Below are 72,089 nucleotides of genomic sequence, written 5' to 3'. Positions count from 1 at the left end.
TATCCAAGCCCTAGAAATCGTCCATCCTATCTAGGATAAGGATTTATAGTCTAAAGTGTAACTATCAAACAATTGACAGTTTATACCCTCTTATTTAATTAATCTCTTTGAGTCACCAAATTAATTCTAATTAATCTATGACTTATATTAATCAAATAACCATATATTATTCCTTTATAATATTTACTCTCTTTTAACAAATCATCCATCAAGTTGCTATGGTGAAGGCAACCCAAAAGGACCATGCACAACCGGATCAAATACTTGCCTAATATAGTTGCAGCCTTAGACACTATTCCAACATAAACTTCGAATCATATGGCTTGTTCTACTACTTGTTGAATCATACACAAAGGCACGTTTTATAACATCGAGTTACCAATTCGTTTTCGTGCAATCAATGTACAACCAAGTCATAGTAACAACTCATATCTCTAGGTTTGAAGAATATAAGATATTATCGTCTCATGATCACTCGTGATAAAATCCATGAAGTGATTCTAATGAGTGCGGGTTGAATCTAATACTCAGAACTTATGAGCACTCATGAGTGTTTAGCCCTTTGTCCAACATCTTAGACCTCTACAAGCCAACCGATGATAGTCTTAATTCATATCTACTTCCAACATATGACCGATTGTGGATGGTTTGAATAACTTAGTCATTCCGGAAGAATAACCTTGTTTATTCTGGAAGTTAAAACATGAAAAATGAAACACAAGAATAATTGAATCTAATATGGTATCAAAACCTATGAACATAAATAAAACACCTTTTATTTATCACCATATGATTACACATTATTCAGTGTATACTGTTTCAGCTATCAACTTTATTCTTGAATTTAAAACAATAGTTGTCCCATGCTCCAAGCATGTACACTATGTTTTCTAAACACTAGTCATGCTATAAACCAAGTATGCATACTATGTTTGTCTATGATCCTTACTTTGTGAAATAGATCAACTGAACATAACTCCAATGATCCTCTTTTCACAGTCCCAAATCCTTACTATAAATGCAAGAATTCCAAATTCATGCCATTTACTGAAATCTGTTAGATTCTAAACTTATATGCATTGATCCTCTTGTAATGATTATGCACAAAGTCGCAAAGACTTGAAAACAACCATTACAGAGCATTCCAAAGGAGATCAACTCCTTGGAAACATCCTTCTTGCATTAAGTTTCCTAATCTTACACAGATTGAATAATTCTAACTTTGAAACATTTCCATATTCCATTTTGACTATCACTTCTGAACAAGAGTTGCATCCTTACATATTATGTCAATATGGTCATTCCAGAGTTATCACTATACTTCCAACTGTCCTTGAGCAACCAATCTTTGGTAAACCTTAGATTGTCCTCGACAATTGCTTAATCCTTTGAGTCATATCCAATTCTAGACCTCTTCCCTTCTTAATACCCCAGGTATTTGGAAAATTTTATAAAGGATGAATATAGCACATGTAATCGATCCTATATTCGAAGCATATGGGACATGATTCATGATGTCTCATATAAAGACTAAACCAGTCTTTTGCTATAACATTTCCATTTCTATTTGCCAAGTTCTCATAATTCAGATTATGAAAAGGGATGTCGTAATCATAATCAAATTTTATAACGTAAATAATGGACCCATATACAAAATTTCCTTATGTTGAGCGATTCCAACATGAAATTCATATATATATCCTTGACTAAATACGATTAAAACCTCAATCTAAGCTTTTAGATTTGAGATGAAGTATAATTTCCTCTCCATTAATTATAGCAAAACAACTCTTTCCCAACTGAAACTTTTTGTTTTCTATAACTAACATTGCTAACTTGCAATACTTATCATAATTATCATGCTCCCACTAACATGATGATTATTAGCGTAACACTTATGCTCCCACTAGCTTTACTCAGAAATCAGCTGGACTTCTAGAAATCAATACTTTATTGACTTTCTTACCAAAATTCATATTTTTGATACTAGATTGCTTTGATAAAACTTTATCATAATCATACACATTATCCTAGATAGTTCACAGGTGTGTCTAAACAATTTTAAGAACTATGAAAAGGGATGTCGTAATCATAGTCTTGATTGTTTAGACCTTTGTCACTTCTCACAAGTCCATGTTAGTGTGCTGGTAAACCACACACGCTCCACTAACGACTTTGAGAATGCAAATATCACAATTGCTATCTAGCTAAATGTTGGATTAGTGTCTAAGTCCATAACTATTTTGGTATGTACTTGACCCGATGGTGCATGGTCCTTTTGGGTTGCCTTCACCAAAGCAACTTGATAGGATGATTTATGGAGAGTAAGGATTAAATATGATTTATTAATATATTATGGGAATAATATATTAAAGGAGAAATCATATTGTTTAATTAATATTAGTCAATATTTAATTGGTAATTAGTTTTGTGACTAAAAGAGATTAATTAAACTTAAGGGACTGGAATTGTAATTATATAATAATTATAATTTGGGCCATGGATTGCCTTATATTAAGGGATGGACGAATTCTAATGGGAAACCCATAAGGAAATCGTCCATGGGCTTGATAAAAGGAGTCTATGGGTTGCTTAGGGCTTAAGCATCCAAATTAGGGTTTCCTTGTTAGATAACCCTAAAAGCCCAACTATATAAAGACCCCTTAAGGCTCAAAAACGTGGCTAAGGTTCTTGTAAGGGTTTACACACATTTTTGGCAGCCTCTAACCTCTCTCCTCTTCATCCTCTTGCTTATGGTGTTTGTGAACCATTAGAGGAGTGACACTTGTGACTCTAAGCATTCCAAAGTCAATACAAGGAGATTTGGGATTGTTATTGCTACATAACAATCAAGGTAACACTATAAACTTATTCTCATGTTAATATGATTATATGTATGCTAGAATTAGGGTTTATAGTCTTGGATTCAAAGCATGTACAATAGAGAAACCTAGATCCAAGCATTAGGGTTTGTATGAGCACATAGGATGTCTTATGACCAAAACCCATCAGTGGTATCAGAGCCTTGATTGGTTTCTATTGTATTGATGCATATCTGATCGTAATAAGCACTGAAAATCGATTTTTTTGAGTTTTGAAGGTTTGACTCGCCGAGTCACTTGGTGAACTCGCCGAGTCAGCTGGACTCGACGAGTCCAAGCCCAGACTCGACGAGTCAAAGTGTCTGACAGCTCGTTTTAGCGATTTTCTTCCTGTTTTGGTTTTGGATAATTACCATAAACTCGTTTTTGTGATAAAATCCGAATTTATTCATTATTATGTGATTATCCTTACCTAAATAGAAGATAATTGTCAAAATTTAGATAATCACTTGTTTTATTAGATAAAGTTTGATTATTTGTAATTTAGATTTCAATTATCTTGTGAAATAGTTTCAATTTATCCCTTTAGGTTTTATAGTTTAAATTTGAACCCCAAAAGTTTTGTTGTTTTGAAATTTAAATAGTTAAAATCCTAATGTTTGAAATGTTTCAAAACTTGCCCTCAAGTTTTGGAATTTAAAGGTTGATTAAAAGGTTAATTAGAAATGTTAAATTCTAAAACTCTTGTATTGTTTTGAAAAAGTTCAAATCACACCCTTATGGTTTTATTAATTAATTAAGGTGTATAATTAAAAGAGATTTAATAAATCCATAAAAGTTTAGGTTAACCTTTTAATTGAATTAAAAGTATAATTCTTAAAGTTAACCATATAGTATTTTAAAAGTATAAAATACGCCCTATACTATATATAACATTAAAAGTATAACATTATATATATGTATGAGTAAAAGTCAGTCTTACCGTTAGTAGGCCTCATTCACGAAGCTGGTCTATAAGGGGTGTTTAAGGAAATTGCCTATAAAATAGCGATTGAATGGGTATCCACTCTTACCCACCGCACTCTTAACTAGTGGAGGGTCGTTAGCCGAACGGGTAGGATAGGACGAAACCTTCCATTATAAGTATAATGAAATACAAAGTAACTAAATGTTTTTCAAATTCCCAATCTTAGTTACTTAGGCAAAAGTGAATTGATGCAATTCCATGAAATTACACTTTGTGCCCTTGCGAAGACGTTAGTGGAGCGTGTGTGGTTTACCGGCACACTAAATGGTTCTAAGCAAAGGTAGCAAAGGGTACCTCAATGTTTGTCATAGTTCGGTGGAGCATGTGTGGTTTACCGGCACATCGAATAGGTGATTGTAACATGTGAGGGCACCATGTAGTTTGCATGGTTATTCACACCCACTTTATGATCCTCGGCATCCCAGTCACAAACTAGAGGGGCATATCGAGATTTAAACATGCCATTGAAATGTTCAATGAATCTCAAAGGATCTAGGAGTTTTCATAGATTTAAAACTTAAATTTCTTTTTCGTTTTTCATGGTGGAAATTAGTGAATCGTCATTCACTTACCTTCAAATGTTCTGCAATTTGGGTTACGGCATCCCTCTCCCGAGTTGTAGGATATTGTGTTGGGTCCTAGCCTTGGAATTTCATTTGGGTGATTTACCAAGGACTCAATCAATCAACTAACTTGAATTCGGTTTTCTCCCGATGTCAAAGTTCGACAACTACGGTCTTCTCAAATCCCGTGGAACAAGCATTCCACATGAAGATGATATTCCACGATTCGATCGAGGAACAAGAAATCATGCTTCACTTCCTCCTCCTCCTCCAATTATTCTCCCTAACCCACAAGATTGTAAAATTGAAAGGTTCAATATCACTCAAGCCCTTTTGGCAAGTAAACATAAAGAGGGCAAGTCGGTGTGTGCACACGTCTTAGGGATGGAGTCACACATTGATAGATTAAGAATGACGGGATCCGTTGTCGGTAAAGCGATGGCTGTTGATTGGGTTCTTCAGTCGCTTCCTAAACTCATATAGTGAGTTTGCAAGAGAGTACTATATGATAAACCACGACGTGACCCTTATAGATCTCACCTATATGTTTATTGCTGCTGAATCAACAATGGTTTGGCGCAATAGAAAAGCAAAGTTGATTGGTGAATCTGACTTCAAGACCTCTAAGGATATAGACAATGGCAATGAAAGACATGCAATGATCGAAAAGTTTGATCATAAGAGAAAGGCGATGTCTGAAGTAGTTCCATGTGTTGTTCCAAAAGAGTCAATTTGCTTTTATTGCCAAGAGAAGGGGCATTGGAGACGAAGTTGCCCTATTTACCTAAGAGATCTAAGAGATGGGAGAGTCAAAAGTATGACTACACTTTAGGTAAAATCCACTATCTAACTCCGTTAAGTTCCTATTCATTGATTCTTAATACATGATGTGATAAGATTACATTTGAATGTTTTGCAAGATCGGTGAAAAGAAAGGAAGCTTGATAAGAGAGCAAGATGAATCTAATCACAAGAGATGGATCTCGATCGCATGGACTTGAAGATTGGATTTTGAGCTTAGATAGTTATGATAGAGTTGTTAGAAATTTTCCTTTTACATTGTTTTCAATAGATTTTGCATTGTAAGGACAAATGTTTTTCCGCTGCTTTTATTAATAAAACAAATTTTGTTTAACTGATTTATTTACTTCCTTGCAATGAAATCGTTATGTGAAAATTGATGTTTGCATATTTCTACAACGAATGGATATGATTCTTAGTTATGTTATTTATGGAAATGTCAAGAGTTTACCAAATAGGGAGAGTTTCTCATCGCCCAAGTTTCAATTGGACAGAAACTTGGAATCATGCAACGTGGATGCACGATGAATGAGAAATTACGTATTTGGAAATTAGACTAATTCATTGACAAAGTGTCAAGTGAAGGACTAGGAGATCGAGTACACAAAGTTGTGTGTTGATCAAGTTCACCATAAGAGTAACAAAGATATTTTTCATGATTTACTAAAGGTTTAGTAAATATGATTATGCTTATAAGATTAAGTGTAATTTTGAATTGATTAAAGGGTTTAGATCAATAGCAAAACGAATAAGAAGAATCAAGTAGGCAGAAAGATAAGAGTTTCTCCATTCTAAGAAGAAGGGAGAGTAGCTTTTATGCTTTATGATAAGTCTTAATGATTAAGAACCATATCTCAATTGATCCTCTAAGTGAATCTTGGTACAATTGTATGTCCAAAAAGAGGAATCAAAGATTGAAGAAATGGTCAAATCAATAAGTCAATCATACTTCGTTCTAAAACAAGTCTTAAAGTCAAGATTGTGACATTGAGTGAATAGTAATTAAGAAGGTTTATAACATTCATCAAATGTGGAAAGTTGTGATGTCTTGAATAAGACAAAGACCAACTTAGACCAATTTATGAAGTGTTTTGATAAAAGCTACACTAACTCTTGAATATTTGTTTGTCAAGAAATGTATTGACAAAAGAATCTTATATGTCAAGGAGTCAGTGGGAGTCTTAATGGTCTCGAAAAGTTTCAAGAACAAATCAAATAAACCTTATCGATCATCACTAGCACACGAGTTGAGGTTTACAACCTATCGTGAAGACATTATTTTGTTTCTGTGCCAATCCAATCGAGTTAATTATGCATGTGAGTCCTATGAGTTCTCATTTGAATGCGTAAAAGGCAAGGACCTTGATCAATGAAAGGTGCATTGATAGGAAAAAGGTAAGATGCTTAACTACTTGGAAGACGTGGTGGGTAGCTGTGCTACCATAAGGCAAGAAATCAAGATTAAAGGAAGTTCGATCCATATGAGTTTGAATTTGTCGTAAACTTTGGTTTTAACAAATTCACATGGATAGGAACACATACACCATTTAAATCTAAGTGTCATAAGATTTCCTCCTTCATGAAAATGATTGTGAGAAAATGCTTTCACTAAGAAAGATTTTTAAAAAATAGTGATTGTAAAATTGCATTCTCGAATTCGATCATGGTTACGGCATCCCTTTCCATAATTTGAATTGTGAGGTTTGGCAATTAGTCTTAATTGTTAAGACACACATATGAACTATCTAAGGAAAAAGTGTCTTGATAAAAGATTATCAAAGCACTAAGTATTAGAAACATGAACTTAAGAAATTCAATAAGTATTGTTTTTCTGAAAGTTAAGATGTTTATGAATACATGTCGAAGCTAGTGGGAGCATAAGTGTTATGTTTTATAATAATCATCATGATAGTGGGAGCATAAATGTTATGATTGTATGATTATTAAGGCACGTATTGCATAGTTGGCAATATTAATTATAGAAAACAAGAGTCATACTTTGCAAAGTTGTAAGAGTTGAAAGGTTGTTTTGCTATAATTAAGGGAGAGAATATTATACTTCATTTCAAATCTAAAGGATTAGGTTGTGGAATGTTAATAAATTTAGTCAAGGGTACATAGTGTGTTCTTAAAATTTCGATTATGATTACGGCATTCCTCTTCACAATTCGAATTTTGAGAACATAGCAAATAAAACATTATGCGTCATGTCCCATACGCTTCGAGTATAGGATCGATTGCAAATGCTTTAATGTTTGACCATTCTAAAATTTTCCAAATTTGAAAAGGGACTAGAATCGGTTTTGACTAAAATAATTAAACAACTATCAAAGGACAATCCAAAGTTCGATGAGGATTGGTCGCTTGTGAGTAGTTGGAAGTATAGTATTAGAAATTATGGAAATGTTTCCATATTGGATGGACCATATCGACCTAATTACGAATAGATAAGATTCTATTAAGAATGAGTTGTCATATGGAAAATATGGAAGCGTGTCCATATTGGGAAGTAAATATTGAAAATCTATGTCTAGATTAGAAACTTTTATGCAAAAGGATGTTCAAAGGAATGTACTTTGAGAGATAGACATCATATCTAAGGAATTGTCTTGTAACAATCTCCGATAGAGGAATTTGTAATATCATTGGCAATAGTCTTTGAGACCTTGGTGCAGTGACATTACAAAAGGATCATTGCATAAAGTGTTAGAATCTAGTATATTCTATAAGTAACAAGAATTTGATATTCTTACACTTAAGAAAATGGATTTGGAGTTGTAAAATGAGAATGATTGGAAATGTGTTCAATTTGTCTATTTCACAAAAGTAAGAACCATAGGTAAACATTGTGTGCATGCTAGGAGCATGGGACAAGTGTAATAATTCAAGTAAGAAGTTGATTACCCGAAACGACAAATAATGAGTAATCGATATGGTGATAAATAAAACGTGTTTTGTTTATACTCAAAGGTTTGAGGTCATATGGGATTAGTATTATTCTTGTGTTTCACTTTGCATGTTTTGACTTCCAGAATAATTGAGTTTATTAAGAATAATCGAATTATTCGAACGGGCCACAGTCATTCGTATGTTGGAAGTAGATATGAATGAAGACTGTCGTGAATTGGTGTGTGGATTGTCTAGAAGAGTATTAGACATAAGCAAATGTTTGCTGCAACGTTCATGAGTGCTTATGAATATGATTTGAGCATTGGATTAAACCCATGCTCACTTAGATCACTATCTCGAGTGATTAGTGAGACGATAACATCTTATATTCTTGAAACCGAGATGTGTGAGTTGTATCTTGCGAATCGGTTGCACATTGATAATATGTAAACGCACTAGTAACTTGGTGTTATAAAACATATTGTTGTGTGTGATTTGGTTAGTGAGTGCAAGCAAGCATTGTATCAAAGTTTATCCGTTCCTTTTATCCAAAGTAGGATAAAAGCGATATCTTTGGGCCCCTCGATGGTTTAGTGATGACATACGTAAATGTTCGGCCGGGCTAGGGCTAATTTGATTTGTTCAATTAGTCTGTCGTCATAAATCGGAAATCGAGATATAGTACAAAGAGAATGATTAGAAATCATATCTCAAACGATATCTAGAATGGAGGAATATATGATCCCTTATCTAAGGACACGCGTATCTGATATGATCAGAGTTGACAGCGGCTTTGGAAAGCTACGATTGCAGATCGGGATCTGAAGTCATACGCAGAATAGTTGTTAGACTTATCCAAGTGGGAGACTGTTGGATTAGTGTCTAAGTCCATAACTATTTTGGTATGTACTTGACCCGATGGTGCATGGTCCTTTTGGGTTGCCTTCACCAAAGCAACTTGATAGGATGATTTATGGAGAGTAAGGATTAAATATGATTTATTAACATATTATGGGAATAATATATTAAAGGAGAAATCATATTGTTTAATTAATATTAGTCAATAATTAATTGGTAATTAGTTTTGTGACTAAAAGAGATTAATTAAACTTAAGGGACTGGAATTGTAATTATAAGATAATTATAATTTGGGCCATGGATTGCCTTATATTAAGGGATGGACGAATTCTAATGGGAAACCCATAAGGAAATCGTCCATGGGCTTGATAAAAGGAGTCTATGGGTTGTTTAGGGCTTAAGCATCCAAATTAGGGTTTCCTTGTTAGATAACCCTAATAGCCCAACTATATAAAGACCCCTTAAGGCTCAAAAACGTGGCTAAGGTTCTTGTAAGGGTTTACACACGTTTTTGGCAGCCTCTAACCTCTCCCCTCTTCATCCTCTTGCTTATGGTGTTTGTGAACCATTAGAGGAGTGACACTTGTGACTCTAAGCATTCCAAAGTCAATACAAGGAGATTTGGGATTGTTATTGCTACATAACAATCAAGGTAACACTATAAACTTATTCTCATGTTAATATGATTATATGTATGCTAGAATTAGGGTTTATAGTCTTGGATTCAAAGCATGTACAATAGAGAAACCTAGACCCAAGCATTAGGGTTTGTATGAGCACATAGGATGTCTTATGACCAAAACCCATCACTAAAATCTACTTAGTGAAAGCATTTCCTTACCATCATTTTCATGAATCGGAGAGAAACCTTATGACACTTAGATTTAATGGTGTATGTGTTCTTATCCATGTGAATTGTCAAAACCATAGTCACAAGAAAAGGATAATGACAAATCCAAGCTCATATGGACTGAACTCAATCTTAATTTCTTGCCACCTGGCAGGTCAAGGGTCTACCATTGCTTTCAAGTTGTTGTGCAACGAATTGAGAACTCTAAGAACTCATATGCAAACCCAACTTTAATTGGAATGGGCACAGAATATGTCAACACGATAGGTTATAAACCTCAAGTCGTGTGCTAGTGAAGAACTTCAACTTTTATTCTTGATTAGTTCTTGACACTTTCAAGACCTTTAAGACTCCCACTGTCCTCTTGACATATAAGACTTTCTTGTCAGATATTCAAGAGATAGTGTTGATCCTAACCAAAACAAGCACTTCACACAATTGGCCTTAGTTGGTCTTTGTTTTATCCAAAACATCACAACTTACCAATTTCAAATGTACAAGAGTAGGATACTTTTACTCTTACATTTGACTTGTGTTAAGAAACCTTCCTTTAAGATATGTCACTCAAGTTACAATCTTGGAGTATGACTCTAAGACTTGTTTTGGAACGAAGTATGATTCATCTTCTTGATTTAACCACTTCAACAATTCATAAATCCTCTTCTTAACTATCATAATCCACTTAGAGGATGAATTATGATAAGGTCTCAAAATCATTAAGATGGTCTTAAAACATGATACTAAAGTACTCTCCCATCTTTTCAAATTTGAGAAACTTTTATCATCCTTCCTAAGTTGATTCTTCTTATTCGCTCTGTCATACATTGGAACCTTTTCCAATGTCTCAGAATTACACTTAATCTTGTAAGTATAACCATATTTACTAAGCTATAGTAAATTATGACGAATAATCTTATCGATCTTTTGTGGTGGACTTGACCGGTGCACAAGAATGTGTACTCAATCCCTTAGTCCTTCACTTTACTCACATATACATGTGAACAAGGAACTAGTCTTAATTTTTCCAAAGATGAAAAATTCTCATTCATCATGCTATACAACTTGCATGATTCCAAGTTCCGGTCCAATTGAAACTTGGGTGATGAGGATCTTTCCTTATTTGGTAAATTTAGACTTTACCACAAATGAAAGAATCAATTTCATATTTCCACTCATGCTATTAATGGAATCATATAAGCAACATTTTTTTTCCTCAAATGCTATTGTAAGGATATTTTAAAATAAATAAAATCATCATTTTTCCTTTTATTTTAAAAACTTTGTAGAAAAACTATACTTACAATGCAAAATAGCATGAAAACTTTGTTGTTATCTATTCCTAAGCAATATATCATAACTCCTAAGAAGTAGCTCAAGAATCCGATCTTCAAATTATGCGATAGAAATCCATCTACGCGATCAAATTCACCATATTCTTTCTTTAAGTTTCTTCACTTTTCTTTGATTCTTAAAACATCACCATGTGACCCAGTCACATCATGTATTAAGAATCTCAAAATAGAAACTTAGTAGAGTTCGATAGTGGACTTTACCTGAAGTAGAGTCAAACTTATTGACTTGAACATCCTTAGTTAAATTGGCAGGTTCGCAACCAATTCCCCTTGGGACTATCATAGACTTAGTCTTTCTCTTTACCATTTGGTCAACCGAGTTGACTATGACCGATCCCTTTCCATTGGGAAGAGAGAGCTTTACTGGATATCCAATGTCATTATTGTCAATGTTCACAAGTTTTAGGAAGTTGATCTTAGCAAATAGATAGGATCATTAAGGGTCTTGTCATAGTATGTTTCATAAGAGTCCCAAAGGAACTCACTATGTGACTTAGAGAGTGATTGAACCACCAACTTTCTTAAGACTTTGACACCCAACTCTCCCGACTTGTCAATATGTGACTACATCTCCAAGATGTGACCACACATAGACCTTTACTTGCCAATAGGGCTTGAGTGACCTTAAAATTTTCAAGAACTTGTGGGCTAAGGAGAATAATTGGAGGAGGTGAAAGAAGTATGATTTCCATGGGACATCATCTTCATTTAGGAAAGCTTGTTTCAAGAGATTTGGGAAGATCATAAATGTCTAAACCAGACATCTTTTTGGGAGATAATCAAGATAGTTGATTTAAAGTCCTTAATATAACACCAATATGAAATATTGAGGCTAGGACCCAACACAATACTTTTATAACTTGGAAGAGGGATGCCGTTATCCAAGCTATAATTGGATTAAGGTGAATGACGATTCACCAATTTCCACTAAGATAAATGAAATGTATTATTAGGTTTTAATTGGATTTGAAACTCCTAGATCTTTTGAGATTCATTGAACTTTTCAATGGCATGTTTCAATCTCGAGTGTGCCCTTCAGGTTTTGTGACTGGGATGCCGAGGATCACAAAACAAGGTGTGAATAACCATGCAAATATACTTGGTACCCTTAAGTGTTTACCCCTCAATCGATGTGTCGGTTAACCACACACGCTCCATCGATACTATGATAAACATTAAGTTACCCTTTTCCTACCTTGTTAAATACGAGTAAGTGTTTCGGTTAACCACACACGCTCCACTAATAGACTTAAGCAAAGTACAAGGTGTAATTTCATGGATTAGCACCTTATTCACATTTTCCTAAGTAAATAAGATTGGGTATTTATAAAAGGTTTAGTTACTTAGTATTTATCATTAATACTTTTAATGAAAGTAGAATTATAGTCCTTGTCCTCCCCGTTCAGCTAACAACCCTCCACCAGTCAAGGAAGTGGTGAGTGAGAGTGGACACCCATTAAACTGCCATTTTATAGGTTGAATGAGTCCTACTAACGGTAAGAGTGACTTTACTCTTATACATAAATATAAATATTATTAACTTATAATATTATAAAGTATAAGGGTTGAATTTTAACTTTTAAAATTATAAGGGCTAACTTGGAATTAAAGTATTCATAAGTGAAAACTTTTTCAAATTCCAAAACTTGAGGGCAAGTTTTGAAACTATTCAAAACTAATTAATTCCATAACTTATGTGTTTAAAGTAGTTTTAGTTAAAAGACTCTTCAAGTTCCATAACTTGAGGAAAAGTTATGGAAGACTTTAAACTAATAAAAGAATGTAACTTTTCCTTTATTTTGTAACATATGGAATTAATTAAGGTTACTTATTTTATTACTTAATGAAGTGACTCTTGAACCTCCATAACTTGAGGACAAGCCTCTTCATTTTTTGTAACCATTGCCAACTTTTATGAGTTTTATGAAACTTAAATGTGACTTTTCATATAACTTGAGGACAAGTTAAAAAAACACATTTTAGAATCAAATCTTAGATTAAAATGGATTGAAAACACATAATCAATTAACTTTTCTATTAATCTAAGCAACCCATAAGAACAAGATAATTCAAATCAAAATTTTTCATGTAATTAGCCTAATCACTAAACTAATACAAAACATGAATCTATTGACAATTATCTTTGAAATTGGATTAGCATGAACATTACCACATCAAAAACAAGTTTATAAGTCCAAAAACAACTTAGGGTAATATTCCTAGTCCATTTCTAGCCAAAAAACTCGAAAATATGTTGTCCAGGGTTCCTAGTCGACGAGAAAGATGATTTTCTTCATGGAATCTGCGAGTTCATCAGTGGACTCGGCGAGTCCAGTGCCCAAAAAGCTAGAAAATCGATTTTTTCAGCATTTTTCAGCAATTTGCATCAAGTATAATTGAAAAGAAGCCTAGGCTCTGGTACCAGTGTTGGGTTTTGAGCATTCTAACACTCCTAAGTGTACATGAAACCCTAAATACATTGAATCTATGTTTTCTCTATTATACATGTAAATATGAACTTTCCAAGGTATTCATCCTAACTAGCATAATAACATTGATTCAAATGAATATATCAAGTTAGAATTACATACCTCTTTGATGTAGATTGTCTTCATGAAGATCGAGTGCCTAGTGCCCCAAGTGTGACACCTCAAATGGTTCACACAACACCAAATACGCATGGAATGACTTGAGAGAAAATGGACACTTCATGAAATGGGTTAGCCCTTCATTCTCACACACAGTAACCGATTTCTTGAGCCATGGGATTCTTTTATATGGTGGCTATTAGGGTTACACCATGTAACTCATAACTTTATTCATTCCTTATGCTCCATGGATTTTAACCTCCATGGAGTATCCATGGGTTACCCCATGGACTTAGTCCAACATAAGGAATCTTGGATCACAAGCCCACATATATAAGAATGAATGATTTACACAATCAACCCATATATTTAATTAGTCTCCTTTTGATCACTTAATTAATTCCAAATTAATTCTTGATCAATACTAATTAAATAACCTTATTAATATATTAGAACTTATAATATATTAACCAACATTAAGTGTTGTTTCTCTCATTATTATCTATCCAAATGCATGATGCCATGCAACCCAAATGGACCATGTCGGGTCGGGTCAAGTCTTACCAATTATAGTTATGGACTTAGACATTAATCCAACTATTACTGTCTCACGATCACTCGAGATAAATTCCATGAAGTGATACCAGTGAGCGTGGGTTGAATCCAATGCTTAAAACTTATGAGCACTCATGAATGTTGTATTCATGTCCAACAACTTAGACCTCTACAATCAACTCATGACAGTCTTGATTCATACCTACTTCCAACATATGATCGACTATGGAGATTTGAATAATATGATATATCAAACATAATTATTCTGGAAGTCAAAACATGCAAAAGAAATATAGTAAACGATTGACAAGAGATAGCTACTCTTTACTCATAAATAAACACAACTTTTATTCATCATCAAATGTCAATTACACTTTAAAAATTTCAAAATTATCTAACTACTAAAACTAATATCATCCTTCAGCCCTATGCTCCGAGCATGATGGAGATGCTTAACTCGATTCAGTCCCTTTGTGAGGGGATATGTTGGGCTCTCATCCGATGATACCCTCATTGCCACGAGGAGTCCTTCTTCTATTCGATGTCTGATGTAATGGTGTTTACTGCCAATGTGTATGGATCTCCCATGATCCCTTGGTTCCTTGGCTAAGGCAACTACACTTTCACTATCATGGAAAATTTCCATTGGCTCCTTTATAGCTGGTACAACTCCAAGGTCTCCAATGAAGTTCTTCAGCCATATCGCCTCCTTTGTTGCCTCACTTGCTGCTATATACTCTGATTCGCAAGTTGAATAAGCCACTGTCTCTTGCTTGGAACTCTTCCAAGTAATTGCTCCTCCATTTAAGGTAAAGATCCAGCCTTACTGAGAGCGGAAATTATCCCTATCATTCTAAACGCTAGCATCACTATACCCTACAGCTCTCAAGTCATTACTCCCACCGAGGGTAAGGACCCAATCCTTAGTCCTCCACACGTACTTGAGGATATTCTTTACCGCAATCCAGTGTGCCTTACCAGGGTTCCCCTGATATCTGCTAACCATGCACAAAGCAAAGGCTACATCAGGTCGAGTCCAGGTCATAGCATACATGATTGAACCTACTGCATAAGCATAAGGTACTCGACTCATTTATGCTATCTCAGCCTCAGTACTCGGGCTCTGAATTTTACTCAGTCTGTCGTTACTCTGGATGGGTAACTCTCCTTTCTTGGAGTACTGCATGCCGAATCTCTTCAACACCTTATCCAAGTAAGTACTCTGACTAAGTCCAATTAGTCTTTTACTCCGGTCTCTCAGAATCCTAATCCCTAGAATATAGGCAGCTTCTCCTAGGTCTTTCATAGATAAACACTTCCCAAGCCAGGACTTCACTTCCTGTAGGGTTGGGATGTTATTTCCTATGAGTAGTATGTCATCCACATACAATACCAAAAAGATGACTATACTCCCACTAGCCTTGACATAGACACATGATTTATCTTCACTCCTTGAAAAGCCAAATTCTTTGACTTTCTCATCAAAGCAAAGATTCCATCTCCAAGGTGCTTGTTTTAATCCATAAATGGATTTATCGAGCTTACACACTCTATTAGGGTACTCTGTACTGACAAAAGCCTCTGGCTGACTCATGTAAACATTCTCAGCCAAACTTCCATTAAGGAAGACGGTTTTGACATCCATTTGCCATATTTCATAATCATGAAATGCAGCGATGGCTAACAGGACCCTAATGGACTTAATCTTTGCTACTGGTGAAAAGGTCTCATCATAATCAACTCCCAGAGTTTGAGAAAAGCCCTTTGTAGCTAGTCGCGCGTTATATGTGTGTACATTACAATCCATGTCGGTCTTTTTCTTGAAGATCCATTTGCACCCAATTGTCTTACGACATGGTACATTGTCAACCAAGTTCCAAACTTGATTGTCATATATGGACTGTATCTCGCTGTCCATTGCCTCTTTCCATTTGGTAGACTCGGGGCCTACCATGGCTTCCACGTAACTATTAGGTTCATCCAGACTTACCAATGTCTCATCACTGATAAGTGTCTCAACTTCCGCAATAATATGGAACCCATAATAATGCTCAAGTGCATTCCTAACACTTGTGGAACGCCTTAGAGGTTCAGACTTGTCAATTGGCTCAACAGGAGTTTCCTCTTCAGGTTGAGTGTTAGGGTTTGAAGTTCCTTCACCACTTGACTCTTGAATTTCTTCAAGGTCAATTTGCCTCCCACTGTTTCCTTGGCTTATGATCTCTCTCTCTTGAAAGACACCCCTCCTTGCTACAAAGACCACATTGTCACTAGGTCTGTAGAAGAGGTAACCAAAGGTTTTCTGTGGGTAGCCAATGAAAATACACCTCTCACTTTGAGGTTCGAGCTTATCATGAGTCTCGCGTCTCACGAAAGCCTCACAACCCCAAATCTTGATGTGGTCTAGTTTGGGAACTTTACCAGTCTATATCTCATGAAGAGTTTTGGTAACTTTCTTTGTAGGGACCAGATTATGGATATGGGCGGCCGTCTCTAAGGCATACCCCCAAAATGAGATTGGTAGCGAAGCTCGACTCATCATGGAACGAACCATATCCAACAAGGTTCGATTGCGCCTCTCAGCTACACCATTAAGTTGTGGTGTCCTGGGAGGTGTCAATTGTGAGAAAATCCCACATTCCTTAAGATAGTCGAGGAACTTTGTACTAAGATACTCACAACCATGATCAGATCGAAGCATCTTAATGGTCCTGTCCAATTGATTCTCGACTTCCTGTTTAAACTCTTTAAACCTTTCAAAAGTCTCTGAGTTATGCTTGATTAAATAGACATATCCATATCTACTATAATCATCAGTAAAAGTCAAATTATAACGATTAGCATCCCATGTGGCAGATTTAGAGGGTCCACACACATCCGTGTGCACTAGATCCAACAAACCTTCACCCCTAGCACAAGAACCTATGAAGGGTAACTTTGTCAATTTTCCAAGTAAGCATGATTCACAACTATCATCTAACTTTAGGTTAAATAACTCCAAGACTCCATCCTTTTGGAGTTGGCCTATGCGTTTCTTGCTCACATGTCTAAGATGACAATGCCATAATGATGCTTTATCCAAGTTATTATTATCATAAGAATCAATACACAACACATTATTTCCTAGATTATCTACAACATATACAACTTCATACACACCATCACAAGGTAATGCTTTAAAATAAAGAACATTATTAAAGAAAGCATTTATTCCACCAATTTCATTATCAAAAGAAAAGTTAAACCCTTGTTTGTACAAAGCATGAAAGGAAATAATATTTCTTGCCATTTTTGGAGAATAACAACATTTATTCAAATCTAAAGTAAACCCACTACTTAGCAACAAAGAATAAACTCTAATCTTGGTGACAGGTGAAGCTTTCCTATTCTTCATGATCAAGTTTATCTTTCCATGCTCCACATTCTCACTTCTTCTTAGTCCCTTCAAATCATAACATATATAAATACCACAACCGGTATTAAGGACCCAAGAGTTAGAATAGGGTGAGTTATTAGATAGAATAGTGTAAATACCTGCATGGTTGGGTTTAACTTTCCCATCCTTCACATCTTGTTGGTACTTTGGGCAGTTCGCTTCCAGTGCGACTTTTCATGGCAATAGAAGCATTTAGCCTCTTTTGGGTCAGAAGAAGGAGTGACAAAACCTTTCTTGGTTCCACTTGAAGAAGATCCATCAAGGATCCTACCCTTGGTACCCTTCGAAGAGCTCTTCCTCTTCTTCCCTCTATCTTTCCTACTTGCCAAGACAGGGGTAGAGTTTGGAGTAGAAGTAGGAGTGTTAACAACCGACTTACCTTTAAGACCTGTTTCTGCGGTCTTTAGGAGTCCTTGAAGTTTGCTGAGTGTGACTTCTTCCTTATTCATGTGGTATGTCATGCGGAATTGTTCATAACACGAGGGTAAGGAGTGCAAAGTGATATCTATTGCAAGCTCCTTGGGGAAGTTCACATTAAGATTCAACAAATGATCCATATAGCTTTGCATTTTCTGCATGTGGGCTGTGACGGATTCTCCGTCCTTCATCTTGGTTGTTATCATGGAGGAGATTATTTCATACCGCTCTTGACGAGTAGTCTGATGGTATCTTTCCATCATATCTTGGTGTATCTCAAAAGGGTAGTAATCCTCATAGGACTTCTGGAGTTCAACTATCATGGTGGCCATCATGATGCATGCCACTTTGGTGGCATCTCTTTCATGAGTCCAGAAGTCAGCAATCTCCTGGGGAGTAGCAGTGGACTCATCGATCTCCTTTAGCTCCTTTTCGAGGACATATTCCTTGTCCTTGTAACGAGTCATCATCCCGATGTTCCAGATCCAATCCATAAAGTTGGAACCATCGAAGATGACCCTCCCACATAGTTTCATGAGGGAGAAGGAGCCAGTAGGGTTTGAGCCAAAAGCAGTGTTGTTGGAAGACATCTAAAAAAGAAGAGAACAAGTTTAGTTTAAATATAAAGAGAGTCCTTAATAAAACACCCAAATGTAATATTAAGGCTAGGATCCAATCACAATATATTATAACTTAGAAGAGGTATGCCGTAATCTAAGCTATAACATATTTGAAAGGTAGGTGAATGACGATTCACCAATTTCCACCAAAAAATGAAATATAAACTCTTAGGTTTTAATTGGTTCTTAGAAATTCCTATATTCTTTTGAGATTCAATGAACTTTTCAAAGGCATGTTTCAATCTCAAGTGTGTCGTCCAAGTTTTTTGACTCGGATACTGAGGATCACAAAACAATGTGTGAAGTAACCATGCAAATCACTTGGTACCCTTAATATTTATCACTCAATCGATGTTCCGGTTAACCACACGCGCTCCACCAATACTATGATAAACCTTAAGTCACCCTTTACCTACCTTGTTAAGTCCATGTTAGTGTGCCGGTTAACCACACACGCTCCACTAATGACTTAATCAAAGTGTAAAGTGTAATTTCATGGATTAGCACATTATTCACATTTTCCTGAAGTAACTAAGATTGGGAATTTAATAAAAGATTTAGTTCCTTTATAATATTCATCATACTTTTAATGAGAATTTATAAGTCCTTGTCCTCCCCATTCGGCTAACGACCCTCTACCGATCAAGGAAGCGGTGGGTGAGAGTGGACACCCATTAAGCTACCATTTTATAGGCAGCAACCTTATACCCCCCTTATAGACCGGCTTCATGAATGAGGCCTACTAATGGTAAGACGACTTGCTCTTATACATACATACATACATACATATATATATATATATATATATATATATATATATATATTATTATTATTATTATTATTATTATTATTATTATTATTATTATTATTATTATTATTATTATTATTAACTTATAATATTATAAAGTATAAGGGTTGATTTTTAACTTTTAAAAATCTTGGGGTTGGAACTAAAGTTTAATAAGTGACTTTACATATTCCAAAACTTGAGGGCAAGTTTTGTAACTTTACAAAACCTTTCAAATTCATAACTTATGAGTAATTAAAATGAAGACTCTTCATTTTATAACTTATGTGTTCTTTTAATGGCTTTTAACACAAAGAGACTTTTGGTTATCCATAACTTGAGGACAAGTTATGGACTCCATTAAAACACATAAAGATCCTGAATTAAAAAATTAAACAAGTAATTCCTATGATCTATCAAAAACTCATAAGAACATGAATATTCATATAAAAGTTTCAAGAACATATGAACACATAAGATCATGAAAATTTGATATTAGCCATTGTAAATGGATTAGAACAACCATTACACCATCTAAAACAAGTTTTACAACATCAAAACAGTTTAGGGTAATGTTTCTAGTCTATTTCCAGTAGCAAAAATCGAAATTCTGCACTCTGCATGGCCAACTCGTCGAGTGCACGCACTGACTCACCAAGTTGGATGCACTTTCGCTTGACTCGTCGAGTCGTCCCCATGGACTCATCGAGTTCCCTGTGTAGACAGCTCAAAATTCGATTTTTATCACTATTTTGCATCAAGTATTAACAAACAAGCCTAGGCTCTGATACCACTGATGGGTTTTGAGCATTCTAACACCCTAAGTGTACATGTAACCCTAGAAAACCTTGGATCTATGTTTGTTTAAAATACATGCAAAATATGATTTCTAAGGTTCATAATCCTATCTAGCATACATGGGGAACTTTTAATCTATAAGATGGCTAGAATTACATACCTTGTAGTTGATTTGATTCCTTGAAAACCTTGAGAGCTTATCACCCCAAGTGTGATGCCTCAAATGCTTCACACAACACCAAATGCTTTAGAATGACTTTGAGAGAATGTAAACACTTGTAAAAATCGGCCTAGCCCTCTTGTAATTTCTTGTATAGCCGACTTTGGTGGAGAACATGTTACTTATATAGTGTGTCACATCTAGGGTTACACCATGTAAACCCTAATGTGACATAGCTCTTCATTTCCATGACCCATGGGTTTGTAACTCCCATGGAGCATCTTATGGGTTTAACCCAACTTGATAATCCATGGAGCCTTTTAGCCCATTATACAAGTTATGGATGATTTACATAATCAACCCATATATCTAATTAGTCATCTTTTGATCACTTAATTAATTCCAAATTAATTCTTGATCAATACTAATTACATAATACTATTAATATATTAAAACTTATAATATATTAATAAACCACAAGTGTTATTTCTCACATTTAGTATATCCAAATGCATGATGCCATGCAACCCAAATGGACCATGCCAAGTCGGGTCAAGTACATACCAGAAATAGTTATTGACTTAGACACCTTATCCAACAATACCTCCCATCTTCGGTGTCACCTCCTTCCTCCACATCCGGCGCCGCACCATCATCACCGTGGAAATCGAAAACCACCACCGTGAAGAGTGTTGCTGCTCCTACCCTTCGCCGATGACGATAAGGCCGCTGCCTACTACCCCTTCGTATTCACTCCTTCCTTACTCCTCTTCTGTTCATTGACTTAGCTTCATAACCGGTGGGAGTTGCCCACCCTCGCCTTCGTTTTTATAGCCTTACGACCACCGAGGATCGGCGCCACCGTTCCACTGCTACGTTGTCGCTGCTATTTCGCTACCCCAAACGCTACAACCACTGCCTGTGATGTTGTGGGCTCTATCAGTCGAGAATCGGGGATGGGTTTTAGGTCGCCATCGGTGTCAAGCTGTTGCTGTTTCCACCCTTCGTTGGGTGTTGTTGCATGCCGCCACTATAAGCATTTCCGCCACCTTGAGCCACTAGGTGGGTGGCTGAAGTGTTGTATGCAGTCTAACATTTTTATGTGCGTGTTTGTCAAGCCGAAAAGCCAAGAGCCGCCACTACCAACATCGTGAGGTGGTGGCTACCGCCAAGCGCCACCTCCAGCCGCTATGGCGTGGCTGTGTGTGTATAGTTAGTGTGTGTGTGTGTGTGTGTTATTTTGGATAAAAGACTTGTAACTGTAATTAGCATTGAATAATGAAAATAATAATAATAACCACCATCGTAAGGTGGTGGCCTCCGCCGTGAGCCTCCATTGACCAACACTACACGAGGTGGTAGTGGGTGCCCCACAAGCAAAACCCTAATGGACCTAGAAAAAACCCTAATGAGCTTAAGGATTATTTTTGGGGCCTATTAGGGCACGTTTGAGTGAAAAACCCTAATTATTGGACACACTCTTGGGCCATTGAGATTGGATTGTGTGTTAAGTTCAATTTCACTATATCATTTATATAGTAGAGTAAAGGACTTGATGGATTAAGTCCTTAATGGGTTAAGTAAGAAACACTTAACCCTAATCGTCATTTTATGTGAAACCCTAATTTCACTTGGGCGTTGAGTTGGGCCTTTCCATTGGGCTTTGGTAATTGGTTTATTAAGGGGCCATCCAAGAATAATTAAATGAACTAGAGTAATTAGTTGGGCTTTAGGGTAAGGCCCATATGAAGGATTGGGCCCAATTTTCCATGGATGGGCGATAGTTTGGGCCTTAATGGTTATATGATATTGGGCCAGTAGAATGCCAAATGTTGGACTGGACTAAATGGTTGGGACTTTGATCAAGACCATGTAGGGACTTGGGCCCAATTGGGGAAATTGGGCCATAGTTGGGCCTTGGTCCATTATTAGACTTTTGGGCCTTTGGATTGGACCTTGGGCTTGAGTCAAGCTAACATAGGGGTAAAGTAGTCTTTTAACCCAAGTATGGACTTATGGTAATGAGTTAGAACCTAATTATTAATTGGGTGTTATTTTGATAATTGACAAATTCGGGAATTTGTCATCCAGCAACTAGGGTTTTGTCAGCAGGACTTCAGCAGTGTGAGGTGAGTTACCTTCCAGTACGGGTGGGTCTACGGCCACAATGCCGACCCACCAATAGGAGTTGTTAGATGATTGTCTTTGTGATAATTGTCTATGTTTGCTACACCTGTTATGTTTATGTGCTAGTATGATGTGATTTTATGTGATAGTGATAGTAAGGGGTGAAATAGTCCCCGGTTACTAGTCGATATGACCAAAGGGGTAGATAAGTACACAACTATGCTAAACATATTATGATATATGCGATATGATATTATGTGGTAGTTGTAGGGGTGAAATAGTCCCCATCACCAGTTGAGATAAACCGGAGGGGTAGGTCGGACACCTCGGTATGTCTGATAGGGGTAGGTTAGGCACCCCGGTAAACCTAGTAGGGGTAGGTTGAGCACCCCGATATGCTCATCAGGGCAGGTTAGGCACCTAGATATGCCTGACATGAGGTAGGTCGGGCACCCCAGTATGCCTGATAGTGGGGTAGGTTGAGCACCCCAGTATGCTCAGCAGGGTAGGTCTAGCACCCATATATTCCTGGAAATATGTGATTGTATAGTATGTGGTATGAATGGGGGGAAATCACTAAGCTTCGTGCTTATGGTTTATATTTTTGGTTTCAGGTACTCGTTTTCAAAGGAAATGAGTCGGCTTGATCACAACGCATCACACTATGTTTTCCACACATAAGATCTTTGGGATTACGCTCTGATATGGTTTTATGATAATATGTTTTGATTATTTACACTTTGGCTTTGACATGAGATATTAATATGAATGTTTTTATACTATTGGTTTTATATAATAACTTAATTAAAATGTAATTTTTGGTCTTGAATTTTGGGATGTTACAAAATACACCCAACAAGTTTAGTGTAACATCCCGACAATGAGGTATTTCCAAAAATAACTCTTAAGTATGAAGGTTTATGATTTTTATCCCTTGGGAATGAGAAAGAATGCAAAATGGCCCATAGTGGAATTTTTGTAAATTCAGGCCAAGACCTAGTATGTTGGGCGTACGTCGTGTATGCAGGCCATACATGCATGGGCCTTAGTACGCTTGGCATACACCGTGTACGCAGGGAGTACGTGAAGAATCCTCAAACCCTAATTTTTATTGTTTGGTCAATATATAAACATCATTAACTCCTTATTTCTCATTCCCTCTTCAGCTTACACTTGCCATTTCGTCCGTCTAGAACCGTAATATACTTTGAGAGTGTTCTTGAGATTTTGTGGGTGCTTTTGGTGATTAAGAAGGAAGGAAAGAAGAGGGGACCACCTTGGGAAAGTGTGGCACCTTAGATCCAGAATCTCACCACCTGTTGGCATCATTTTAAGGTAAAAAGCTCTAAACTTGGTGATGATTTATTTAAGATCTTGTTAGCCTTGAAGTTGTAAACATTTTGGTCCCATTAGGTTGGCATTTTGAGTATGTGTTACTCTAAGTCATTTAAGTCGTCCTTTTAGGCATTTCAGAGTCTTGTTGTGCATAAAAATATGATCTTAAGTGTTGTATGTAACCCCTACATGAGTTAGATGGTGTTATTGGGTTAAGAACTTAGGATTTTGGACATTAAGCACTTTATAGCCATGGAAAGTCATAAAGTGGGAAACTTTATGACTTAGGACATCCTTTTTGGGCTTGGATTTGAGTTTTGGATGTAAGGGCTGGACACAATAAGCTCTTAATGGGAAAGGAAATGACCAAGTATGTACTTTGAGCGTACCAAGTGGTACGATGCGCATATGTGGTCAGGGTCCCATCGCCTGGTCAACTAGTGTTTATGCCCCATATACATAGGAGTACGCGTAACGTACTCGGATGGGTCAACTTGGCTGAGTTGGCTCAACTGGGTTGACTCGATTGTAACGCCCACAGATTCATGCTAAACAATTTAGAGATAATAAATGATAAAATGAATTATTTATAGAAGATTATTTAGGATAAATAATCTTAACAAAATTTATCACAAGGATTCCGTACATATAAAGAACGCTGAAATCCGACTTATAACGAAGTTTTGTGATTAAACCGGCACGACTCCGCATAACGTAAGAAGTGATTTTTTGACATAATAATTTTTAGCCTTAGCAATATAAATGAAAGTCATAGTATATGCTAAACCGAGAGTGTGCATATAGAGAATGCCAAAATCTGACTTTGTTTGAGGAACTTACGATTTTTCTAAGATTTTGCACAACAGTATACAACTCAGAAATCAAATTTTAGATTGGTCAATTTTTATCCAAAATGATCTAAATGAGAATTGAATATCTCATTAATAGGAATTCAAAGATAAAAAGACAGTTGAAAACGGAGTCGATATGTAGAAATTATGAATTTTACACGGTCGTTAACAATGTAATCTTCTCAGACTGTTAAATTTAAAATCGGTCAAGAATAAGCCAATGGGGTCAAAATGAACGTTGTAGATCTTGTCAATACCTACATGTGGATATAAAGAATGTCAAAAACAGAGACCGTATGTGAAATTTATGAATTGTTTAAGATTGGTTGTTTTACCTGCATCCTACACCATGTGTCAGCACCAGACGAAGCTGTGGTGCCTACGAAAGACTCACGATATGAGAGGACCTTTGACAACCTATATATAGATCTAAAGTTCACTCATTTCTTCAAACCTTTCAACTCCATTCTTTTCCAAACTCCCCAAGGTCCCAAGACCTTTTCTCTAGCACCTCCTAGGTGTTAGTAGCGAAGCCCGGAGCGCCGGAAAGCCCCGAGGAAAAGAGATTTCGGCTCAGAAGTTATGATCTTGTAGAGATAGGTTCCTTGCTAAACCCCCTATAAGTTGAGTTATGCTTACCGTACAGATGTGAGTGCATAGTCCCTTTCATGAACATGATTTTAATATAAGTATTAATATGCTTATTATCTGGAAATATGTGTTATATGTATATTTGATGATATATGCTATGCGAACTAAACATGGTTCTATATGTGTTAAGATGTATTTACGTGATAATAATAATAGAAGTATCATAAATGAGAAGATAAATGTATGTTAATACTTAATAGTCTATATAAAATATTACACTAAATTACGACAATGTTGCCGAAACAGAGTTAGTATTGAAAGTTGATTATAAGCATTGTAGTATTGCTTAGGGATGAAACAAGACTTAAAATAGATGCTTAGTTTAATTAAGTTTGGATATTGAGTAATATCTTATTAAGGGTACGTGTGTAATCGGAATAGAGAGTAGGAACTTTGTTCGAGGAGATTGATGATCGATGGAGTATGTCCTACGTACAAAAGTACTTTCTATGTACCAAGTCTTTTTCAGAGCTCTATGTCTTAGGTACTGCTTATCTCGAGGTATTATTATGTTCTAGGGTACGAGTCCCACTCATACCAGGGTACTATAATGTGCCAAAAGTACTATCATGTACAAAGTCCTTTTTTGACACTATTGTGTGTCGAGGTACGGGAGCGTAAGGGAGTACTTTATTAGTATTTCCCCGTACTTTTTCTTTTGATGAGCTTTATGTGTCAGAGTTTCCTTTCACGAAGTAATTGAGGGAAGTTCGTAGAATTCCTAACAGAGTGTGCCGGTAATAAACCACTACTATGCATATCTGACGTTGTATTGCCGGATAGGGTGAGTACGGGGGTTAAATACCTCATGGTGTCAGACCACTGCTAGGCACGATTATCTCGATAACCACCCCCGACTTAATTGTCTTGTTGTTTTTACGAACAGAGGTTTGTGGTGAACTTATTCCATTCCCCTTACTTGATGTATTTATTGATCGTCGTTTGCTGCTAGGGAATTTCCAAAGCAACATCGTTAGTTTGTTGTTCATATTGGTCCTTTAGACTAGATCTTGTAAGATTGTTGTATAGGATCTATACGTGGGAATCGACGGGATGGGATAAATTGTTTTAGAGATATGATATATTCGTGTTAATGATAATAATTGGATTTGCAGGTTTGAGATATACATTATTATCACATTGTGGGATTGAAATCCTTATATACTCACCAGGTTTCCCAACTTGACCCACTCAGTTTATTGTATCACTGGTGGTTATATGAAAGATACATTCTACTGAGAGGTTCAAGGAGTATCAGGCCACTATTTTAATTACTGTCAGGCTTGTAATATTTCGTTATGCTTATGTTTTTGTATTGACGATGACATCCTAATGTTTTAATATAAATAAAATACATTTCTTTGGAAATGTTTTGATAATATCATTATCATGTTTTTTGGGAACAAATTCCGCAATGTTATTCTTCAAAAAGGATACTCTGATTTTAAAATAAAGCATAAACAAAGTGGTCTTTTCTGGCTGTGAAATTGGGGATGTCACAATTGGGTGTTGACTTGACTTTTGACCGTTGACCAAGTTTGACCAAGGGTATTATGGGAAGTGTTATTAATCTAGAATGGGAAATGTTTTGATTACTAGAAATCAAGTAGTGATGGTTGTCAGATCAGAGATTCATTCAGATTGTGTTCGGATTAAGAGGTGAGTTTTCCTCACTGTACTTACGGTTCAAAGGCACCAAGGCCGACCCATTAAATTGATATTCTGGTTTATTGTATGTTGTTATGTTGTAGTGATTTGTTAGATCTGTATCATGGTATATAGGATGTTGCTATGTTGTAATGATCTGTAAGATATGTATCCTGGTATATAGGATGTTGCTATGTTGTAGCGATCTGTTAGATCTGTATCCTGATATATATATATATATATATATATATATATATATATATATGATGTTGCTATGTTATAGTGACATATTAGATTTGTATGACTACCTGTATCTGCTAGCTATTGATTGTTATGGTGTATGTTGATATGTAATGGTTATTGGATTGAGGCGGACCAACTGAGACTGAAGGCCAAGACACTAGTTTGGATAGACTAAAGGCCTGCTAGGCGGACTAGTAAGGCCGAAGGCCCAGAGAGTAGTCCATATAGGCTGAATGCCTGACGAGGCAGGCCAGCCATGCTGAAGGCTCTATATGCATGTTGTTGCTTGTTATGTTTATGTGGTGGTACTTTGGGGGAACTCACTAAGTGTTGGCTTACACTTTTATCTTTGTTTTAGGTATTTATGAGGATCGTGGCAAGGCAAAGGCGTGATAGTACACATCCCTGGTTTTATGTTGTTGGATCTTGGGAGACTTTGATTTTAAATAATGTTTTTGGAAGCAATGGTTATGTAAACACTTTATAAGTAAATGGGTTGTTTTTGAAAAGTTTAATTTTGTTATGATTTTTGAGATGTTACATTTAGAGTCGTTCATACTCAAAGTGACCAAAATAATGGGCAAAATGGCATAACTTCAACATCTAACCTAGAACTATCAATGGAGGCATAAATCTATAAACTGTATACCTTCTAGAGATGAATGAGGGTGAAGAGCTTCCAGATCCAAGGTTGATTCAAGCTTCCAAGCAACACCACCACCTTCTTCTTTTTTCAAAGGCACCAAAAAACACACATTTAAACTCATAATGCACTAATATAGGGTTTGGATTTTAAGGGAGTTGTTTGGAGGAATGGAGGTTGAGAGTGGAAGGGTTTATGAAGGTTAAGGTCCTTAAATAGGGCTCAAAACCTTGAAATTACAGTTTGGGTTCTGGTCGCGTACACCCTCTGTACATGTAACGTTTAAAAATCACAACAAATTTAAACTTTTCAAAAACATCCCAATTACTCAAAAAGTGTTTACATAACCATTGTTCCCAAAAACATTATTTGAAATCAGAGTCTCCCAAGATCCAACAACATAAAACCAACGATGTGTATAGTCACGTCTTCGCCTTGCCACGGAACTCAAAAGTACCTGAAACAAAGCTAAAACTATAAGCCAACACTTAGTGAGTTCCCCTAAAGTACCACCACATAAACATAAGAAAACAACAACATACATACAAAGCCTTTAGCATGACTGGACCGCATTACTGGGCCTTCAGCCTATTTGGATTGCTTTTCGGGCCTTCGGCCTGACTGGACCACCTCACAGACCTTTAATCTATCTGAACCACCCTGGGTATCTTGGCTTTAGTCTCAGTTGGCCTACCTCAACCCAGTAAACCAGAACCATAACATATTAATATAAACATTACCATAATAATAAAAAACACAAGTAGTCCTACAGATCTACCAGTCAAATCACATCACCAGTAAACACATATCTCATCATAAGAACATACAAAAAAAATAGGATATCTAATCCAATAGGTTGGCCTTGGTGCCTTCGAGCCATAAGTACAGTGAGGAAAGCTCACCTCTCAGTTTGAAAACAGTCTGAGTGAAGCTCTGCTTCGACAACTAGCTCTACCCGACTCCTAATAATCAAAAACATTTCCTAATCTAAATCAATATCAATATCCCAAAATACCCTTGGTCAAAGTCGGTCAAAATTAACGAAATCAGCCGAGTCAACCTAACCGAGTCAACTCAGACGGATCAACTTAGCCCTCGTACGCGGGGTGTACTCGCCATTCGAAGGATCAAGGATTGAACTGCGTGCGCGTAACGTACCATTTGGTACCCCAACGTACACAACTGGCTTCCTTCTTAATGACTTAAGAGCTTAATACTTAAGTTATAAAATCCAAAATGCAAATCCAAGTCCCAAATATCATCCTTAACCATAAAGTTTCCAACTTTATGTACTTGCATGGACAATAAGTGCTAAATGCTAGAAACCCCATCCTCTTAACCCATTAAGACCAACAAACACATTCATGGAGAAGTATTCAGAGCAAAGACCCTATTTTTATGCTTCTAAACCCCTGAAAACATATGAAAAAATAGCTAGAATGGACTAGAGCATGCCATACACCAAAAAGGTCAAGACTTGGGACAAAATGCTCATCAAACAAGGACTTAGCAAGATCTAATGAAATATAAGCCAAGTTTGATAATTTATACCTCTTGGAGGTTGCTAGAGAGGTGAAGATCCCAAATCCAAAGCTTCTTCAAGCTTCCAAGGTGGTTCTACTTCCTTCTTTTTCCTTCAAGGCCACCAAAAACTCACACAAGGGTCAAGAATGCTCAAGAAGGTGGCTAGGGTTTACCTAAATCGTGTGAAGGTGTTGGAGGCTGATGATAGATGAGGTTGAAGGCCATAATGATGTTTAAATAGGTTCCAAACCCTAAGCTTTAGGGTTTCAAACACTTGCACGTACGTCTAACGTACTAGACCCGCATAAGTATGCCTAGCGTACATAACGTATGCCCAACATACTTAACCTCGACCCAAAATTATCAAAATTCCACTATGTCTATTTACCCAACTTTCTCATGCACAAGGGCTAAATACTATAAGTCTTTATACATAAGGGTTAAATTTTAAAAAACCTCAACGTCGGGATGTTACGGTACATATATGTTACACCCTATGTAACCCATTAAAGGTGCGTCCCACTATGCCCTGCATACGTAGTGTATGCCTTGCGTAGTACCAAAATCATTCTCTCACCCCCACATTACAAGATTCAAGTGTGGCAGCACCTAGAAAGAAAACCCTCATGAAGATGTAAAAGATCTAAGATTTAATGATGGACATGACCCACTTGCAACTTTTCCTAAATTAAATAAACCTAATCTTGTTGTTAAGTTTATAACAAGGAAGAATATGCATTATACCTTAAATTATGGTGATTATTTATCAATTTCTAGACTAGTCTTTGATACTATTAGATTCTTCATGCTTCGAGTCAACAAAACGGGCCTCTTCTTAAGAGAACTTATTATTGGAAGTCAAATTGTGGACACAAATTGTTGGTGTTTATTAAAGCTACTTTTCCCACATACGAGGGAATATCAAAGTATATTAAATTTAGAAGGCTTGCTCTCCAATTCTTATCATAATGGACTAAGAGCATGAAGTGGACTAGTGTGGGTTTGTGAGCTTTGAATTTGACGGCGATGACCCGACCTAGCTGTGGGCTCGTGAAAGCCTATTTGGATCCCAGACCATTGGTTTTTCACTATTTTCATTTATCTTATTATCTTGTTTTGAAAAGACTAGATTTATCCTTTTGTTAGTTTTTTTTTTCTTTTTATTTTTTTTTTTTATCCTTTTTAGTTTGGGACATGTTTTTGGAGGATTTAGATTTTGACTGATTAATAAAACGTGTGTTCCTGGGAAATTCTTTAGTGCCTTCGATTCCAACTTCAGGTGCCATAGAATCAACATCAATCGGTATTAGAGCTCAAAGCTATCACACCCCAAGCCTGAATGACAAACATTCGGGGTCGGAGGACGTCATGTACAATATCATAACAATTGAATAGTAAAGAAAGTACACACCACCATCATATATATATATATATATATATATATATATATATATATATATATATATATATATATATATATGTAAGTTTACATGATTATAGTATTACATGTTTAAAAAAACGCAATTATAATATGATGTTCCAAAAGATGATACTAATGCCAGAGCGTTAATCCCCAAAAGTAGTTGCTAACCTGGTTTAGCGATTCCCTGAGAATACAAGTTATTTCAAAGAAAAAGTGTCAACATTTAAGTTGGTGAGTTCATAAGTAGTTATTTGAGTAAAATGCATGCCATTCGAAAGTTCGCGTTTGTTTTAAGAAAATCTGATATTTTCTTATATGATGTATAAAATGTGTATGAATCGTTGTTTGTATAAAATGGATGTACTTGAACCAAGAAAATCCTATATTTTCCTAAAAGTGAGAAGTAGTCTTAAATCTCCAAAACTGTAATTTTGTAAGTAAATATGTCATACTTAAATTGAAAATGTATAGTTTTATAAGTGAATAAAACTATAGGAAGCTTGTATTTTTACGTAAAAATAATTGTAATATTACTTTTCCCATAAAACATAATACCATAATAGTTGTCTATCCTATGAGTTTTCATAACCGTACTAAGATAAATTTGCCTGCATTGACGTTCTTTAGGCATCAAAATGTTATGACACTTGTCACCCTTAACCTGGCGATTCGGCTGTAGCTAACAGCCAGGGTGCGGGATCATCAGTCCCGTATAGATCTATACACACTTATCAAGTTCTCCAGATGGAGACTCTGGTTATAAAACTGGGCTTTCTTGTATACCTTGATAGGTAAGAGGAAGACGAATGACTCACATATTCTCAACTAAGTCACATATTCTTGGAATGATTGTGTTTATGTCCGAAATGATTACCCTTTTTATTAGGTTGCTAAAGGCATAACAATCATTTGTATTTTCTTATGTATACGTAATGTTATCCAGAGAGGGTAATAGTGTTGTGAGATGTTTTTGCATGCTAATGGTTTCATATGATAGTTATAACCATAGCCGTGTGTTTACTTGTATCCCCCTCCCCCCTTAAAGTGTTTAAAAGCATTTAAAAGTGTAGTGATAAGGGTATGAACTTACTTGGTAAGAGTGCCAGTTTGATGGAGATGATGTTTAACTCGGGCAACACTTCGACTGGAAAGAAGCAAGTTTCTCAGGAACTTTGGGACTTCGGGCTTTCGTCAGGGCTTGGACACATAACTGGGGCGTCGGGGTAGTCTCGGGATGCTTAACACAGAGTAAAAGTAGAAAGGAGAGTAGAATTGAGCATCCTAAACCCGACACCTTCGGTTTCTATTTATAGGGTGCATTTTGGGGATTCACGTCGTGAGCATGGAGCTGTTCACGACGTGAGTTTGGTTCTTATCTGTAACGCCCGTAGATCCGGACTAGTCAATTTGGAGATAATAAGGGTCGAAAAAGAATTTTCGGCAAAAGATTATTTAGAATAAATAATCTTAACCAAGTTGTAGGATACGTTACATGGTTTCTGTACATATAAAAAACGCCGAAATCCGAGTTATAACGAAGAAGTTATGACTCGTTGAAGTTTCGCGATGGAACCAGCACGACAACTGGAGACGTAAATAGTGAATTTTTGATAAAGGACTTTTTAGCCTTAGTAATCCAAAACAAAAATCGTAGAATATGATAATCTAAGAGCATCCATAAAAAGAACGCCCAAATCTGACTTCGTATGAGGAAGTTATGATTTTTCTAAGATTTAGCATAGTAGTGCACAACCTGAAACTCAAATTTTAGTCCGAGCGGTTTTTGGCCTACGCGACCTAAATGAAAGTTGAATATCTCATTAATAGGAACTCAGTGGTAAAAAGACAGATGAAAACAGAGTCCGTATGTAGAAGTTATGAATTTTACGCGGGCATTTAACAGTATAATCTCCTCGTACTGTTAAATTTAAGATCGGTCGAGAATTAGCTAACAGAGTCAAAATGAAAGTTGTAGATCTTATTTTTACCTACGTGTGTATATAAAGAACGTCAAAAACGGAGGTCGTATGTGAAAGTTACGGATTTTAGAAGTCGGAAGTGTGCTATGCGAAAATGGGTGATGTGGCACAATCTTGGCCATTGCTTTCTCCCCAAGTCCTGCCACTAGATGGTGACATGTGGCACCAAGTTCAGCCATTTTCACCCTATAAATAGAAACTCTCTCACCCTCATTTTTTTCACATATTTCCTATTCTTTCTTCTTTTTACTCTCTCTCTAGAACCTCTCTCTAGCCCCGAAACTCCCTGAAAGGCCTAGGGAACCTCCCTAGCACGAGGCGGAAGCCCCAGAGTGCTCGGCGGCTCCGAGAAGAAGAGATTTTCCGCACGGGAATGCTGCTCCATGCAAAGCCTGGTTTTCTATGAAACCCGTTGTAAGTGAGCTACACCTACGGTATTTTTAATATAGCTTTTATTTAATTATGGTAACGTTGTTAAGAACTAATAATAAGTAATTGGGCTATTGTTATGGGTTATATAAGCATTGTTTAACGCTTATATAATAGTAATAATAGTTAGACTATTAATTAGTCTCGACGAATAATAGACTAAAATCCAGTGGTAATAATACTAGGTTTCGTCAAAGGAAAATAGAATCGTTAAAAGCGAAGCGCTGCCCGAGTTTGGAATCATCACTTTAACAAGTGAGTGCATGGTCCCTTTCATCTTACACATAGATATGAAGTATTTATTATATAATTTACGTGTTATGAGTGCATAGTTACTTTCATCTTACACATATATATGAAGTATTTTAATATAAATTACATGCTATATGTGCATATTGTCTGAATACTTGTTGTCTATGCTGGTGAAAGATTTTTATACATGTTTTAAATGATTTAAACTGTATACGTATTTTATATATACAAATATGTTGGGTATGACATGGGTAGATGAATGATGAGAGATAAAAGATGATGTGAGTAAACATTGGTAGCTATAGACTTAGTGCGTAATAAACATCGACAACTATGGACTTAGTGCCTATTCGAAAAATACTGGTAGCTATGGACTTAGTACCTGATAGGAATTGGTAGCTATGGACTTAGTATCTATTAGATAAACACTGATAGCTATGGATTTAGTACCCGATGAATAAACTATAGCAGCTATGAAATTAGTGCTTTGCGAACGAGTATTGACAGCTATGGATTTAGTGCCAGTCCTATAACCCTGGAAGCAAGGGACTTCGGAATAAACGAATAGATGACTCTTAGTATAGATCCTTAAGAGTAAAGAAGATAATGAGGATGGGTAATTGGGTCGATTGTTTGATTGTTTAAACATAATAGTTATATTATTGTGGGTTGAAAACCCTATGTACTCACCAGGTTTCCCAACCTGACCCACTCAGTTTATTTATATTACAGGTGTTGAGATGAAGTCACATTACACTAAGAGATTAAAAATATGTACATCACTAGTGTAAATAAATGTAAGTTCTGTTTCTGCTTATGTTTCTGTATTGACGATGACATCCCAAATGTTTTAAAACGAATAAAAAAATACTTTTCTTCGGAAATTCTTTGATAACGTATTTATCATGTTTTACTGGGAACAAATTCCGCAACATTTTTATTAAAAGATGTACTTTGATTTTTATAAAGCATAAACAAAATCGGTCTTTTCTGGCCATGAAAATGGGGATGTCACATTATCTCTTCCGTAGACACGACGTCTGATATCCCGTCTCTGACACACATCAGTCACAAGCTCACATCGTGAGTTTCCTGACAGTGTTTGGTTTCATGTCCCGAACTTCAGAAATTCATATCTCTCGCATACAAGTTCCGATTTAACATTCTTTATATCCATGTGTAGGTGAGATTATGCTCTACAACTTTAGTTTAGACTCCGTTGGCTAATTTTGATTTTATTTTTAATATTATATTTTTAACAGGCCGGGACCGGAAAACTCCGTTAAAAATTCATAACTTCTTCATCTGACGTCCGTCTTTGTTTGTCTTTTTACCTTTGTACTCCTATTGTCGAGATCTTCGATTCTCGTTTAGGTTGCGTCGGCTAAAAGTCGCTCGATCTCTATTTCGAGTTTTTAGTTGTCTACTGCTATATCCGAAACTTTAGAAAAATCATAACTTCCTCATACGAAGTCAGATTTGGACATTCTTTTTATGTACGCTTACGGTTTAATGATATCTACGACTTTCATATAGATACCTAAGGCTAAAAAGTATTTTATTGAAATTTCGCATTTTATGCTTAACACGGTTTTACAGGTTTTGTTGCGGATCTTCGATTGATCATAACTTCTTCGTTATAACTCGGATTTTAGTGTTCTTTTTATTTTTGAAAACCTTGTTACAATATCTATCACTTGGTACATCCAAATTGAGATTTTTGAACATTTCATTTTTGATGTTATTTTATTAACCTAAAAATAGGTTACAATATTTAACTTTAAGTCATTACATTGACTTGAAATATCGGGTTGTTACAAAAGCTCACACGACGATAGCTCACAATGGACGAGGAAATCGACAACCACATAGAGACGCCGACACAGGCAACAATAAGTATATACAAGATCCCCGTGACATTGCAGAGATCACTTTGTTGTAACGAGTCAAGGACGTGGAAAAAAGGGTTTGGGAAGGGAAATCTAAAGTTGGGACCTGGTCTAAGATGAAGAAACTGTCATGTGAAAAGTTTCTTCTCACAAACCATCAACAGGAAGCTTTCTTAGAATACCATAACTTGTCCCAACGATCATCTAACGTTGAAGACTTCATTAATGATTTTGACAGGTTGTGAATGCGGTGTGGAGTCGAAGAACTAGAAGAACAAGTGATAGCCCTTTTTCTGGGTGCATTACGACTTGATATTTCTAATGTGGTTCCATTACAACAATATTGGACTTTTACATATATGTGTGGACTTGTCGTAGTTTAGGTATGGGTAGATGAGATTTATAATTTTCCGGATAATATAAAAGAAATTCGACATAAGCATATCAATCACACATTTGTTTATTAGTTTAAGGGGGTAGATGGTATTATCCTTTTTCCACAAACAAACATTCCAAAGTTTTATGACATTGACTTAAAATTCAATATTGACAAATATTTCGGTTTTTTAAGATTACATCTTAAAGCTTCATTTCAGTATATATTAAACAACTTATATAGACCAATAAAACACAAGAAAATTCAAATACGAATCGGTATACTAATTTTAAAATTACAGATACTAGTATGAGTGAACATGGGTCATGTTTGGTTTTGGAATGAGTTTGGTTTTCAGTTTATGTGGTCTGTTTTCCAACATGGGTTTTGGGTTCTGTGTTGTCTTCACGATTTTACAAGCTAAGGCTGTAGACACTGAGATTTGAGAGGGAGACATAGAGAGCTAAGGCTATAGACACATAGACTTGAGAGGGAGACATATAGGCTATGATTTCGATTTCACGATTCTAGTTCTAATCTTAGTCTAACCTAAGTTGCATAAAGATACAACATGTTTATTTTAAATTTTAAAATATATACATTTTGGGTTGGTTTTAGTTTCATCTATCAGTTTTTTTGGTTTTCAATATTGGGTCGGTTTTAAAAACCCAAACCATTTTTTAAAAGAAATCCAAACTCAAAATCGACGGTTTAGGTTAAGATTTAATTTTTGGGTTTTGCTTTTGTCGGTTTTTCGATTTCGGTTTTGCTTACCATCAGATACTAAGGTGTTGTTTGTTTTTATAAAAAAACCTCGTCCAATTTCTTTTCACTACGCCGGGCAGAACACGTGTAACAGTTGGGCTTTTACAGTTGTTTGTTTTTTTTTAAAATCTTATAAGTCAAAAATCTCTGACCGTGTGCTTCTTGGTGCAGCAGTGGAACAACCGCTTCAAAACACTTCTTCACTCCCAAAAAAAAGAACCGACACACAAAAAAGCGCCTCTCCATCCTCATCTTCGCTCCATCGTTCTTCCTTCTCCACGAACTGGTTGTCGGCCTCACTCTTCGTCGACACAGCTAGTTTCTCGTCGGTGCACCAGCAACCCTTCTGATTGTCAACATCAGGTATGCTGATTCTTTTAGATCAATCCACAGGTAAGGTTTTTTTGTTTTTTTTTGTTGTTTTTTTTTTGTTTTTTTTTTATTCAAGTGTTGCTAAAATAAATTTTATCCTTGTTGAAATCATTTTTTTTATTCATGATGCTTGCTACTGATTTCTGAATCAAGTGTGAATTCCTTGTTGAAATCGGTTTTTTTCCTGATTGGATACTTGTTATGTTGATTTCTTGGATCCAAGTGTGAAATCGATTGAAGTTCTTGCTAATGGAGTTGTCCAGGTCTTTTTGGACAATTTTACCCTTGCTGATATCGATTGAAGTTCTTGCTTAAGGGATCTTGGAATGGAATATGCTATTTAAACCTTGTTTGGACGATTTTACCCTTGTTGACATCCCTCAACTTATTGAAAATGCTATGAAATCTTGACAATACTTATGTGTTGGAATTAATTGTGGAATGGATATTGGTTTTTTACTTCAAAATGTCCATGCTTTAGAGGAAGTTATCCTCAACAAAGAAGTCATTGTTTATGTGGTGGAAGATGCTTATAGGGTTTTAAAATTTTAATAGCTTTCTCAAATTTTGTTGCTTTGTTTTGCAAAAAATTATTGTTTGTTTTCATATAGAAAATAGATGATGTTGTGTTTTTTTTTATTGTAGGTGAATGCTTAATGTTGGAGGATTTTGTGGGTGGTGGGGTTGGATGGGGGTGAAGAAAAAGAAGAAGCAGCCTCCTTGTGAAGAAGATGGAAAACTGTGCATTTGTGATAGGGAAAATGACTCTTGAGGGTAATTAACTTTTGTGTTTGTACTCATTTGGTCCCTTTCCTTTTTTTGTATTCAATATACCATCGAACTTGTTGTTTGTGTTCACTATAACCCTTTTGACCAGCTTTTGACATGTGATAGCCGGTCAAAGGGTTATGGTGAACACAAACAACAAGTTCGATGGTATATTGAGTACAAAAAAAGGAAAGGGACCAAATGAGAACAATCTTAACAGTTGGTTACCCTCCTGAGTCATTTTCCCTTTACTCATTTACAGCAAATCCTACGTCATCTCCTACTGATATTAATGACTTTATGAGATTCATTCTTGCTTCTCTTCAAAACATAACCCACGAAAGAACACTATTCATACATGTACAACTTTGTAATTCATTTGAATATTTATTAGGGGAATGTTGACTAAGCAGACGCATTTCATAACTACATTTACATTTCCAATCAAATGATTTATCGTATCATGGATTTTAGACAAGTCTACAAACGAGTGGAATCACAAGTGCTGTGATTTTTGAGTTTACTTAGCTTTAAGATCGAATTCATGGGATGAGATACAACATCAATATGTACAATATCATGCTGCTTTTGCATACACATCACCATAATATATCTTGAGGTAAACGTTTATACTGATTAATATACCTCTCATACACAATCATATCCTTTTGAAGATAGGTGTTGAAAGCTAACCACAGTAAGCATAACATAGACCATGTTTTAACGAAGTTACCCCTCTGAAACGCTCTTCATATACGTTATAGCCATAGAAGGTTGTAGTCTTTGATAATTTTGCAACTTTAATTTCATTTAACTTTTCGGGGAAAATGACTCAGGAGGGTAACCAATTGTTGTGTTTGTTCTCATTTGGTCCCTTTCCTTTTTTTTACTCAATATACCATCGAACTTGTTGTTTATGTTCACCATAACCCTTTGACTGACTATCACAGGTCAAAAGCCGGTCAAAAGGGTTATGATGAAGACAAACAACAAGTTCAATGGTATATTGAATACAAAAAAAAGGAAAGAGACCAAATGAGTATAAACGCAAATATTAATTACCTTCAAGAGTCATTTTCCCTTTGTGATATGAAGTTGAGGTTACTGCTTATACATATTACATTACATAGTGTAATGAAAAAAAACAAGTTTGAATTATTAGATGTGTAGTTAGAGTGCTAGGATATTTATTTATAAAAATAACCCTTCAAATGTTGTTGGGATTTGATTAGGATTAAAGGTTATAGAGTTGTGAAATTTTAAAAAGTTTAGAAATTGGAGATATCTATTCCTTTTAGAAATCTTATACCTCAATTTAACCATTTAAAACTATTTTATTTATTTATTTATTTATTTATTTATTATTATTATTATTATTATTATTATTATTATTATTATTATTATTTCAGTTTATTACAGTATTCTGCAGACGTTAAAAAAAAACAAATACACTTTTTACTACAAGTAGTAGCGGACCGTGAATATATAACCAAGTTACGGGATGAAATTGTTGAACAATTGATGCAAAATATCGAATGAGAATTATTAAAGTTTGGTTGTATGAACTTTATTGCAAAATGTTATTGTAAAACTAATTTGGTTGTATGAAATTTATTTCAATGTTTTAAGACTACAATTATTAAATTTTCTGTGTTTAAAAACAATTTTCGGTGTATTAAATTAGTTTATTTTAAATTTTTAATGTCTGCAGCAGTCTGCAGATGTTAACAAAAATAAGCACGCTTCTTATTACAGTCTGCAGTTGTTTGATCCACCTCTTCTGTTGCAGAGGTCTGTAGAAGTGGTCCGTAGACTTTATGAATTTTTATTTCAAAAAAACATACGATAACTAAGGTTTTAGATTATCAAATCTCCATTTGAAAATTAATTCTCAATTTAAAAATAGTTATAACTAGTTAGATATCACGATACCTGATAGTTGATAGAGGTCCAAAAGCCCAAAACCAGAGTCCAAATTCACGTTTAATATACAGCCCAAATTTTGAAGCCTAGAGAATCACAACAACCGACTTCATTACATCTTCATCTTATTCACATTACCACTTCGAATCTCCTACCCTAATTTTCCCGCAGCAACAATTCTAGCAGCTTCGCAGACATGGCTCAAAAACCCAGATGGGGAGAATTGGAGGAAGAAGATGATGGCGGTGACTATGACTATTTGTTGCCGCCGAAACAGGTTATTGGACCCGACGAACACGGCTTGAAGAAGATTATTGAGTACAAATTCAACGACGAAGGTAATCGGGTTAAGATTACCACCACCACACGCGTCCGTAAACTCGCCAATGCTCGGCTCAGCAAGCGCGCCGTGGAGAGGCGTTCTTGGCCCAAGTTCGGTGATGCCGTTCAAGAGGACGTCGGCGCCAGACTCACCATGGTTTCAACCGAGGAAATCATCTTTGAGCGACCTAGGGCTCCAGGTACGTCATCCCTAGATCTGAAATTTCATATAATTGTAACAATCCTTCATAATTATTATGTTAAATTGTATTACTTTATTTACATCTAGCCCTAGTTCTCTACATCAGGTTTATTGCCTAGATCAACAGTTTCAGTTAAAATTCACTATGCACATATCAATTATCATCACAATAGTCAATCGCTACCGATTTAAACACTTAGGAATCTATCTCAATTTCATTGCTGCTTGTTAGATATACAGATTGTGAATGCGAAGTTTTGTCTTTTAGGTACAAAAGCTGAAGACTCAAATGCATCTGGAGACCCATTAGCCCAAATGTCGAAAGGAGGAGCTGTATTGATGGTATGCAGGACATGTGGGAAGAAAGGAGACCATTGGACCTCAAAGTGCCCTTACAAGGACTTGGCTCAGCCTACTGAGTCCTTCTCTGAGAACCCAAACCCTTCAGACTCATCAGCCACAGGTGCAACCGGTGCAACCAAGGGTGCATATGTCCCACCCACGATGCGTGCAGGTGCGGTTCGAACCACTGCTGGTGCAGACATGAGGCGGAGGAATGATGAGAACTCGGTTCGGGTCAATAACCTTTCAGAGGACACCCGTGAGCCTGATTTGCTGGAGCTGTTCAGACCTTTTGGGAATGTTTCTAGGGTTTATGTGGCTATGGATCAGAAGACTGGAATGAGCAGAGGGTTTGGGTTTGTTAATTTTGTCAGGAGGGAAGAGGGGGAAAGAGCTATTGCTAAGCTTAATGGTTATGGTTATGATAACCTTATATTGAGTGTTGAGTGGGCTGCTCCCAGGGCAAATTAGTCTTTTTTGATTTTCGTGAATTTACATTTGCGTTTCTTCTTTAAAATTTCCTACCTACATTGTTTGTAAGCAAGATTTTTGGGAGTTATTGCTCATGTTTTGATGTGCATTAAAACTTGTGATAAGATAGTAGACTTTTTATTTGAGTTGTTTATTTAATCAAAGTCCTTAAAACATTTGACATATCTTTTTTCATCAATTAACATATTTTGAACTTAGAAGTAACTGTATTTTTTCAAAAGCTTGGGATTTAAGTTTCTGAACTTTCAACTTTGCATATAGGGGAATTTTTTTTTTTATACTTTCACTGGAAACTGACAATTATGCCCTTCCTACATAATGGTGCTTCTTTGGTAGTGTCATTTTCAGCAGTAAAAGATAAGTATGTTTCATTTGTCACCTGAGAGCTTAAATTCCTTCCCCTGTTAAGAAAAGTATAAAGCTTTGAGTGTGTGCTACATAATGGTGCAATTTTCTAGAAGTTGGATTTCAGAAAACCTGAGTTACATTTTGGGCCTTGAGTTATATTAAATATTTTAGACAAAATTGAAAAAATGGTAATGTAATTGTTAATTTTATGTGCTTTTGATCCAAAACAAAACAAAATGTTGGAGCACTATTAGTCTAAAATTGAATATTTCTATTGTTTTTGGTCCCTATCTACTTAAAAAGACCATTATGTCCTTATAATTTGTTTTTCCATTTTTTTATTATCAATTTTTATTCAAAATAACCCCCCCCCCCTCTCTCACACACACACACACACTAAGGTGTTGTTTGTTTTTTCGAAGAGAAATTGCTTGAAGTCTGCGGACCACCTCCTCAATCCTCTGTAGCAGAAGAGGTGGAATAAACGGCTGCAGCATGTAATAAAAAATATGTTTGTTTTTTAACGTCTACAGACTGCTGCAGTGAGTTAAACTAATGCGTGAAGAGGTTTGAAGCAGTTGGTTTAGTGCTGCGCCACGCAGCACACGCGCAACAGTTTTTAAGTCAGAATTCTTCTGAAATACAAACAGCTGCGAATGACCAAGTACTGCGCCGCGTAGCAATAAGTGGTTTGAAGTGTTTTTTTATTTTTTATTTTTATTTTTATTTTTATTTTTTTATTTTTAAAACAAACAACACCTAAATCTTCTTCTGTGTTCCTTAACTTCATCTTCTTAAACATACACACAAACACACACACAAAATACACAAAATTATGAAGATGCTCGTCAGATGGAAAAAAAAAATACAAATGGGAACAACTACATGGTCGATCGATGGTCCAGTGGTCCAGCTCTTGTGCTCTTCTGTCTCGGAAGAAGAATGCTAAGGAAGGGGGCTCGGTGTAGCTAGGGGTTTCGAAGGGAAGGAGACCAGAAAAGAGTTCAGACAAGAAGCACGACGTCGCGGGTGGTTTGGTGGCGTTTGCTTTAACGGGGGTGGCGACATCGGGTGGTGATGGCGGAGCTGTAATGGCAGCGAGTGGTTCTGCCGCTTCCTCTCTCCTGTTAGGTAACTTGACGAGGAACAGATAGAAGGCAACAACGGTGTTGGGGTGTTTGATTGTGGTGGGTCATGACATGGGGAGGTAGAGGAGCTGCTACAGTTGACTGTGGTGGCTCTCTTTGCCGGAGAAGTGAGAAACGAGGGAGAGAGATAAGTTGAAGATGAAAGGGAGGCCGAGGAAGGGATATCGACGACATCAGTTGTGGTGGGCGGTGGTGGTTTGCATCGGCGATGGGTGACAGTCGACTTTCGGTTTTCTTGCTTGCTCTAGCGATTCACGACCGGGAAGGAGAAGTAGCGGTCGATGGGAGGTGTTGGTCGTTTACGGTGGAGCAAGGTGGCTAGAAGGCTCATTGAGGTGGGCAGTAGAGTGGTGTAGCTTCTTCCTGCTCTTTTTCCGGCACTACAATGGAAGAGATGAGGGGTCAGTATTTTAAGAGATGGGTATAAAGATCATGAGAGAGAGAGAGAGAGAGAGAGGTGAGTTTATTTTGTTTTTGTTTTTTATTTTATTATAAGAATAAGAAAATAAATAACAGAAATTAAAATATAATTATTTAAGGGGCATATTAGTTATTTTAGGTGGGATATGGACCAAAAACACAAAAAAACACAATCATAGGGACCAAAACCACACAAGGTATTTAAAATTGGACCAGTGGTGCACAAACATTTCGTTTTGAACCAAAGCTACAAAATTTTGCAAACCACTAGGACCATTTTTGTAATTTTGTCGGATTTTCTAACTTAATGAGAGGAAAGACATAATAAAGATGAGAGTTAGGTTGGTAGGGTCCATCTTATTTATACAGAGCATGGGTATAATTGTCAATATACTTAAAACATTTGTGAAAGTATAAAAAAAGTCAACAAACATTAGACCTATCTTAGTCCTGTCTCGAAATCCTTTGCTGATCCCCACATGATGAGGTTCAACTCCTTTGCAACTTTTCCTAAATCAAATAAACATAATATTGTTATTAAGTTTATAACAAGGAAGAATATGCATTATACCTTAGATTATGGTGATTATTTATCAATTTCTAGACTAGTTTTTCATGCTATTAGATCCTTTATGCTTTGAGTCACCAATAACGAGTCTCTTCTTAAGAGAACTTATTATTGGAAGTCAAATTGAGGATAAAAATTGTTGGTGTTTGTCAAAGATACTCGTCCCACGGGGACATCAAACTTTATTAAGTTTAGAAGGCATGCTCTCCAATTCTTATCATAATGGATTAAGAGCATGACGTGGGCTAGTGCAGGTTTGTGGGCTTTAAATTACTAGTGGATTCCTAGTGATTTAGATACATATTAATGGTCAAAAGATGGATCCTGGGTTTTAAGAGATAATCCGAAAATTAGTATTAATTATTATTTATTTAAACAAGTGAAATCTATTTTTCTGATCTCTTGGATGAACACACACCATAAGCAAATTCAAACTCTCTCAATTTCATGAATACATACACTAGTTAGGTGTATCCTAAATTCAGAAGTCTATAAACTATTGCACCGATAGGGACCAATTTTATGTCTTAGGACATTGCATTTGCAAGCGTCTATCTGTTCATAATCAGCAAAATTCATTTAGTAAGCTTTATGTTTATATTTTTTGAGATATAGCAAAATTGTACTATGTTATGGTTATGATAACGTATCTAAGAAAACAGTTTTTTATGCAACAATTTAACAATTTTTTTTTATTGAAAACAATTAGCTTTAAATGATCGAAAAAGCATACTATTTTGACCCGAAGAGTCAGTGACGGTGAACTTTTGAATTTGGGGGGGGGGGGGGGGTGGCGAAAGTATAATATGTATAAAACTTAAAGATCAGGAGGGGCCATAGTAATTTTTTTTAGCTTTAGGCCAAATATGTAAATTTTTTAATATTAATGGACTAATTATAAAAAAAAAATGGGGGGGGGGGAGGGGGGGGGGGACAACCTTCCTAGTCCCTGCGAAGAGTTATATTAACCATTTGACCTAACACGATCATATATATGATCATTAGTGCCCCGTACGGAAAAAAAATATTTCGACCTTTATGACAAATCAATTACCGTAACATTAGGGCATGTTTGATACATAGCATTTAGGAGGTTCTAGCATTTGACACAGAGCATTTAGGAGGTTCTAGGATTTGACAAAACACTCAGTTTTGAATTAAAAATCTTGTTTGATACTACAAGCTTTTAACGTTTAGTTTAAACAAAACACTCTAAATCTAAAAACTATTTCACATAACGTTTAACAAAACGCTGTCAACTACTAACTACCGACTAGTTTTACCGAACGCGCCCTTAAAATCACTAACCATTGTTCATATAACGACGTTTTAATACTCATATAATAGTTTACTTGTTAATTAGATATCGGTTTATCAACCATCACAATTTCCCTAAAATGCATATTAGCGGTCCTGATCTTTGGTCGGTCTCAGAAGTGTTCGATTTTTTTTAAAAGTGGTCTAGGAAAAATCCTATTTTCGGACCAAACTTGGGCAGTCTTAGGCCGGTCTTTTTTAGACCGGTCTCTGGTTTTTTTGGTCCGGTCCGTGGTCTTTGCATGCATTTTTTTCGGTCATGTGTCGTGTTCTTTGTATATTTTATTTGTTCAATTTAGGGGGTTTTCGGTTCAGTTTCAATAATTTTTGGTTTTTTGGTTTCGGTTTCGGGTGTTTCCATGTACATATGTATGATTAACTAGTTGGAAGAATTTGGGTAATTATATACTAAAATTTAATAAAATAAAGAAGGGAAGAAGTTGGGTAATGTGTGATTAACAAATATGTAAATGACTCAAAAATTATATGTATATAAACTTGGCTTCTATTATTTTTTGAGACATGTCTCGGGTTGGATTCAGACCGGTCTTTGATTGTTTTCGAAACAGTCCGGTTTTATTTTTCAGACCATTCTGTTTTTCTTTTCCGGAACCGACCTGAAGCAGGTCTTATTGTTCATGTCTAACTCAAATGTCCAACTTTTACCTAACACCAAACTTTGGTGTTCAAGCAAGGATTTCCAAAAGACAACGACCGATGAAAAAATAATATTAACGTTGATTGAATAAAAAATTAGTCAAACAATACCATCCACCGGTTTCTTACACAAACACTATGCTTCAAAAGTCAAAAGATAACATTAGCAACACAAAGATTAACAGATGAGATAACCTTTGTTACACGATCCCCTAAAATAGAAGATAAAATTAATTGTCAAATATCCTAGAAAAATATCTGCTTTGAGTCACCCTATGAGTTTTTTCAGTGAATATGATGGAGCCCCGACAAACATTTAATAAACTTATCACTACGAGACATGCCTGGTAAATTAGTTGATAACCAAATATTCAATATAAACTTGGACTTCAGAATAAAATAACTTAAAAATGTGAAGCCCATTCTTTTGATCTTCACTCACACCCACTAACCAAAAGTAGTCTTCATAATTCATATGCGAAGTGCGAACTACGAAGATATGGGTCATGATCATGAGACCAACAATGACATTAAGATGGAAAATGACTGTTAGTTGGTTAGCAATATGGTCACGTAAAATATGGTCACGTGTTTGAATGATGTAAATGATCATTTGAAAGTAGTTGATTAGCAATATGGTCACGTAAAATACACATATATTCAATGCTTTCTGAAAGTTCATTCTATGCCTTGTGTGTTTTGTCCCTCATTTTCTCCATCTTGCACGTCAGTAACCATAATGTTCTCTTCAAAGTCTGTAAATAAGTCATTTTGAATATTTTAATTCCTTATAAAATTATGGACTGCAAAATAAACAATGATTATGTCTCTTTGTACTGCAAATGGATAAGGAACCATTTGTTTTGTGATTGAAAATCTCGCATTCAATATACCATAAGCACGTTAAAAAACATTACTGAGTTGTGTACGACCATGATTGAATCTTTCTTCTTTAGTTAACGTTTGTCGTAGTCGAAAACAGGCCAACTAATACCTCATATTGCGGTAGGGAGTCATAAATTCACGAGTGTTAGTATATGTCACATCACAAATGTAATATTTGTATGTGAGTGTGACACCTATTATATAAAGAATAGATATAATGTATTTAACAATAAAAAATATAGAAATATTATAAACCTCGTTGAGGAAATGGAAATCCGAAAGTCTGATTAAATGCAAATTCTTTCAAAACTCGTGAATCATGTGCTATGCCCTCCCATTCAACCCATACAAAAATTAATATTGTATCAAACCACAAGTTCTCAATACATTTTGATAACATTCACATTTTCCTCTTCCCCTATAACGAGTTGTTGATCAACGAGCACATCTACATGCATAATCCTATTCAATGAGATGAGGGAATGTAGAAGATGGCTACCATCTGTGAACTGTCAGTCGATGTCACCCCATCAAACAACAGGGTACAAAGACTAGGGCAACATAGGGATGCATTTATCAATTTGTCTACAAACTTGTTCATCTGTTTGAAAATTTAATAAATATTATCAAACTAGTAAAACAAAAGAAACATTTTTTTTAAATACCTTCGCCCTCGTATCCCATTCTACATCACTCATATTGAATGTGTTTGTTACAAGATTATAAAGATATCCCAATTTTGTTTTTAAGTTTCAAACAAACAACGCACTTTGCTTTTAAGCAGTCATATCAATTTTTCATATGTTTGTTTTTTGTCAACAATAAAAATTTGAACATATTTCAGTTTTTCCATTAATACATTCCATGAACTTCCTTTTAAGCTACTACCCTCTCGACCGTTAGTTATTAGTTCATGTATACATGTTTCCAGAAACATTTTGTCCACGCATTCCAACTTCCACCTATCTCTAGGTCTCTTATTTGTCATTTCTAGGATAAAAGCAATGATAAATCAACCAACCTAATATAAATATAGAACATAAATTTGATTTCACAAACAAACATGATTTTGATTTCATAAACCAACATGAATCTGATTTCATAAATATGATTTCAAGGACAAAATCTAATAAACCAACCAACCTAACACAAATGTAGAGCATAAGTTTCGATTTCATACCAAAATGTTCTGATTTATACCAAGATTTTATAAATTACGATTTCATAAATTATGATTTCATAACAAAAAATTAGATTTCATAACAAGATCATACAAGCAGAATTCAGATTTCATACATTAGATAATACAAGCAAGAATTTTGATTTCAGATTTTTATACATTGTATGAAGAAATTAAAGCTTAATCCATATTTTCATACATAAAACATACCAACATAAATATCAACATAAAATATAATTCTGATTTCATTCATCAAACATACATACAAAAGTATCAGCACCATTTTTTCAACTGATTAAAAAAAAAAAGACGAAGCACTGTGGAGATAGGCGTTGGCGATAGTCGGAGGCCAACGACTCTACTTGAGACGGTCATGTCTAACCGGCCTAAAAGAGAGTCCACTTCAAATAGGTTTGTATTAAAGAAGGAAGGGAGAACAACGGATCGATGAAGCTGCGTTCATTTTTTTAGGCACAACAATCTTTATTTTGTGTCAGCCACATTTAAAGTAAGGGTTGGGTATGTAGACGGGTCATCGATGACTGACCAAGTCAATTGAGTTTGGCCTTTATCAAACAGGCTGACCAAACCGAATCAGCCAAAAATACTAACCAAACCCAATCCGTTTAATATCAAACTTAGCCTAAATAAAAGCGTGGTGAAATCGTTTTTTCATTATTTAAAACACACACACACACACACACATATATATATATATATATATATATATATATATATATATATATATATATATATATATATATATATATATATAGTGACAATTGAGAAATTTCCATCAACAACCGTCACTAAGGATTAGCATAGACAAATGGTAACAATACAGTTTTTCATATTTCGGGAAAATATGATCAAATATGCTATGACTTATAAGTAGAAAAAGGTTAAAAGGGTAAAAAATGAGTGACCAAAAAGTCATACCACTATTAACAATGGTTAGTGTATTTTGAAAGTACACTATGTTATGTAAAGAATTTGGCACACCCATTATCATCAGGTAATCATATCTCAAAGATTTGACATTGTCTTTATGTTCTGCATTTTCAGAATTTTCTGGCAACTGTTTGGGACTTGCTTCCCTCACGCCTTGTTCCCTAGTTTTACTTAAGGAGGGGAATGGAAGGATACAAAGGGAAAGTGAGGGGTGTCGAAGGAAAATGTTGTTCTTGAGTTTCATTAATGGAAGGAAAGTGAGGGGAGGGAAAGAATTTTGGAGCCATATTTTCCTTCCAAATTGGGCGGATTTGGGAAGAAAGTGAGGGGAAGGAAAATTTTATGTTTTATTTTCTTTTTTCTCCTAACTCGGGAACACAAAAACTTAAAATTTTCCTTTCATTTCCTTCGAACTCGGGAACACGAAATAATGAATATTTTCCTTCCCCCCCCCCCCCCCCCCCCCCCCCCCCCCCCCCGCGTTTCTTTCTATCAAATTTTCCTTCCCTTTCCGTTATTGAATTTACAAAAAAATTCGAGAACAAGGCGTCACACTCAACACTTTACCTTTTAATGGAAGCACACCATATTAATCTTGTCCCGTAACAAATAATCAAGACACAACAGTTTTCCCCTCTTGTTACCATCAGTTTTCTTAAGATAGCTTTTTCACAATATCATATTTCGCCACTGCAAAACAAATCACAAAATAACAACTTACTTTTGTGAATGCATCAGATCTAGAAATAAAACTGAGCCTGTTTAATTTGCATACCTTTTTTTTAAGAACTTTGGGGCGAGTTCACACATGTGCTTTGTTTGATTGTTAAAATATTTTTTTGTTTGTGAATCAAATGCAAGATTTTCAGTTAGAGCATTGACAAATACCCACAAGTAATTCTTTACATTATGAGCCTTGAGAGTAGCATATATTGTTCACAAAAATCACATGTTTAATAAAAAAAATGAAAAGTTATACATAAGTTGAAGTTAGCAACTAAACCAAAAAAAACTTAAATGATTAACACCAAGTAATAAGCTAAAAAAAATTCTTTGTTGTGTTTGGAAGAAACAAAACTAAATGAAACAAAAAAAAGGAACAAGTTTCTTGCTAACAAAGTTACACTAATAGAAGCACCGAAATTGCATTAACAAAACAAATGACTACAACTATTTATCCTACTCAAACTCTAAATCTAAAAGATGAACTCAGTAAAATAGAAACCTTATCAAACTGTAAAACTATCAAACAAAACTTAAATATATAACTTTCCTAAAATGCCCCTGCACTCATAAATCCGATTAACCCAACACAAGAAAAAGTACTTGTTCAAAATGCCCATCAGCCATACTAACACAAATCTCCCATCTTTCATTCACTTTCTCATAAATCCCATACAATAATAGACTATTAGTATCCATAAACTGTAAGTTTACTTATGTTGGAACTTGCTTTGATTGCAAGCAAAAAGTGTGCAACAAGAAAAACACGGAAGATGAGAATTGAAACAACTTTTCTCTTAATAAACTAATAAAAGTTTCTGCATAAAAGAAAATACCATTGATCCTATTTATACTAGACAAATAAGTATCATACTTGAATTCTAAAACTATGCAGGATATAAAATAAAAGACTTAAATATGGCTACTTTCCTAATTGCCCATTATTTAAACTAAACAAAATAAACTCCTAAAATAATAAAACCGATTAACCCAACAATCACCCCCTTAATCGGTTTGGTCATACGAGCCACTCGTTCAAAACAATGTTTAATCATCATCTTTTCGAACCATCCCCGATTCTCGATTTTTCCAGGACATCCGACCTTCTCCTTGGTCATGTCAAAAGTCTTCTAACAACCCATTTTAATTGGTGACAACACATGTGACATATACCATGGCATCCCGTTGGACATGTTCGTTACCATCTAGACTTTTCTAGGATTCACGACCTCTCCCCGGCCACATCCGAAGCCACCCGATTTGAACTTCCACCGCCATAATGTTCACACCGTGTTGTTTGTCCGATCTCTTCCTTTGTTTCGATTACCGTTCTTCAAAGAGGCAACTCCACCGATGAAGAAAACAAAGCTACCCGCTTCACCGTTTTCTTTCAATCATACCAAACAAACTGAATCCAAAGCCACCTGCTTTGACGGATCCTTCCTGCCCGCTTTTCACGCACCTACGTCAGTATCCCCTTATCAGGAACAAATCGATCAAGAACTTATTCTCTTTTTTTTACAACCCCGACCTAATCAAACTTGTTCCGAGAGCACTTTTCCACCGAACAACAAGACAAGGTCACCACCACCTTTACCGTCTTCCGTCACCCGCAAAACGAACCGATACAAAGTCACCCGCTTTGACGTCTTCCCGTTCGTTTACTCCGCGCCTCCTGTTAGTCTCTCACAAGCCTAATAAGAAACCGGGGTTGCTTTGTAATCAACCTCGAATCACACCCCCTTTAAATAGAACCTGATTCCCGCTGTGTCTGCCCCACAACGAAAGGCTACGGTTTTTTTGAAACCGACTCTCAAACCGGCAACGTCTTCACCTGGCTCTGATACCAAGTGTAAGTTTACTTATGTTGGAACTTGCTTTGATTGCAAGCAAAAAGTGTGCAGCAAGAAAAACACGGAAGATGAGAATTGAAACAACTTTTCTCTTAATAAACTAATAAAAGTTTCTGCATAAAAGAAAATACCATTGATCCTATTTATACTAGACAAATAAGTATCCTACTTGAATTCTAAAACTATGCAGGATATAAAATAAAAGACTTAAATATAGCTACTTTCCTAATTGCCCATTATTTAAACGAAACAAAATAAACTCCTAAAATAATAAAACCGATTAACCTACCAATTAAATTAAAAAGAAGTAATTATTATCGGTGATAGCTATTAAAAAGTATTTTAGAGGTTCTTGAGAATATTGTAGATAAAATTTGACATAGTCTTCAAATGTTTTTGGAGGAACACACTTTCCATCAAGTTCAACTTTCCCACTTTTTCCAAGGCAACTTGCTAAATCAACCACACGCTTCTTCATCAACCGCTCCAACTTCAATCCTAATCATTAATCAACAAGAAGTAACACTCCTATCAACAATGAATGAAAATGATATTAACTTTATAATCTTTTACAAGCATCGAATTTTACAAATAGATCCTTGCAAAAAAATCGAACCCAAATGTTTAAAGCACTAAAACCATTCAAATTTGCAGGATCTATTAAAAACTAAAACCTAGAAAGAGAAAGACCCAAAAATCAGAACACACATGTTCATGTTGGAAAACTCAAATTATTCTTGGTTTTGGTTTATGTGTGTGTGTGTGTGTGTGAGAGAGAGAGAGAGAGAGAGAGAGAGAGAGAGAGAGAGAGAGAGAGAGAGAGAGAGAGAGAGAGAGAGAGAGAGAGAGAGAGAGAATGTAGTGGGGTGGATGAGGAAGACCATGTGTGTCGTTCGTGTTTTTGAAACAAAATAATATCTAAAGTGAATAATTAAAACTACATACACTGTCTACTTAAATAAGGGGCATATTTGTCAATTAACCATAAAATTTTATGGATAGATAAAAATAGGTAGTGGAAGAATAAATATCCATATAACAAATGAATGAAAAGTTGAGATACTTTTTACTTTTTTATTTACAAGAACTATAAGTTTCATCTTAATAATTACGACATAAACATGATTTGATACAAATAGAATTGCATATGGTTTTAGGTTTACCCAAACACCATTCAGTTTGGAACTAACCTAAAAGACATATAGGTAGTAAGTCTAAAGATGGACAAGATGAAAAAAGCTTATCGTTGTCTTTTATCTTCATATTGAGTAAAATTTGAAGATTACAACAAATCTTTATTTCCCCATTAATTTTGTCAATCCTCATATTTTTGTTTGTGTTATATCTAAATAAAAAAGGAATAGATAAGGGATTTATTGTCAAAATATATATAAAAAAAAAAAAAAAAAAGAAATATGGTGTAAAGTGTAAACAGTAAAGTATGAGCAAAAGAACTGTCAATAAATTGTTTTTGGTATAATTGACTTACAAAGAAGCAGTACCCAAAAAGGAATTAAAATCCACTACATATTTAAACAAGGGTATAGTTGTCATTGCATTATAAATTTTAGTGGATTAATTAACTTCTTCGATATGGAAGAATCAACACCCTTATTAGAATAGGGGAGGGGGTATTGCCTTCAATTTAGGAAAAGTAAATCTTCCTTCCTTGATTTACACTTCTTCTGTACAATATTCACTCTTATCGTTCACAGCTTTTCTTCATTCAGCCATCGTCTTCCTTTCTTGGTCCATCATAATCTTCTTTTGTAAGCCAAACAACCACTCTGATCTTCATTTTGTGTACAATATTATGAATCAGGGCCTTCCGTTTTTGGTTAATCATAATATTGTTTTTCATATCTAAAGAAAGAATATATCTTCCTTTTTTTTAGCATAAACGTTTCTTGTTTGAAGATCTGCTATATTGTCGACTACTTTGCCATCCAAACCATCAGAAAGGAAAAGTAACCCAGCTAGAATGGCGGAGGAGGTCGCTAATACTGTGGCTGGGAAAATACTGGACTTGTTGTTTAGCGGGGCTAAACGGGAGATTGATTACATCCGAAATTACACTAAAAATGCTGACATCTTGAAGAATGAAGCACAAAAGCTCAAGGATATGAGTGATAGGATTCAACAACGAATCAATGCAGCTAAAGAAAATGGAGAAGCTCTCTTAGCTGGTGTGCAGAACTGGATGGACAAGGCAGACATTGAAATATCCAAAGTTGAAGAGTTTCTTGAAGAAGAAGCCAACGCCAAGAAGACGTGCTTCAACTTACGACCTTGTGTCAATTTGAGCACCCTCCACCATTACAGTAAGATGTCGATAAACAAAACCCTTTTTCTTCTGCAGCATCAAGAAGATGGTCAAACTTACGAATCTTGTGTCTCCATTCCCACTCCCACCCCAAGATTGGTAGACCTCTACCAAACAAAGAATCTTGATGATATTGATACCCACAAGTTGGCGTTGAGGAAAATCATTGAAGCGATCAAAGATGAGAGCATAAAGATGGTTGGAATTTATGGATCAGGAGGTGTAGGGAAAACCACATTAGCCAAGGAAGTTGCTGCAGAAGTGAAGAATCTATTTGCAGAGATTGTGTTTATAACTGTCTCACAGACTGTAGATGTTAAAGAGATTCAAAAAAATGTTGAAAAAGCAGCAAAGCGTATAATCATTAATAAGGAGAAGGTTCTAATCATTTTAGATGACATATGGAAAAAGCTAGTCCTCTCTGATGTGGGCATACCATGTGGGAATGAGCACATGAATTGCAAGATTTTGTTGACGTCTAGAAGGAGAAATGTATGTGAACATATGAACACGGATAGGAATATCTGTGTAAACACATTGACGAAGAAAGAAGCGTGGTTCCTGTTCAAACGTATAGTTGGTGATGAAAAGTTAGCGAATGACTCCGGTCTGGAGAAAATTGCAAAAGAGGTGACTGAAGAATGTGGCGGATTGCCACTCATCATTCAAGCGGTGGGAAATGCTTTAAAAAATAAAAAAATTGATATATGGGAGGCAGCACTTGACCGACTACGAAAGCATGCCCCTCTAGAGCTCGATCCAGAGATTAGCTCAGCATTTACTCATTTGAAGCTGAGCTATGACTTGCTTGATAGCAAAGAAGCTAAATCATGCTTCTTACTGTGTAGTTTGTTCAAGGAAGATGGAGTCATATCTTTGTTAAGCCTAGCAGAATATGGGGTAGGTATAGGGATATTTAAAGATCTGGATAGCATTAACGATGCAGAAAAAAGAGTCCGAATGGCAGTTGACACCCTCACATCCTCTTCCTTGTTATTGTCCGAGGGAGATGAAGTAAAAATGCACGACGTTGTTCGTGATGTGGCTTTGTTAATAACTTCTTCTTCTGAAGGTGAAGAGAAGGAGAAGTTTTTAGTGGAGGCTGGAAATAAAGATATAACAGAATGGCAACCAAGAAACAGAACCTCAGAAAGCTACACCAAGATCTCACTCATGGATAATAGAATTCATAAGCTTCCAGATCATGAGCTTCATTTCCCACTCCTTGATACTTTCCTTATACAGAACAATCGTCTTTCCATTATTCCTGATGATTTCTTTGGAGGCATGAAAGAAGTTAAAGTTTTAGATATGTCTTGGAATAAGATCACATCCCTCCCACAATCACTGAAGCTACTCACAAAACTCATCACGCTCGATATAAGTTACAATAAGAATCTCATTGAAATTTGTATAGTTGGGGAGCTAAAAGACCTTGAGATTCTAAAGGTGAGAGGTACCGGAATTAAAGTGATTCCTGAAGAGATCGGTCAATTGACCAACTTAAGGCTGTTGGATGCGGAGGGATGTCCTTATTTATCTCATGTAGCGCCTGGTGTCATATCAAAGCTCACTTGGTTGGAAGAGTTGTATTTTGGAACCGATGACAAGAACGCAGTGTCTCGCCTTGGTCTTATGGAAATAAGTAAATTGAAATCGTTCAGAGCTCTGCATTTATCAATGCATTCAGATGATTGTCATCTTTTTCCCGAAGGCACCTGCTTCGAAAAGTTGAAAGAATTCTATTTTCAATTTTGGAAGGGCAGAAGGTTTTTATTTGAGATAGAATCAAAATCATATTTAAAACGTCGACTACACATTTCAGATTCTAACTTCCCGTTCAAGATGCCAATCAAGAAACTGTTTCAGGTAAGTGATGGTATAATACTGACGGAGATAGCAGGTTTGGATAACATCATACCAGACCTCTATGGAGAGAGTACTATTGATGAATTAAAGTTTATTCGAATGATTAGTTGTGAAAATGCTTCATGCTTGGTGAAGATAACAGATGAGGATGAGGATGCAACACAAACTTTTGTTGCATCCAATGACCTGATGCTTGGTCAAAGGAAAACAACAAAGGAAAAGTATTTCTCCCAAGTGGAACAAATCCGTCTGACTGACCTTAAGAACCTGAAGCTTCTTTTTGATTGTTCATTTCAATATATAAGCTTGCGTAATCTACAAGCCATTGAAGTTGCACGGTGTACTTCCTTGTCGGTGCTATTCCCGTTAAGTGTAGCACAAGGGCTTTCCAATCTGAGAAAAATAAGGATTCGGAGGTGTACCAGTTTGATGGTAGTAATTTCTGGTGGAGATGAGCAAACAACTGATAATGACATTGAGTTCCCTAGACTTACCCGTATTGAGCTTGGGTTTTTGCCACAACTAAAGAGCTTCTACTCTGGGGATTCTACAGTCAAATATCCTTCTTTGGAGTTTATCAAGGTGGAAAATTGTCCTAGCATGAAGAGATGGGGTTCCGGAGTCCACGTTATGTCCAACGTCAAATTTGGTGATGATCAAGAGATCCTTAATTTGTTCCATAAAAATTGATGATCTTTTGATCAGAAAGTACATGTACCATGAGAGAGGTATATATGGAAAGACTCATCTTTCTTCTTTTTCCCCCTCAACATTTCATGCTCTACCTAAAGATTAACACATAATCACACAATATCAAGGTTCATTGTAAATTGAACATTGTGGTTCTATGTCATCATCTTCCTCTTCTTCTCCATCAGCAATCTCATCTTCCCAACTCCCAAGTCTCATCATCATCATCCTCATCCACGTCTACTGTATATCTGAAGCTTTTCCTCAAACATTTAATATTGAATTCTTATGGCTCGCTCAATTTGGTTTCAACAGAGACAAGCACAGAGGAGACACCATATGCTCTTCTAGCTTTTTTCTTTCCTCATAATGCGCCTTGGCAATTCATCAAACAGTTGGTAAGCATCAACATTTTATCATTTACCTATTAACACCATCCCAAATCATAACATACATGATTTCTTTTATCAAACAAAGGAACACCACACAATTTTCAACGAACCCGAGTCAGAGACTGGGTAGTCGGAGTAGGGGTTTTGATCAAATTCCAGCAAAATATCTTCAAATTGAACTCTGGATGACGACAAAACCCTATAAAATCTCCTTTTTTTAAAAAAATCAGCAAACAAATTTATATTTCTTCGATTTTGTCAGATATAGGGCTTTTGACTGTTAGCCTAAACTCTCGGATTGTCTTTCTCATCGTCAACTTTATCAACGCTCATTTCAATCTTCTCAACATAACATAAAGAAGTACAAGTACCACCACTTTTACGAATTATGATTCTGAAGATTGATTTGTATTTTCATAATTGGGTGTGGGATGAGACTTAGCCACTTTTTGGATTTAGTCATCGTATGGGTTTCTTGATGCCCTTAACCATTTTGGTTCTGAGTTTTGACTAACATTTATTCCTCTTTCAATTTGACAGGAAGCACAAAGTAAAATCAATGATTTGAGTGGTGAGAATTATAAGTGCCTTCTTTTACTTATTTTATATTTTGTTAATGGAAACCATTCATTTAAAGCCTTTTTTGTACCGTTTTATCTTTTTTTATAGGAAAGTGGATTGGAAGTTTGCAAATATGATGCTAGGCAGCTAAGGGTGTTGGTTTAGATGAGAAATATAGGTAGATACCAAAAATGTTGTCCATAAATGTAACATCAAATAGAAATTGATACATAAAAAGTTTGGGAATTTGTTAGATCAAAATATGGATGTTAACATATTATTGTATCTATTTTGACCGTTTTTTTAATGTGCATGCAATGGTCAAGAAAAAACGAATGAAGACATCTCAGACTATACACATTGGATCAAATGACCGATTGATATCGGTGGATATTATGAAAAAAGCAGTTAAGGATATTTAGTTTGGCCTAAACTCTAAACCTTAAACGAAAAAACTAATTAACCAAAATCAGACTTTTGTCTCTTTTCTTCCATATTTGTAAAATTAAGTTTTAATATATGATTACATAGACTTGTGTATTTATTTTATATGACAGTTTTGCATACATATTCTAACCTTGGGGTTTTCTCCTATACATTACAGCTTAGTGCACGTGTATGAAGATTTTTTATTATTTGTGTCATATATCTCTTTATTACTTAAACTAACAACTAATTCTTCATTTCAATTATATTTTATTGAAAAATATAGTTTTAAAAATTCTTAGTTTTACTTCTCTTGTAATATATATATATTTTTTTTTTACTATTTGGTATGGTAAAATCGGATAAGGAATGGAATGAGTTATTCCACTGAAATAAAACAATTGTTTGTTTTTTTTTCCTAATGGAATGGAATAGATCATTTATGAAGAACTCTAATTTCAACATTTTTCTTAATTTTCCTACCTTAGGTGGGAGGTGTTTCTTTTTTCATTTTCATTATAAAATGCAGTTGGAAGTTCTAAGATTGACCATTTTTATTTATAAGTTTATTTTACGAGAAATATTTTAAAAATTTTATGATTTTGATTGATAACAAAAAATAAAAGTACAATGTTATTTTATGTATCTTTTTTAAAAAAATTTGGTTGTTAAACAACGTCACTGTTGACCAAACATTTATTCATTTAAATGTTAACTTCTTAATCTTTCTGTCCCCATGAAAAATTGTCCAAAATATGATGTTTTTAGGTTGAAGACTCAAGCTTGGGTTAGGGATTAGCTTGAAATTTAAGAAGGCTACATAATGTGTGTTGATCTTGAATCTTTTCTTGATATGCTTACTGTTAACAACCTTGTGTTTTCGAACTTGGTTTAAGTATATTATTTTGGGACCAAAGTATTTTCAACAAACATAAGCTCTAAATTTTTGGGAATTTTTCTATAAATGTTTTTCTTAATTATAATTTCAATTATACCTTAACGAGATGTGTTACATGGTTTTAGGAAGCAATTAGGGTTTAGTGAATGAAATCTATTATATCTTGAATGACCACTAAAAACTCATTTTATTTCATAAAACATTTTGAGTTTTCTTAGAACCTTCTTTATCAACAGAATAAAAGACCAAAACCTAATTTTATTAATTTTAAATTAATAAAACATTTAACAAATAAATTATTTATTCAAGACAAAATTACAAAAATGGTCTCTATAGTTTACCAAAGGTTACAAACTCAGTTCCTGTTAATTTTTTTTAATGCAAATAGACCCTGTGGTTTGCAAAAGTTGCATGGATAACTCTTTTTAGTAACCCCGTCAATATTTGGTCATTAGGCCATATCACGTGCCTCCCACATGGGGGTATTTTGGTCTTTTCAAGTGTAACAGGGACTTAATTCGTAACATTTGGTAAACTACAATAACTATTTTTGAAGTTTATTTTAAAAGACAAATAAATGGCTAAAGAAAGGGGGGATAACCAACTGAGCTGAATGCTCACATGGTTTATTTCTTTTTAAAATTAAATTATGTGATAACAAAATCGATAAAACATAAACAATAAATAAATTACAAAAAACTTTTTTTACATAATTTTTTTAAATAAAACAAAATGTATTTTATCGTATTTATTTTATGTAAAATATATTTTTTATGTCTTTAAAAAAATACATTTTCGTATAATATGTTATTACGTTGTATTGGAAGGTAAAATCGGTTGAATATGTTTTCGGTTTGGTCCAATCAGTTTTCAAAAAACCATTTTTCGGTTATATGTATTTAAAAAACATAAAAAACCTATTCGGTTATATATCTTTTTTAAAATACATATTTCATCTTAGTTGTACGTTCTAAATCGTATGATTAAAATGAAGATGGAAAGAAATAGTCCCTATGGTTTATCAAATGTTATGAATTTAGTCCCTGTTACACTTGAAAATACCAAAAATACTCCCACGTGATATGGCCTAACGGGCGAATATTGACGGAGTTACTAAAAAGGGCCATTCGTGCAACTTTTGCAAACCAGTGAGACCATTTCCATAAAATAAATTAGCAAGGACTGAGTTTGTGACCTTTGGTAAACCATTTGACCATTTGTGACATCCTCAAATTCATGGTCATTTTAAATTTTTTATTATGTTTATTTGAAAATCAGAGTATTCAATTTTAAAGAATAATATTGCGGAATTTGTTCCCAGAAAACATGATAAATATATTATCAAAGCATTTCCGAATAAATGTATTTTGTTTATATTAAAACTTTGGGATATCATTGTCAATACATAAACATAAGCATAAATAGATCTTACATTCATTTACATTAGTGATTTACTTCTCCTTTAATCTCTCAATGAAATGTAGCTTCATATCGACACTTGTGATATGAATAAGCTGAGCGGGTCACGTTGGGAAACCTGGTGAGTACATAGTGTTTTCAACCTACAATAATAAAGTTATTATGTTTCATCATCAAACATGTAACATCCCGAAATACCAAGAGTAGAGTTGATGGGCAAAAAGGGGAAATTGGAAAAGGGGAACTCGACGAGTCCATGGGTGGACTCGGCGCGTAGGGTCGCGAATTGGTCACGTGTTAATTGGCCAACTCGGCGAGTCGGCGGCTGGACTCGGCGAGTTGGTGCTGGGTGAAGAAAACCCTAACCTTCGGGGTTTGCCCCCTATTTAAAGGATGTTATGCATCCTTTTTAGCCTCTATACCCCCTGAGAGTTCCAGAGAACACCCCCAAACGTAATAACTTCATTATTGAAAGGATTGAAGCTTGGAAGAAAGGGTTGGTGGAGAGAAGTGGGTGGAATTTGAGGATAGCTTCAAGAGGGCTTGGAGATCTGGAGTCTACATCAATTTAGGCTCATCTTTGGGGTAAGGATCCTCTGTCTTGAGCTCTTTTCCCCCTTGTTGTCTTCTTTGGGGGGGTTGTTTTGGGGTTTTTGGGTGTATTTCATGAGTTATTTGGGATTGGAAGATGGATCTGAGGATGCTACCTCAGATCTGGAGTGGTGATGGTCCAAATGTGCATAAAGTCCCTGTGTTGAGTGTTGAGTGAAGCTATCTTGTCCCAAACCTTAGCCCTAATGTGCATAATGCCTAGATCTTCATGGATTCACGTAAAGTTTGCCACTTTACGTGATGGATGGGTTGTAGGAGGCTAGATCTATGTTTTGGATCAATTGCATGGCCTGGAATGCTTCTGTATGGATTCAGACTGGTGGTACTCGGCGAGTCACAAGGGTGGACTCGACGAGTTGCTTGAAGATGAGCTGGAACTCGACGAGTTGGATGAACAACTTGGCGAGTAGGTTGAAGATAGCCTTAGACTCGACGAGTCTGTTCTTGGACTCGGCGAGTCTTGTCGAAGAGTCCCAATATTTTCTGGTTGAGTCGAGAATCGGTGAGTCAAGGGATGACTCGGTGAGTTGGGTGCGAGTGGACTCAAAGTGGTTGGACTCGACGAGTCTCGGGGTGACTCGGCGAGTCAGGTCGCGGATTGAGGGAAGTTCTGAGCTTGGGGACTCGGCGAGTCATCGGGTTGACTCGGCGAGTAGAGTCAGTCAGGGGTTGACTTTGACCTTGTCCAAGGGTTGACCAGTTGTCTTCCAGGGGTATTTTGGTAAATAAGGGTATATATATATATATATATATATATATATATATATATATATATATATATATATATATATATATATATTGAGTTGAGTGTTTTGGTGTTCAGTGGAGGAGTTCGTGTCAGAGTTCGGAGCAGCGGGATCTTATCCTTTCAGCCGGCAGTTTCGAGGTGAGTTATCCTCACTATATCAACAGGGTCTAAGGCACCAAGGCCGGCCCTTTATTGGATTGAGATTCGGATATGGTTATTATGTTATTGTTTGATATGTCTGCATCCTGGTAGGTAGGATGGTACATGTTGGAGACCTAGTTAAGGTCAGTTTCCCGATATGTAGAGTGATGCTATGCTAGTGACCGGTTTAGGTCGGTAACCTGGTTAGGGTAATGATATGCTATGTGATCTGCTTGCTCAGTTTGTTGACTATGACTGTTATATGATTGTATGTTATGTGCACATGGTTGTTTGGACTGGGGATGGGTTGAGGCGGGTCCTGCTTTGTGCTGTAGGCCAAGATACCCAGGGCGGACCGGTTATGCCGAAGGCCCAGCGAGCGGTCCGGATAGGCTGTAGGCCCCACGAGGGCGGACCAGACGTGCCGAGGCTCGGAGAGTGGACCAGGCCGACTGAAGGCCCGATGCGGGCGGACCAGTCACCCTGTAGACTCAGAGAGTGGACTAGGTGGGTTGAAGGCCTGGTGCGGGCGGACCAACCACACTATAGACTCAAAGGACATGACTAGACTCGGAGGGTGGATCCGGTAGACTGAAGGCCCGATACGGCGGACCAGTCACACAGTAGACCCGATATGCATGGTTGTTCTATGTTCTGTTATGTTATGTATGCTTTTTATGCTATGGGCCGGAAGGCAATATGTTATGGGCCGGAAGGCAATATGTTTTGGACCGGAAGGTCGTAGCCTGGAAGGGCGTATATGTGGTTGGTATTTTAGGGGTATCTCACTAAGCTTTCGGGCTTACAGTTATGGTTTAATGTTTTTCAGGTTCTTCGGGAGACTGTGGCAGGGCAAAGGCGTGATCGTACCGTCCCTCGTGTTTATGTTTTTTTTTTTGAAATGGACCTGGGAATATTCTGATAAATAATGTATTGAAAACCTTTTTGTAATAATTTAATGAAATCTGATTGTTTTTGAAAAATTTAAATTAGTTGGACTTTTCGGTCGTTACAAAACAATTAACTCAGTTACCCATCCCCATTATCTTCTTTATTTTTTAAGGATCTACCCTAAGAATTATCTATCATTCACTCATTTATTCCTAAGAATTCTCCTAAGGAATAGGCACGAAGTTCGTAATTGCCAATGTTATCTATTAGGCACAACTGTCAATATTATCATTTAGGAACAACTGCCAAGATTATGACGTTCTCTATTAGGCGCAGCTGTTGATATTATCCTTTAGGTGCAGCTGCTAGGATGTTTAGAGTACATCGTAGTTCAAAAACATCTACAGGTTATGGCGCAGCTGCCAATGTTCATCTACAGGGCACTAAGTCCATAACTGCCAATGTTCATCTATATCATCTTTCATCCCTCATCATTCATCTACCCATTTTTACACAATATTTTTAATGGTATAAAATACATATGTAGTTATTAACAAATATTGTAAACGTGTATTATTGGATTAGCAGAATAGTCAAAGTCAGTATAGACTTCCCTTTAGAATAGGAGAATAGTCAAAGTCAGTATATACTTCCCTTTAGAATAGGAGAATATCTCTCATATTTCAGTTCATATCTCTGTATATATTGATGTACTGTAAATGGAATACACATACAATTACTCGATTTCTCTATAATATTTTACATCAAATAAAACATGTATACTCGGTTCATCAAATATAGATATCAAGAACATAGATAATATACACACATCGCACATAATTTATATTAAATACTTCATATCTATGTGTAAGATGAAAGTAACTATGCACTCACTTGTTAAGGTGATGATTCCAAACCCGGGCAGCGCTTCGCTTCCATCAATTATAATTTTCTTCGATGAAACCTACTATCATTACACTAGATTTTAGTCTAATATTTATCGCGACTATTTACGAGCAATATTGTTTTATAAACGTTAAACAATACATTTCAACCACTATGTACAGATAGGGGACATACATGAAACACCGGAAGGCATGACCATTTTGGCATTATAGCACTTCTGAAATCCAACAACCTAGACGACCCTTTAAACCGGATTCCCCGTACCGCGAGTAGTTAATAGATATTATAATAACACTTTTTATATCATATTTTATAATATATATTGTTTATAACTTCCTAAAAACGATAATAAATTTAAACATAAGCTATTCTTAAAGTAAGGTAGGCATATCTCACTTATCGGGGGTTTGGCTAGGAATCGGGCTCTGCGGGGGCAGAACTTCCGAGCCGAAAAACTCTTCTTCTCGGAGCCTTCGATCACCCCGGGACTTGCCTCTTAGCACTTGGGAAGTACTAGGGCTTGGGAGAGGTATAGAGAGAAGTTAGAGTGAGATAAGGGTTAAGGTGTGAGGAAAATGAGTGAGCCTCGCATGGTATTTATAGGCTGAAAAACGGGTCAACTCGGCGAGTTCTGAGCCTCCAACTCATTGAGTTTAGTGCTAAGTGTCACCAGCTGGTGGCAAGGTGTGGGGAGAAAGCAAGGGCCAGGATTTGGCCACGTCACACCCTTCGCAACATCACCCTTCCGACTTCTAAATTCTGTAACTTTCACATACAAGCTCCGTTTTCGACGTTCTTTATATCCACGCGTAGGTGACGACGTACGCTACAACTTTCTTTTAGACTCCGTTGGCTAATTCCCGACTGATTATAAATTTAACAGTATAAGAAGATTACACTGTTAACAACCGTGTAAAATTCGAAACTTTTACATACAGACTCCGTTTTCGACTGTCTTTTTATCGTTGAGATCCTATTAACGAGATCTTCAACTATCGTCTAGATTGTGACAGCTAAAAATCAATCGATCTAAAATTCGAATTTCGGGTTGTGCACTACTATGCTAAATCTTAGAAAATCATAACTTCCTCATACGAAGTCATATTTAGGTGTTCTTTTTACGCACGCTCTCGGTTTAACGTATACTACAACTTTCATTTAAATCGCTAAGGCTAAAAAGTAATTTATTAAAAATTCACTTTTTAAGTTACACGATGTCGTGTCGGTTTAACCATAAAACTTCGACGGGTCATAACTTATTCGTTATAGGTCGGATTTCAACGTTCTTTATATGTACGGAATCCTTATGACATATACTATAACTTGGTTAAGATTATTTATTCTAAGTAATCTTCTATCAAAAAGTCATTTTTGACGCTTATTATCTCTAAATTGACTAGTTCGAATCTGCGGGCGTTACACCATTTTTGTAATTTTTCTTTTTTCAATTAAGAGTAAATTACACGAATGGTCCTTATGGTTTGGGTTAATTTTCATGTCTGGTCCCTAACTTATTTTTTTAACTCAGATAGTCCCCAAAATGTATTTTAATTACGCATTAGGTCCCTTACAGGCATAAAAAGACAATATTTCCCTTATCCTTCATCATTCAAGATCCTGTATGCCCAATTCATCACCGACCACCCCATCGGAACCCAATTGACCTCCGATAACCACTACTAATACAACCCTCCTAATCATATCAGTACAAACCTCAAAATCAAAGTAATACAAACCTAATATATGAAATTCAAACCTAAAAATCAAAAGCAAAAGCAAAATAAAAAACACAGATAAAAAATATAGATTGTAAAAGAAATGATTCACATCCTAATATATGAAATTCAATTTTGCAAGTTGAATCACCAACCTAATGAAAAAACGAATCACAAATCATAAACCAAATGCTTTAGATCATAATATACCCAAATCAAGAATGGTAAGGAAAGAAATGGAATGGGGCAGCATTTGAAGCGGTGGTAGAACTCTAACACCACCAACGTTGGTCCAGAGGTCGACAGTGGTCCAAAGTCGAGTAGTAGTGGAGGATCTTTCCTTTCATTACAGAGTTGTTGTATGGGAATTGAGCAGCGGTGTGGATCCCTAAGCAACGGTCTTTGACGGCAGAGATGTACGACATCTAGTATCATCCCTTCTTCTCGATCGAGGGTGAAAAGGGTGGTGGTGTTGATGGAGTAAAGGCTGTTAGGCTTTTCGACGAGAGAAAATGTATTTGCTTAATATATGCATGAAGCCCTTTAAGACCATAAAGTTGGCACCTTTATGCCAGAAGAAATCATGAAGATCATTGATCTGAAAGATTAAGCACATGTGACTTCTACTTCCCTAACAATCACCCATCCATGGCTAAAAGCATGCAATTTAAACAAATAAGATATCTACACAAATATTAAGCAAGGTTAGAACTTTATACCCAAGATGTGTTGAAAATGAAACAGAGAATCAAGACCTAAAATCTCCTACTTGCACCACCACCTTGCACTAAGATTTTCTTCCCTTCAAAGAGCTTCCAACACACCTACAATGACCTCAAAACACTCAAGGAGGCTCTAGGGTTTCGAGATTAGGGTTAGGGGCTATGGATGCTACGAATAAGGCCACTAGGAACTTAAGGTGTTGAAATAGGGTGCAAAACCCAAAAATTAGGGTTTCTCAAACAACGTCTAACTAGTCGAGTTCCCTTCACCAACTCGATGAGTTGGTTCTTAAAAATATGCGCACCATAAGCTTCCAACACGTCGAGTTTATGCCATAAAATCGACGAGTTGGCCCCTAAAAAGGGAATTTATTTCCATAATTGACCTTCTAGATTTTGGATGTTACACACATTAGGCTAAATCATACATTCTAAGTCTGATTGGCTCCTATTGCATACAACCTAAATCATTCACTAGACAAGCTATCAGTGCTAGCATAAATTCCAAGTGACATATAGTAGGCATTCAACATGGCATGAAAGTAATATGCTATATAGTGTACATACATCCATTATCCTAAAAAGCAATAATTCACATTAAATAATTAAATTCTTTTCCTTCAGCTTCAACTGACTGTACACAATGGGTCCTCAATCCTTGTCACCAAAATTTCCATTTTCTTTTACAAACTTTTAAAGAAAATATTTCCAAGCCGCAAACTTGAGTTCAAACACACCGAGATGTGTCTGATTCGCTCAAGATGTGCTCTGATACCAATTGGTAACGTCCCAAAATTTTCAATAAATGTAAACTTTTGAAAACATTTATATTTATAATAGAAACCATTAAATCCATTAATTAACCAAACCGTTAAGTTTCAAGTATTCAATTAATATTTCAAATCATGCTCTCAACAATACCAATCCATTCATAATTCCAAATCAACAACGGAAATACTAGTCAGAAAAATCTCATATCAAGTGTTTGTGACAAGGAACTAATCTTTGAATCACGCCTGTGTACAGTCAAGCTTTGGCCTTACCCTTATTCATACCTGATGTACCTGTAATAATCATTTTATAAAGGAAAGGGGAAGCACGAAGCTTAGTGGATTCCAACACAACATAACAATAAAATCATTTTACCATACTCCTACTTATCATGCCATCATCAAATATACAAACATTCATATAGTATAAACATCAAGATCATGTAACTCGTGCCTATTTAGGAACACATCCTAACCGAATCCCAAATAAGGACTCGTTATTCAGCCGTCGAATCCACAGACTTGGCGTTTCCGCCTTGTGCCCCTAACTTGACATAATGGCCTTCGGTCAGTCAGATCGGTATTCAACCGTCTAGCCCAAAAATATCATGCATTTACATTCCACATAAAAAATAAGAACATCAAAGATAGCTCATGCAACATGTATTACTTTTGTTGGGTTTTGAGCACTATAACAACCTTATGGTGTACATACAACGCTAGATGCTTTGGATCTGAGTTTTCTCTAATTATACATGCAAATAGATTTTCCAAAGAATACATCCTAACTAGCATACAACATGACAATTTAAACAATACAACTAGTTAGATGACTTACCTCTTAGTAGGACTTGTAGTTCTTGGCCTTCAAAATCTTTAGCACCTCAAATATGATGCCTCTAATGTGTCACAAACACCAATATGCAAGAGGAGGCTTGAGAGAATAAACTAGCTATCACCAAAATTGGCTATCTCCTTCTAAAGAACACATAGGGGCAATTTTGGTGCCTAAGGGACTTCTTTTATAGAGTGGCAAAACTAGGGTTACCTCCATGCAAACCCTAATGCCCATGACCTTTCATATTACTTAGGATCAACGGGTTAAACCTTCATGGACTATCCATGAACTACCATATTAGTTTATCCCATTCTAAATAATCATTGGTCCACACTATAAGAATCATTGATTTACTTAATCAGTCCCCGTATATTTAATCAGTCTCTTTTGATCACTAAATTAATTCTTGATTAATACTAATTAAATAATATGATTCCACAATTAATATATTATACTTATAATATATTAATAAATCATAATATCCTTATTCTCAAAAGTTCATCCTATCAAATTGCACTGGTGAAGGCAACCCAAAAGGACCATGCTACTATTAGGTCAAGTACATACCAGTTATAGTTATGGGATCAAACACCTAATCCAACAACTTTACATATCAATCATATAGTTCCTAGTAGGGATGAGAGTGGGTCCAAACCCAGACTGGTAGACATGGACCCGGAAAACTCAGGAACCGATTAACGAGATTGTTTAGGACCGGAAACCAAACCGGTATATTGGAACCGATTCTGATTCGGTTCCAGGTAAGGTACCGGGTAAAGTGGGTCTAGAACTGGAAAACCCAGAAATATCAAAGTGGGTTGAATGGAACCGGGTAAAGTAGGTCTAAAACCGAAAAATCCAGGGAACCGGGTAAAGTAGATCGACTGCATGTTTTAAAATTTCACAAAATACAAAAATAAAGTTAAGAAAAAAAATTGCAACTTTGATATCCCAACTTTGGGAGACTAGAAATCAATGAATATGAAACCAAAAATGACAAAATAGTACTCTAAAATCATGTACAAACTCTATACTACATATTGGAAAAAACCTCATGCTATTCTGATTTCAAACGAATTAGATATGCATGTTTTAAATCTATCACAAAATACAAAGAAAGCTGAAAAACATAAAATTTCAGCTTTGATATCCCGACTTTGAGAGAATATAAGTCAATGAATAAACACCCAAAATTAATAAAATTATAGTCTAAAATCATTTACAAACTATAAACTACACTCTCGAAAAAACCTCGTGCCAATCCGACTTCAAACGAATGAGATATTCATGTTTTAAAACTATCACACAATATAAAAAAAAGCTGAAAAACATAAAATTTCCAGCTTTGATATCTCGACTTTGAGAGACTGTAAGTCAATGAATATAAACCCAAAAATGACTATGTCAAATATATATATATTAAGGTATATATATATATATATATATATATATATATATATATATATATATAATCACATTTTCATAGTCATTTTGGGTCGATTATGTTTCGCATTAGCAATCAATAAAGCTCAGGTACAAACAATTTCAAATGTAGGTACTTATCTTGTAGAATCTGTTTCTTGCATGCCCAACTTTATGTGGCATTATCCAAACGGATATCACGTGCCAATACAAAAGTATTAGTGAACTCTGATGAACAATTCAACGACAGTGAAATCTATCCTTCAAATATGTTGTATAATGTTGCACGATTAATAATACATAATTAAGCATGTGCTAATGTATATTTGTAAAAAATCGTAATTTTGATTTTTAATTCTTATTGATTCCGTTTCTGCTAGCATGAATCTTATTGATGGTTGTTTAGATGTAGTAAACTATTTGCACAAAATAACTAATCTCTTATAGAAATTAATTTATGAAAAAACAATTTGCACCCGTCGCTTGGCGCGGGTAAACGACTAGTGTGTGTGTGTGTATATATATATATATATATATATATATATATATATATATATATATATATATATATATATATATTGTCTGAAGTTTTTTTGTGTGTATAATAAATCTTGTGTTTATCTAATTTGAGTTAATAATTTACTCAACCTTAACCAGACGACTATCTTTTGGATTTTAGTCATGGTATGGGTTTCTTCATCCCTTTAACCTTTCTCTTTTTGGTTCTAACTAACCTTTATTCCTCTTTCTATCTAACAGGACAGGAAGCCCAAAGTGAATCAATGATCTAAGTGGTGAGGATTTTAAGTGTGTTGTCTTACTTATTTTATATATTTCTTAATTGAAATTCAGCCATTTAAAACCATTTTGTACCGTTTTGTCTTTTTGTAGGAAAGTTGATTGGAAGTATGCAAATTTGATGCGACTAGCCAACTAAGAGTGTTGGTTTGGATGATAAATATAGGTAAATACCAAACATGTTGATAAATGGAACATTAAGTAGAAATCGATACGCAAAAAGTTGGGAAATTGTTAGAGCAAAATATAGATGTTAGCATATTATTGTATCTATTTTGAAAGTTTCTTTAATGTGCAGACAATGGTCAACAAAAAGATAATTGAAGACATCTCAGGCTACACAGCTACACAGGTTGGATCAAATGATCAATTGATATAGGTGGATATTATGGAAAAGCACTCAAGAGTATTTCGGCTTGCCATAACCTAACCCAAAAAAGAAAAATCCAAACCTTAACCGCAAAAACTGATTAACTGGTCGAGACTGGTGTCTCTTGTCTTCAGTCTTTGTAACTTGAAGTTTTAATCTATGATTAAGTGGACTTGTGTATTCATTTTTTATGAAGAAACTTCTGCATAAATAATCTAAGCTGGGAGTTTTATCCTATAAGTTACAAGTTACAGTATAGTTCTCGTGTCGAATACATTGTCAAGATTTTGTATTGTTTGTGTCATATATCTCTTATTACTTAAAGTAACAACTAATTCTTCATTCCAGTTAATATTTAATTGAAAAATATCGTTATAAAATTCATAGTTACTTCTTCTCATGTAATATGTCATTTTACTATTTGGAATGGTAAAAATCGGATAAGGAATGGAATTCGTTGCTCTATTGGAATAAAAAAAAGTTGTTTTTTGTTTTTCTGATGGGATGGAATAGATCATTCATGAAGGACTTGAATTTCTTCATTTTTCTTAATTTTCATACCTTAAGAGGGAGGTGTTTCTTTTTTCATTTTCATCATAGAATGCAGTTGGAATTTGTAAGATAAGTCATTTTTATTTAATAGTTTATTTTATGAGAAATATTTTAAAATTTTCATGATTTTGATTGATAAAAAAAATGAAAGTACAATGTTATTTCATGTATCTTTTTAAATTCTTTGGTTGTTAAAAAACAACACAAGTGACCAAACATTTCTTTATTTAAATGTTAACTTCTTAATCTTTCTGTCCTAGGAAATAGAATTGTCGAAAATAGGATGTTATTAGCCGTCTAAAGTAGGATGCTAAACCAAACAAAGAAATTTAAGATTTTCCTTATCGCTTTTTCTGTATTATAGATCCCACTTTATTTGTTTTCCTATTTGCAAGAATGTACATTCGATTTTTTATTATTATTAAGGTATTGTAGTTTGAAAAAACCTACCCAATTAAGGTATTAAACTTTTAAAATGTTTACCCTTTTAAAGTGGTACAAATGGCTTTGTATTTCCATGATATTCTTATAATTGATTAGATTTAATGTTATAATACATAAATACATGGACATGTCTTGCTGTTTCTTGCATTTCACCGATCTAAAAACTTACAATTACAAGAAATAATAATGTACTTCAATTTATTTGTGTATTTTGGCATCCTACTTTCAATTAATTCGTCAATTAAAGTTCGATGTTTTCCCATCAATAGGGATTTTCTTTGTCGTAATAAAGAGACAAGTACACATAATCTTCTTCCTATTATTGTAATCATTTAAGTAGTATATAAGAGCAATGTTGTAATAGAAAGAAACGAAAGTAGATTGCTATAATAATAATTGATGGAGAAATTGGGTGTTGTGTTTATTAGACTATCATTATCTATCTTATATTTAGAAGGATTATTGTGTAATATTGTATCCTATAAATATCCCATGTATTTACCATTCACAAATATACAGTAATACAATACAATTGTTGATACCTAAAGTCGTTTATGGTATCAGAGCCTGGTTACCTAAATCTTACCCTAATTTGTAAGTCGAAACCATCCGTTTCTGTTCATTCTCCCTTTAAACGATCCCACCATATACAAGAAATCACAATCTTCTAGATCCTTGCCACCAAGATTCTCTTGTGATACAGTCTGATAAAAACTAGCGTGGTTATAAGTTGATGCTGCTGACCTAATCGATTAAAGTTCATCTGTTTGATGCACTTCAATCGCAGACACAATTCTGCCCTAGATACACGAATCAACCTTCATTATTCTAATACAAAAAATCAATGTCTATAACATCCTTTTCTACTACCGACAAACAACACACAACTCACACAAGTTCGGCTTTACTCCATCCCCTACAAATTATGGTTATTGGAAAGCCATGATTCAACCTTTTTTAGTCACAAACAGCCTATTTGGTTATATTGATGGAACAATTCCTTGCCCATAACCCACCCTACCATCAAAATTAACAGAAAAAGATGCAGAACCTACTCCAAACCCGAGTTTCTCATAATGGCTTGCAAATGATGCACACATCAGAATGCTATTGTTGTCAATTGTCTCTGAGGCCGCTTTTCAGCATGTGCACGGTACAACTTCTCGTGATCTATGGCTCTCTTTGGGACGTGCATATACACCTCACACTTCCTTAAAGGAATATACCCTCAAGACACAGCTGCTCAAAATTGAGATGAAAGGTGATGAGTCTTCTGCAACATATCTCACCAGAGAACAAGAATACCCTGCTACACTCGCCAACATTGGGAAACCAATGGATGAAACAGATCTCGTTATGCTTATGATTGTAGAGCTGCGGGAAGAGTACAATGGATTCAAGTCTACCTTACTTGGGAGGCGATCTCCCATTACCTTCACCGATCTCTATGGTTTG

General features: G+C 35.6%; 2 protein-coding genes and 1 long non-coding RNA gene across 4 annotated transcripts; 2 read left to right on the top strand and 1 right to left on the bottom strand.

Moving 5' to 3' along the window:
• Nucleotides 1–39,837: 39,837 nt before the first annotated feature.
• Nucleotides 39,838–41,239, top strand: LOC111895408 (uncharacterized). Its single transcript, XM_023891491.3, has 2 exons — nt 39,838–40,241; nt 40,512–41,239. Exons 1-2 carry the CDS (start codon nt 39,917–39,919, stop codon nt 41,054–41,056), a joined length of 870 nt encoding a protein of 289 aa, XP_023747259.1. The 5' UTR covers nt 39,838–39,916; the 3' UTR covers nt 41,057–41,239.
• A 7,795-nt stretch (nt 41,240–49,034) lies between these two features.
• LOC111895416 (uncharacterized) lies at nt 49,035–52,633 on the bottom strand. Of its 2 annotated transcripts, XR_002851559.3 has the most exons (3): nt 51,413–51,950; nt 49,327–49,976; nt 49,035–49,241 (listed from the first exon to the last, which is right to left on the bottom strand). It is a non-coding gene; the product is annotated as an uncharacterized LOC111895416 (long non-coding RNA). The 2 variants fall into 2 exon arrangements; XR_006186113.2 differs by lacking the exon at nt 49,035–49,241 and having other exon boundaries at nt 49,901–49,976; nt 51,413–52,633.
• Nucleotides 52,634–52,966: 333 nt separating this feature from the next.
• Nucleotides 52,967–57,563, top strand: LOC111895406 (disease resistance protein At4g27190). Its single transcript, XM_023891486.3, has 3 exons — nt 52,967–56,407; nt 56,942–56,972; nt 57,071–57,563. The coding sequence occupies exon 1, from the start codon at nt 53,109–53,111 to the stop codon at nt 56,007–56,009; it is 2,901 nt and encodes a 966-aa protein (XP_023747254.1). The 5' UTR covers nt 52,967–53,108; the 3' UTR covers nt 56,010–56,407; nt 56,942–56,972; nt 57,071–57,563.
• The last annotated feature ends 14,526 nt before the right edge of the window (nt 57,564–72,089 follow it).

Source organism: Lactuca sativa, chromosome 8 (genome assembly GCF_002870075.4).
Source record: "Lactuca sativa cultivar Salinas chromosome 8, Lsat_Salinas_v11, whole genome shotgun sequence".
In the NCBI taxonomy this organism is placed as follows: domain Eukaryota; kingdom Viridiplantae; phylum Streptophyta; class Magnoliopsida; order Asterales; family Asteraceae; genus Lactuca; species Lactuca sativa.
This window is presented reverse-complemented; position numbering and strand designations above follow the sequence as displayed.

Coding starts and splice junctions, on each gene's coding strand:
- LOC111895406 (XM_023891486.3), top strand. CDS start 53,109: ATGGCGGAGGAGGTCGCTAATACTGTGGCTGGGAAAATACTGGACTTG.
- LOC111895408 (XM_023891491.3), top strand. CDS start 39,917: ATGGCTCAAAAACCCAGATGGGGAGAATTGGAGGAAGAAGATGATGGC. Junction 40,242..40,511: donor TGAGCGACCTAGGGCTCCAG/GTACGTCATCCC, acceptor TTTGTCTTTTAG/GTACAAAAGCTGAAGACTCA.